At 45.9% G+C, this 71,652-nt stretch overlaps 2 protein-coding genes across 2 annotated transcripts; one reads left to right on the forward strand and one right to left on the reverse strand.

The window, feature by feature from the left end:
* Nucleotides 1–18,214: 18,214 nt before the first annotated feature.
* On the forward strand, nt 18,215–29,001 carry Mtif3 (mitochondrial translational initiation factor 3). The gene is made up of 4 exons (XM_051205142.1): nt 18,215–18,261; nt 24,755–25,188; nt 27,018–27,175; nt 28,085–29,001. The coding sequence occupies exons 2-4, from the start codon at nt 24,756–24,758 to the stop codon at nt 28,304–28,306; spliced, it is 813 nt and encodes a 270-aa protein (XP_051061099.1). The 5' UTR covers nt 18,215–18,261; nt 24,755; the 3' UTR covers nt 28,307–29,001.
* Nucleotides 28,280–52,385, reverse strand: Gtf3a (general transcription factor IIIA). Its single transcript, XM_051205106.1, has 10 exons — nt 52,285–52,385; nt 36,760–37,123; nt 35,153–35,253; nt 33,163–33,259; nt 32,539–32,627; nt 31,230–31,303; nt 30,659–30,739; nt 29,949–30,178; nt 28,713–28,772; nt 28,280–28,555 (listed from the first exon to the last, which is right to left on the reverse strand). The coding sequence occupies exons 1-10, from the start codon at nt 52,383–52,385 to the stop codon at nt 28,391–28,393; spliced, it is 1,362 nt and encodes a 453-aa protein (XP_051061063.1). The 3' UTR covers nt 28,280–28,390.
* Between the last annotated feature and the right edge of the window lie 19,267 nt (nt 52,386–71,652).

Consider the following 71,652-nt stretch of genomic DNA (forward strand, 5'->3'; position numbering starts at 1 on the left):
TCTGGGACAATAATTGGGCCATGCGTGGTAGCAGGGTATAATTTTTATTCCAAACGTACTCTTCAGGCAGGTGTGAGACAGTCTTCCTTGGCATAAGGCAGGAAGGAGGGCAGCCATTTTTCTCAAAGAACAGATGGCACCGAAGATGTTTTCTGGCGACTTTAGCTAAGTGGGCCACATTCCCACCTTGTGGAACAGCCAGCTGGGGTGGAGTGGGGGTCTGCCTACGAAGCCCAGGGTGCTCTGATGGATCTGAAGGCACAAACTTTGCTCAAATCCGGTAGCTGAAAAGTAAGTCTCTGGGGAAAATAAGCAGGGAGGGGGCTCATTTCCCAAGGCCTAAGAATTGGTGGAGGAATGGCCTTCAAACAATGTGTGACTCGTCTTTGAAAAGCACCAGGATTCAAGCTCTGCCCAGGGTCTGCAGCTGCCTGGATGGTTGAGCCACGTAAAGTCAAAAGGGTTGGGTGGGTGGTCACTGCAGGCTTCTGGACGACTCTTCAACAGTGACACCTTGTGGCTGCTGTAGAAACTGCATGACTGGCACCTCGATCCAAGAACTTTTGTAGCTAGTCGGACAGCCAGGAGAAGAGCTGGAAGGGAAATTTTTGAGAGGAACATATTGGACTCACAGTTCTGAGCGCTCTATCAATTCATCTGAAGAAAGGTTATGATGAAAAAGACGTAACCACTGTCTTTCGCTGTGCTTGTAAAGCAAGCCTGACGTTTGACAACTAAATCAGATGGGTTGTTTAAAACCCTATTAACAAACATTGCAAATACTGAAACTGCTCAAAATGTAGTGTTGATTTTAAAAGCATAATAGAAAAGTGTATGTATATGTGACCCACTTGGTCCTATTTACCAAAAAGAGGACTGTGTGAGGAAACCAGAAATAGCTATGAACACAAGGCTGCTCAGAGCTGCTGTCTAGGTGTGGGATGAAGGTGGCTTCTTTCCCACCTCCCATGGTGGTCTCTGTTCTGCACCATCTTCTGTATCAAGCACACCTTCTGCGAGGCATGTGCCTGTGAGCTGCCAGTGTCTGTCCCCACAGGTAAACAGAACACTGTTTGGTGGGTGTACACGGAGCCCAGGATGCCCCTGAGACTCTGGAGCCTGTGTTATCATCATCATCTCCCCTCTTCTTTGAAACAGGGTCTTATTACATACCCCAGGACTCCTAGGAAGACAGCTCAGTTGGGGACCCAAGGCTGAGGAAGGACAGTTATGTGGGACAACATCTCCCTGGAGACTTCCTCTCTAGGTTGTCAGCAGAGCTGGTTCCATCTGTGCAATCACCATATCTCCTGGACCATCCCACGGTCATATACTCCCCAGAGCAGTCTGCTCAGCAAAGAGAGGAAGGACTGTCTGTTCTTTGCTAAGGAGGTAGGTTCTATCTGTATCTCCTGCACGCAACATCCACACCAAAAACAATCTACGGTTCCAATAGAGAATTAAACTACTCTGGGGTGGTGTCTCATTCCTGTCCCAGAGTTTCTCATCGAAAAACCAGTGTGTGAGTTTACCCCTCTCTACTGTGGGGAGGGGGACTGCCCAAACCTGTGCCCCGGGAGACCCGGGATGTGACCAGTTGCTAGCTCTAAACTCATCCGCAGAAAGAGAGTCCCAGTCACTGGTCACTTGACAGTTGTGCTGAGCCTTTCTTCTGGTGGGAACAGTTCCATAGTTGAATTCTCTATGTGAGGGCGATTCACTCACTGGTTTTGTTGATGGAGATTGGGCATATCTGTGTCATGCAGAGAAGTATCTGAACTTTTGAAAGCGCCAGAGATCTGGGAGTCCCCAACACCCTCTCTCAAAGGCCAGTTCCCTTTGGAGTGCTCTGGGGGAGCAGATGTGTTCTGAGCTATAGCAAACTTCAGGCTAGATCTGGGGTGGGAGGAGAGGAAAGCAGAGGCCTCGCACGCACAGTGCCTGCTAGGCGCCAAGCAGTCTGCTGGTGCTTGACTCTAAGTCCCTGTACCTGCACGATGGACTGGTGGCTCCTTGTGATGCAGAAGAGAACAGAGGTCAGGGCATCTGATAGCCTCACACAGAGTCAGCCTGGATCTGGATCAGCTCAATTCTAGCTACAGCCACCTTCTATGTTCATTCTTCATCTCACTCCTATCTATGGGACAGCCATTGTCTGCTAGCCTTCCCTTAGCGGCCAGGATTATGGAAAAACCAAACACCAGGCCAAGCTTCACAGGTATCCAGATGTGTAGTGACAGCTCTGAGCTGTGCTGTATGGACAGACACACAAGGGTACCCAGGAGGCACCTGCACTCCTGACCTGGGTGGCCCCGTCTGGATTGGACCTGTTTGGTGAGTCAGGCAGGAAGAGAGAGGAGAACCAACTGCCAGGCTGGGCTGCGGAGGGAGGAGGGGATTGTCAGGGCTGCATCCTTAAGTAGGGAGCAGATGAAGAGCGGGGAGGCAGTCCTGCAAAGGGAGAACATGAAGGCCAGCAGGGTAAAGATCTGTGTCTTGCTCCATCTGTGTGTCTGTCTGTCTGTCTGTGGACATATTTGAAAAGGACATCCAAAAACTCTCCAAGTAACCATTAACAAATAAATGGATACACAAACTCTGCCTTCCAGAGGAAGGAACCCCGGGCACAACTCTAAGGACATGCTTTCATCTTATCTCGCCTCTAGTTTGAACCTCCTGGGCGAAGTTCTGCTTTGCAGAACACCTGGCCTGTTATTTGCCCTGCTGAAGGGAGTCTGTCAACAGGAAGTGAGTCCCTGCCAGGTCTCAGCGCTGCCTGAGATCTAAAACGTCCTGTCATCATAAACTTAGCAGTGTCCCAGAGGGCCCCTGGGAGCATGGCTTGCCACGGTTTCAGACTGTGGTGATTTAGCGTAAGAATGAATCTAGTTGTGGCCTGGGACCCAGTGCACAACAGACCTGTGGGAGAATTGACTTCCTAAAGCAGTGGTTCTCAACCTCCCCGATGCTGTGACCCTTTAATACAGTTCCTCATGTTGTGGTGACCCCCCCCCCCAAAGCACAAAATTATTATCGTTGCTACTTCATAACTGTTATTTTGTTACTGTTATGAAACACAATGTAAATATCTGTGTTTCCCAATGGTCTTCTGTGACTCCTGTGAAAGGTCCATTGGACCCTCCCCACAAAGTACCCATGACCCACAGGTTGAGAACCACTGCTGTAGAACTCTATCTGACTGCTTTGAGTCTCCATCCCTGGTGCCATGCTCTGTCCTCCTGGCTTTGGGACTTTGTAAATCACCATGAAAGGCCTGCCATCTTAATGTTTCCACAGGGTGTCTAAGGCTGACCTGTGATGGGAACAGTGGGAAGAAATAGTGGCTTTAACATAAAGTATTCCTGCTCCCTTGGCCACTATTTCAGTTACCAGTGATCAACAGTGGTCTGAAAAATATCACAAGACAAATTCTAGAAACAAAAAATGTTCAGGTTTCAAATAACATTTATTATAGGGCATTACATTGTGGGGTTTTCTTTTGTCCTGCTGGGTCCTGCCACCACTTCATCCCCAAATAAACACACAGACGCTATATTAATTATTAAACTGTTGGCGGATGACTAGGGCTCCTTACTGACTAGCTCTGTCTTAATTATTAACCTATTTCTACCGATCTTTGTATTTCCACATGGTCTTGGCTTGCCGGAGAATGTCCAGACCTTCTACTCCTTTGTCAACTCTATGGTGACTGTCTTCGGTGGGTTCTCTCTGTCTACCTCTCCCAGAATTCTCCTTATCCTAGTTCTGCCTATCTTTCTACCTCATTGGCCAGACAGTGTTTTATTCATCAACCAATAAGAGAAATATTTATACAGAAGGACATCTCCCATCAGTATTAGAATTGTTCTATTTTGTTTTATTGTTACTAATCTCTTACTAGACCTAATTTATCAATTAAACTCAATCATACGTGTGTAGTATGGGAATCAGCATTGTGTATTGGGTGGAGGGGGCAGTAAATACTAGCAGATGTTGTAGATGTTCACTGGGTGTTGTGGAATGCAGGCCCTGTGGTTAAGAGCAGACTGCTGCGATGAGGCTTGTTCTGGCTCAAGTGGGATTCGGGTATCAGACACTAGCCCTGCCCCTTCCTCATTCTGCCTCTGTTTCCAAATGGGCAAGCAGTGGCCAAAGGCAGGTGGGTGTGTCTCCCTTACACTCTAGAACCAGAGTATCCATGTGTCACATATCAAGGTGGTCCTCACACACACCTCTGAGAGAAGTGAACTGTTAAACCCAGTTACACATGCTCTGTGGCCATAGATGAGTCATGTCGCCAGTGTGGGCCTTAGTTACTTTTCTGCCTGTATACCAGCCCCAAACTCAGGCTGTCACTCATCAACCATGGAGTCATGTATCACCCCCAGATTCAGGGGGTAGCTACTGACCACTCAAATACCAACTGTGCATCCTGACATTGGGCAGCCCACATCCTGACATTGGGCAGTCCCCAACTTCAATTCTTCTAGCTAACCAGCCTCAGTTTTTCTGCTAGCCTATTTTGGTCTGATCCTGCCTCCATGTGGGGGCTGCTTTTGTCACAAGGGAGTCAGACAGGGGTGTGTTTAGAAATCCTAGCCAACTGCTTATTTGTGTGACGTTGGATAAACTATTAACTTGTATTCCTCATCTGGAGAATAAATGTAAAACAGTATCGGCCAGGGCCTTTGTAATGATAACAAACAGAAAACCATCTGGCTCAGGGGCAGACAGCCCTCTGATAAGATCAGTGCCTGCCTGACCAGCAATCACAGTCAGTGTCTCCTGGAGGGGCAGGTTTATTTCAGCTTTTAGGTTCTGCACCTATAAGGCCACTGGAAAAGATGTATATAACTTAAAAAACAAAAAAGGCCACAGTTGAAATCTGTTGTTGAACCCATGATGTAGCCTCCCCACAGGTCCTGTGGTTGCCCCTGGCACACATGGTGGTCAGCAGCCTGCTCACTGTGCTTCTAAGGATGGCTGTCCCAGCTGAGCACTACCAAGATGGCTGCTGTGGCGTGCACACACAGCCTCTGACTTAATTCCCAAAGTGAGTCCTTAGCAGGAGTGGGCCGTCAGCAACACTTCCACCAAGCACCCAGGTGATGCCCAGAGGCTGGCATAGACACTGCCTGGGGAGGCTGCTGCTGCTCCTTGGGGCAGTTCCAGGTAAGGCCAAGGTGTTCTAGGAGGCAGGGAAGCTTGAGCCCACTGTGTGCATGAAACCTCCTCTTAGTGTTGATGTATTTTGAACAATGCAACAAGGCATGCAGCCCCACCATGGTATCACACAGAATAGTGTTCCTACTCTGTCTAGTCCTCTCTCCCCTCAATAACTGATAACGTCTAGTCCCTCCACCGATGACATGGTCACCCAGCTGGAATCCACTCTGTGTTGTCTTGCCAGCTAGCTCTCCTCCAAGGTGACATGTTACGAAGATGGTGTCTTTCATTCCTCTGCTTAAGCTTCCTCCTATAAGCTTGGTACTAATCTGTCTGACTCTGCAAGTGCCTTAAGCAAGGCCTTTGACACTCTTCTGTGTGCCCAGCTGCCAGAGCCACATCAGGAATGTAGTCAGTGCTTCTGGGTTGAGGACATTGTATTTCCACTGTTGGTTGAATGGTTGCAATTGATCCAAACACTAAAGGAATCCCCACTGAAACATAAAACCTTCCCAAGCTAGACTCTAAGTCCTGACTCTTACTCTCAGATCATTTAGAGTCTGTTGATTTCTATTCTCTATCAAAAAGAACAAAAGCAAGCCAGGCATCATGATGTACACCTTTAATCTCAGCACTCAGGAGGCAGATGCAGGCAGATCTCTGAGTTTGAGGCTAGCCTGGTCTACAAAGAAAGTTCTAGGACAGCCAGGGCTACACAGAGAAACTCTATCTTGAAAAACAAAACAAAAAGCAATATAAACTTTATTCAAGGGAGACTGGAGAGTTACCAGGTTATGGTTTGTAAACTAGAAAAAAACACTTAATGCATTCCATGGAGTACCCATGAATAATCCCATCACAATCATGTTCAACAGAACAGCCTCATTAATTCCCACTACCATCATGATGTATTTTTAACACGTCTCTGACAGGCTTAGTGGGCAAAGTTCTTGCTTAGTCTGCTTAAATTTAGTCTTTTGTGTTCTCAACCAAAAATGATTTGAACAAAACAAGTGGGAGACTTGGGACTTGAGTGTGTGTTTTCACTGCTGTTTGTAAGAGCCTGCTCGGCCAATGGTTTGAAGTGGGTTGACTAGATAAGTCTTCACATGCTTACATTTCTTACAGCTTTGACCTTCACATATGTACACTCAGTATTCCTTCACCAGATGTTACACAAGATGCTCCTGTACCATTTGCAATGTTCATGTGTAGAGCTGTTTTCTTGCTGTCTTTACCCTCACAAGCACACATTACCTCCTCTTGTCTCCATAGCCTCTGTGGAGTGCACACAGGATGCCTACAGCCAGTGACACCCTGCCATCAGATGGGGAACTTTACTTCCTGACCTTGCAAGTCATATCTCATATGGCCAGTGCATGATTTTTTTCATTAAATGCATCCATGTACTGAAAATTACAACTCTGTCTAGGATTGACTACAGGCACCATGGTGGTACTGAGGTGTGTGCAGTTGGCTATTTGTATGAGTATATTCTAGAATGTTTGTGCAATGTCAGAGTGCAGAGTGCCTGCTGACGAATTCTCAGAGTGCTTCTCTGTTGTAAAGTAATTCATGACCTTAATGCATAAACCATGAAGCTGTGGTTGCAAAAGGAATATTAAAAACTGCAATTTCAGTAAGAATGAGTCACTGACAATAAAGCCTGACGTAGATTAGTGACATAATTGAAAACTTGGGAGGAGATAATGAGAAACCTTCTGCATTCTTATTACCGCAAACACATCTTTAGCTGCTGCAGAGATAGTTCCCCTATTAAGAGGGCCTAGGGCTCTTCATCTGATCGACTACTTGCTGGGTCAGGTGATGTTAGAGTTGGTTTTTCTGCCAGCCTGGTCCCATAGCTGTGCCAGCCCCAAATTACCCACAGAGACGCTGTATTAGTTATAAATCTGTTAGCCAGTTGCTAGTTATCCGCTAGCTCTATCTTAAATATTAACTCATTTCTATTAATCTAAGTATTTCCATGTGGTCTTATCTTACCGGAGAGAGGGCCCAGTGTTCTATTCTCTCCATTCTCCATGTTGAATCTCCTCCCTACTACTTCCTGAATCCTCCTTGTTTCCCAGTCCCGCCTATCTTGCTTTCCTATTGGCCAACAGTGCTTTATTCGTTAACCAATAAGAGAAACATTTACAGAAAGACATCTCCCATCAAAGTGACTCACCTGTAACTCCAGATCCAAGGGGACACACCTCCTCTGACCTCTGTGAGCACCTGTACTCATATTGTACATACACACACACACACACACACACACAAATCTTTTAAAATGTCTTTAATTTCTACTACATACAAATGAATAGATATGATTGTGCAAAGACAATGTGAATTCCAGGCAGGAAAAAAAATGGGTAGAAGAGGGACAGATAAATGTAATTGCATTCTTTAGGGCTAAATAAATATTAAATAAATATGCACTTAAAATATTCTTATTAATTTTTTGAGAAGGTCATACTATATAATTTGGTCATACTCACCCCACACACACACTCATTCCCCTAACTCCTCCCAGATCCATCTCCTTACCCCTCCCAACCTCATGTTTATTGTTTAAGATTTATTCATTTTTACTTTATGTGTATATCTTTTACCCATGTATTTGCATTTGTACCACATGTGTGCAGTGTCAACAGAGGCCAGAAGAGGGCAGGGGATCCCCTGGAACTGGAGTTCCAGATGGTTGTGCGCCACCATGTGTGTGCTGGAAACTGAACCCAGGTCCCCTGCAAGAACAGCCAGTGCTTTTAACTGCTGAGCCATCTCTCTAGCCCCTCCCCTTTTAAAAATAACCTATATGTGTGCATTTTTAAATGCTGCTTTCCATTGTCCTATAGAGAAGGACTTCATCATGCTGAAAAGCTGATGCCTGGACCAATATATGGATTGGGTCCTTGGAAGCAGAATTCAAAAGATGACACTACAGTGTACACTTTGCATGCTTTTTAGGACAACACAGAACACAAACATCTTTCTAGAGCTTGGTAAGTGCCATTATTTGCTCCCCAAAACAGTATTTCCCCATGAGCAATAAAGAGAATCCTGTTTTGTGTACAATGGCAAGCCTGCTGTCATCTTGTAGGTTGGAAGGCACTTACATTATTCTCGTGTTCCTGAGGGTTGGTTAGCCTTCATCCTCACCATGGATTCCATGCCTGTCACCCTCTGGGTCACTCATTTAACTGCAGCAAAAAGCCCTGGGTATGTCCTGAGAACCTGGGGTTAAATCTCCAGACTTCTCATGTAGTGGTGGTGCTCTTAGGAGGCAGAGGCAGGCAAATCTCTGAGTTCGAGACCAGCCTGGTCTACAGAGCGAGTTCCAAGAAAACCAGGCAACACAGAGAAACTCTTGTCTTGGGGGCAGGGTAGAGAGGTGATCTCCAGACTTCTAATACTACCCTTAACATTCCAGTGCAAAAATACTCCTGGGCAGAAATTTTCCCAGGCAGAAATGGGAAGCAGAGATCTCAGAGTCGGAAAAGAAATATTTGTCTTTGGGTCAAACATCCAACCTGTGTGAAGAGTAAGAAACAAAAACAGACAGTGCAAATGTCAGACCATGGCCCTGCAAAGGTGAGATCCAGGAGGATGCAAAGGCACGCAAGCCCCCTCTATTTCAAGAAGCCTGCTAAGCATAGCGGAGTCCAGATCCCCAAGAGGCCATGCGAGTGCGAGTGGGATGCGGAAGGAAGGCTTTTGTTCTAGGCTCGTTCTGACTGCCGTATCTGGTATGCAGTTAATAATTACCGTTTTCTTTCTTTCTTTTTTTTTTTTTCTTTAATGCTACTTCAGTGATGCCAGAATTGTCACCAAGAGAGGAGGAACACTAAAAAAGGAGTTTAAAATGTATTTTAAAAAAAAAACTTGCAAACCACAACAAAAACTGTGCTACGAGCTCCACATGGGAATCAAATGAGACTCTGGTAATGGGATTCTCTTATGATTGGCCTGGTCGCCACCTACAAAGCCGTGTCTCTGGCCCACCAGCCTCTGCTCTTTGTCCGCACTCCTAATGAAATGAAAGGCTCTGGGTACTCACAGATGATTAGACAAGGTACCCAGTACGCTCCGCCATGTCAGAACTCGCTTGAGAACTCCTTGGAGGAATGTGGGTTCCGGCAGACGATGTTAGCATCAACACTACATCAAATCAAATCTACCGATGGCTAAAAAGAAAAAAAAAATGCAATCAGAAAAACTCCCAAAATCATGTACCTTTTACTGACCTGAAATTCTACCCACATGTAGAATGCAGAGCAGAGAGACACAAGAGTTGGCCATGGCTGAGAAGGAGCAGGTGCAGCATAGGAAGATCACTTCCACAGAGGTGGTCACGGTTACATCGAGCGCAAACGTCACCTGCATCTCAGCCTTGCCCATCCCAGCCTTGTTGCTGAAGTGCTCTGCATTGTCGGGTTCAGTACCAGTGCCTCTTGAGTTCCACTGTAAGCTCTGCACCTGCCCGCCCTTCCTGTAGGATCTAACCATCAAACCATCATAATGGTAACATGAATGTGTCCCATAGCTAAGAGATGTAGAGAAATCAAGGTGAAACTAGATGGGAAATTTCCTCCTTTGTAGCTAGTTGGTACCAGAAGGTGCTATTTATTTTAGGCTGCTGGAGGAAAGAAATCATTAATGGTTTAGTCCAGTAATGAACAGTGTACGCTACAATACCAACCTGCTTGACAGAGTGTGTTATAGGAGCAATAGGGGCATAAATTAAGGGGTAACCAATTGGTTTTTTTCTTTTGTTTTGTTTGTTTGTTTGTTTTTCGAGACAGAGTTTCCCAGTAGCTACGGAGCCAATTGTTTTCTGATTGGATTTGAGAACTATGCCACAGAAGAGAATTAAATAATGCCTGGTACTGTAAACCTGATCAAAAGCCTGTAGCTGGGGAGGTCATAGGATCCAGAGAGGAACCTACTACCGTTGTTTTGCTGAATGAACATGCTATTGTCAAACTGCCTTCTAAATACTCATGATTACACACATAAATTAGTTCTTTTCTCAGCTTTGAAAAGAAAAGAGAAACTTATTTTTGCAGTGAACAGTGATTAATACCGAAACTGATAGCTGGCCAAAGTGCTGAGAATATGTGTCTGTTAAGTGCTTAACCCTAAACAGGGAAACTTTCTCCCGCCTTCCCTTCCCAAGGCTCAAGGGACATCATGAAAGAGAGGGCAAAAAGAACGTAAGAGCTGAAGAATGAGGAGGAGCTCTGTGAAATGCTGTCTCTGGATGTGGCACGGCCATTGTACCCTTGAATTCCCTGCAGCTACGGCTATCTACACTAGGCCTATACAAAGTCAAGTCCAAACGTTCACTCAGTATCTCAGCACAGACTGGGAAAAGGCTCAGGAGGCACCACCCCAGCTGAGGAGTCACTGGCAGCTGATGCTCTGGGAGGGAGTGTCATTTGTCTTCAGGGGCCTGGCTGCTGGTGGACTGCCCATACTCAAATGCATTGGCATATTCTACTGACACACAGCCACACCTTCGTGTAAGGATGCTTCTGAGGCAGGCAAAGAGGACAGATTTCCAGTTAGCATTTCTTGTCACAAATACCCCCTACACTTAACTGATCTCCCACCCCAAGTTGATAGACTGCCAGTCTGTGCACTGGCTTCCCATAAGTCAAACTTCTATCCAGGTCTCATCAACTATGGGTATGACATTCAGTGCTCTAAGACTAGACTCACCCTCCTGGAGCAGCCTGGGCTGTGGACCCCTTAACAGAGAATGAAAAACACCTGGCAGCTATGACTGTTAAAGCATTAGGTTCTTGGGAGCAGTTAGGGGCAAAGCATTTCCAAAGGGGGTTACTATTCCTGACTCCATGGTATAAAATGCCTGTGGTGGGAACAAGAAATCGATGTTCATCCCTGGCAATAATGCCAGGCTGTAACTGCAGATCTGACTGCAGGAACCCAGGATGACGTCTCAGCATTACTGGCTCAATTGATGTAGTAAGCACCTAAGTTGAAGTCACCTACCTGCTTCCTGATCTTGTTTTACTTTTGCTTGCTGTATACTTAATAAACTCATTCCATGAAAACTGAAGTGTGGCTGCCATCAGTCAGTCTCTGGACAGAACAACCACCCAAAGCATATTTGGTTGGCATTGTTTGAAGGAGATGACAGGCATGGGGCTTTGCTATGACAAGCTTGTCCTGGCATCAAGTATGGGTTGATTTGAAGAATGAACAAGAGCTTGCTTGACGAAGAGATACTGAACTCGACTTTAAGCAGAAATCAAGGGGAGGGGATGTCTAATAAAGCTAATGAGGTAGATATAATAATGAGAAGATAGTGGCTTTATAAGTGGCTCATTTGCTAAGATCCTTTGGGGTTTTTCAGAAGACCCAAGCTCAAATCCCAACACCCACACCAGTGACTCACAACCACCTACAAATCTAGCTTCAGGGGCATCTGAAGCCTTGCCTCCTTGGGTACCTGCATTTCACCACCATGCACATATACCACCTCTCTACATACACATAATTTGGGGGTGGGAACGAGAGGTACCTGACAGTATAACAGCAGAAAAGGATAAACAATACATAAAAAAACTACAAATTTGCTGGGTGGTGGTGGCTCATGCCTTTAATCCCAGCACTCAGGAGACAGAGGCAGGCTGATCTCTGTTGAGTTCAAGGCCAGCCTGGTCTACAGAGCGAGTTCCAGGACAGCCAGGGTTACACAGAGAAAAACAAAACAAAACAAAAAAGAATTGCAAATTCAAAACCCATTATGACATCATGGCCACTGAGCACAGTGGTATTTAACGCAGGGATGATGGTGTTATAATGCCACCTTGTAATATATAGTTATCATATGTTGCCCTTGAGATGCTATATTACAGAAAATAAGAAAATTATTATAGGAAGTATTCAAAAGGGTAAGTGTAGAGACAGAAGCAATAACTCAGGCATTAAGAACATGTATTGCTCTTACAGAGAACCAGGGTTCCATTCCCAGTATCCACATCAGATAGCTCACAATTGCCTATAACTCCAACTCCAGAGGAATTGATGCATCTGTCCTCCTTGGGAACCTTCACACACATGCTCTCTCTCTCTCTCTCACACACGCACATATATACCCACACAGACACACCTACATACACACATGTTCATATATACATATACAAACACACATAAAACACACACATACATACAAACACATGCTCATACACACAAACAAATACAAACACATGCACATACATACACACAAAAACCCACATACACACATGTGCACACAGAATTAAAACTAATAAAAATTACAAACCTTTCTAAATGCTAAGTATAAAAAACTTTGTATTTGTTCAAGAGGTAAGCCTAAGAGTCTAGAATTTCTCTTACACAAAATATCTCATATCCCAAATGCTAACTGAAATAATTCTAGCCCTACCCGAGACAAATGTGTTTCTGAATGCACATTACTTTCCTTTGTGAAACACAGACTAGAAAGCATGGCTTGGGAATCCAAGTTCATGTGTTAAAGTATCCACTATTTATGTGAATATGCACATAAATATTGTACCGATGTACGAACCTCATCCAGGCAAGCCTCCTGATGAGAGAGAAATACATAAACAGTACCAGAGGCCTGGGTAGGATGAAGGTTACATTAGCAGGTAACCTCACATTTCCAACTAAAAGGTGAATGAGTACAGACTCCTTTGACAGACCAGTTTCTATAGCAGTCCATTCTTGAGCATAAAACATGGGACAGCTAAACCACAAGGAAAAGCCTGGAGAGATGCTCAGTGGCTAAGGGTAGGCTGCTCTTGCAGAAGACCCAAGTTCCATTCCCTCATGCCCATATGGTGGCTCACACCATCTGTAACTCTAGTCCTAGGGAATCTGAAGACCTCTTTTGGCCTCCACAGGTACCAGGCGCACACACGGAGCACATACACACATGCAAGCAAAAGCCTCGCACACACACAAAATAAAATAAATCACAAAAGAGAGAACAGAGGGGCTGTTCACAGATCTATGACTGTCTTTTTTTTTTTTTTTTTTTGGACTTATATAGAAATGTGAAAAACAAAAGTAAAACCTCCTGCCCAGAATTATGCTTTAGATACCTACACCCCATGGGCATGTAAGGGACGTTCCCTGGGATTTCTAAATAGCTAGAAATTCTATTCTAAGATGAGGGGAAAAGACAAAGAATCTTCTAGAAGACTGAGCTTCTGCCTCTGGTGAACTGTCCCCCTGTTTCTAATGAGGACTTTCTTCAACATCCCTCGTAGGTTATTTTTGACTTAGCCATGCAGGGAGCCTATTTTAAAGCTCACAATTTGAAAATCATGGATGTTTATAAAGCCTTCCACCTGCATCTCTTTTTAGGAACAGAGCCCTTTATCCTCCAATGGATGAAAAACCCCCAGCAAGCAAAACCTTTGTTAAGCTGTCACTCTCAATAGAGTAAGAAAAAAAATGATGGACAAAGAAGGAACAAATTGCATCTTCCAATAAGTTTTCTTGAAGCTCTTGTTAGAAGCTGTAACCTCTGATGTTAACTAAATTTAACCCACTGTGACCCAGAAGGTGACCTTCACCTCTCCTCTCTTGTGCTCCCTGAGGCTGCTGGAGAACACTGGCTCCTGTATTGGAAAAGGCCTCTCTGTCCCACACAAAGGCCCAGCCTTGCTGCCACCCTGCCTGGAGGCCCCTTGTTGCCCGAGGGGTCAGCACCTGGGCCGAGAAGCAGGTGACAGTGGCCTGCCTGCATCCTTCGACAGCAAGTTGTGAGAGTGTCTACCCGTCAAGGATCACGTGGCAGACTCGGGCATTCAAGCTACTGAAGTCCAGGTTTTCTTTGTGAGCGCAGACTTTACACAAATCAATCTATTGCTGTTCAGCTGACTGTAAAATTGGTAGATTTACTGTTGCAAAAAAGAAGAAGAAAGAAGAAAAACACAGTTTTCACTTCCATGTTGGCAGGGCATGGATGCATAAGGCTGCCAACAAAGCAGCCTTTAAAATCTTTGCCCAAGGGAACTTAGCACTTTGAGGGGGTGTGGTTTACACAATAACTCCAATGGACAGCGGACAGGCTTCTCTGTAAGCACACATGTAAAACTCCACACCCCAGGAACTTGTGAAAGGAGAGCAACTGGTCACTAATTCTGTTTGCCTCAAAGAGAGTGACGGTCCTAATATTCCATCATCAATGGACTTATTAACAGACCTGCCCTGCTTAAGAAGTAACAGACGATGTCACATGGCATTGAAAAGCGGTGCTGGGCCATATATGAAGTGTAAATGCCAGGTAATATCTTGGTCGTGTTTTGCTGTGACCTCCACAGTAGAGAGCATGCAATGTCTTGTAAGTTTTCATCATGTTCATTGATCTGTGTGATGTGATCTATGAACAGTAGGAATTACTTGTTCAACGGTTTTTAAAATGAAGGCAGTTGGGGCTGAGGACATAGCTCAGTTGATAAAGTGCTTGCCAGGCAATCATGAGGTCCTGAGTTCAATTCCCAGCATCCATATAAAGAGTTGAGTGTGGGGGTACACACTTGTCATCCCCGTAGAGGAGGCAGTGACAGGAATATCCTTGGGCCTCCTGCCCAGCCATCCTAGCCTAGAGGGAGAGAGGTCCAGACCAATGAGAGACTGTCAAAATTTGTCAAAAGAATAGTGCTTGAGGAACAGCACCCAAAGTTGACCTCTGATCTACTGGTCCAACACATTTGTGCACACACGCACACACACACACACACACACACACACACACAATCAGTGATGTGTTAGGTAAATCACTCCAAAACTCACCATCTTGTTTCTCCAAAGGAGAGATCTGAACCCATTTTCTGCTTCATTCAGTTGTGCAAAAAGACTATGCATGGAAGAGAAATGCATCTCCACTTGTAAATATTGCATTTAACACATAGGAAAGTTTTTGAAAAAATTATCACCATGTGGACGCTGATACACTTGCTAAGCTCATTTACAGTTATGGATGTATTTTAATAATTGTGTCATCAGTTTGTGATGAAAGACATACTTGATCTTCACTATGATGCCGTGAGACTTTATACACAATGAAGAAATGTATTCCGGACCTAATATAGTCTTAGGGTACATGAAGGGCTGCAGCTACCAGATGCTCTCCAGGTCTACTGGGGGAACCTGCCAAAGTAGCCATGTCATAAATGTAAGTCACACAAAAGATTATCCTCAAGTCCCAGACATGTTGAAAGCACAGCTAAGCCTACTGCTGGTTTTGTTTGGTTTTGTTTATTCAGCATATAGGTGTTCACATGTTTGGAGTGGGTGACCCATGGTCCCACCTGAGAGGAAATGGTCAACATGAGGACTTATCATGATAGTAACAAGAGATTTGCAGATTCATGATAGCAGTCTCATGGTATGGGGCTGGCTCTCTTTGGGAAATTTGGAATGCTTTTCCTAACGCTCAAGCAAAGCCCATCCCTCACCTCAACATATCTTGTTTCCTACATCACTTTCTCTATATCAGTAGGCAGAAGGTGAATGTGTGTCTTCTCAGCCATTAAATCCACTCTGTATTGACTCTTCAGTCATGGCCATGAAGCACCTATGCAATGTCAAAAGAAACCCAAGAATTTTATTAGTATGTGGTTTGCTTTTAAAACTGTTACTGTCCCTAGTCACCAAACAAGAGAGAGTGTATGCCTGTGCATGGGCAGACCTTCTTCATCAGTTTGTCCCAAGGCATGCTCTCTGGTGTCCTGGCAGCTCCTCTGGGAGGCTGGACTCATTGGCCGGCTTGCTGTGGACATCACTGTCACTATCTTTGGTGTATAAGGACCACTTGTTTTGGAATTAATTTGAGACAGAATTTTTTATTTGAATTATTTAACTTTATTTTATGTGGCTTGGTGTGAAAGTGTCAGATACCCTGGAAAACTCACTGAGATCCATCTGTGTCTGCCTCCCAAGTTGGGATTAAAGGAGTACACCACCACAGCCTGGTAAAACCTTTTTAATAAAAGTGAAATTTGGAAAAAAATATTGAGGACTTACAACTGCTAGTTAAACATTACATCCCTGCAGGACTTTTTCTGGAGCCATGAAAGAGACAAGCATAACAGAGGCAGCGATGGTACCAGAAAGTCTTAATACAGAAACCTCCAATATTTGTCCAAAGAGTCTGAAGTCTTTTTTTTTTTTTTTTTTTTTTTTTTGGACAGGCAAACCAGTGCTATAGAAGGAGTAAAGGCAGAAAGGCAGTCTCAGGGGTGGCCTACTTGCTTAATGTGCCTCCAGAGCCTCCAAATCCTGCCACCACCAAGCTGAGCCCATTATTCCCAACGGTTCCTAAAACTAGACACATCCTGGAGAGGATGCTCAGTGGTTAGATCATTGGCTGCTCTTCTGGAGAACTCAGGTTCAGCTCCCAGTACCACAGCTCACACCTATCTGTAACTCCAGTTCCAGGGGACCTGACTCCCTCACACAGACATACATGCAGGCAAAATACCAATGTCCATAAAAATAAATAATTAAATAAATACAGTTCACATCCCATTTCATGGAGGTTAAAGCAGAGTTCTGGAGAGCAGAAAGGCTTAAAATCTTTTAAATTTATTTTTATGCTCATGTGTGTATGTGTGCTTGCACAGCTGCATGTACACCACGTGCATGCAGATGCCTCCAAGATAATGACAGGGCACTGGCGTCCTTGGAACTGGAGTTACAGGTAGTTGTGGGTGCTGGGAACAGAATCCAGCCCCTCTGCAAGAGAAAAACCCTTTAATCACTGAGATATCCAGCCTTCTTACATTCTTGGCTCTGCTCATTGTGTGATGTTGGGGCAAATCATATAACTTCTTCATGTTTTAGTTCCCCCATCTGTGAAATGGGTAATGAAAGTAGCAGCTCATGAGGGTGTCCTGAGGATTAAGCTAACTTGATGCAATGTTAAGTGCTTAGAAGTACGGTACTTATATAAATGTTATCGCAAATGTGGGCACTTAACAGCCATTGTGGACCTGTCTACTCAGGGGGCAGGCTCCACACTTTATCTCCCAACATCGAGAACTAATTCTGGCAGAATAATTCTTCATTTCACTTGGAAATGGCTGGCATGCAGGCCCCAGCCCAGGCCTTTGGCTTTGCTTTGGGATTGCTTTAGGCTTTGCCATGGGCCAGAGGCTGTGAGCTGATGGGGAAAGGAAGACTTAGATGTGGCTCTGGAGAAGCTACTTAAGGCTGCCCTAGTTTCCTCTGATGCAAGAGTAATATTTGTACCCGGGTATGACCCTGATTGAGTTATTTGGTGAGAACTAAGTAAGACAAGAGGACTACACACGGTCTATAAACACTATGGCTTCCCTTCATAAAGGGAATGTAAGTACTCCCACTGAGGAATCCCCTGTTGAAGAACAGAGAAAAGCAGGATCTTAAAGCCCAAGTAGGAGACACTTAGCGTTCTGGTGGCATGGGTGCAGGCCCCAAGAGCCAGCAGGTGCAACACAGAGGGGCATGAAGTTTCGGGCTGCCCTCTTCCGTGACTCTGGGCAAGGCAGTCATCTCGCTGTGCATGAGCTGTGACTTCTCCCAGTTTTGACAGCACTTGAAAACTGAATCCATCGCTTTTTGTCAGCAGAGAGCCGCCTTGGGAAGGGAGGCTTGTTTATACCTTGCTATCCAGAGCTTTCACTAGCCTGATCTGCTCATATGCAGATGGCAGTATTCCATACCGCAGAGTGGTTGTCCAGATATTTATGAAACATTGTAAGAGACTTTACATATTTTATTAAATTGGTATTAATGTAACTGGCAGTGAGCGACTACTCCGGGGATTCCACATTTTACTGTTCGCTTCGCCTCTGGAGCAGCAGAAGGTAAGTAAGTAGCAATTTGCTCAATTTCTTCCCCAGAACTTCAGCACTTTTTCCCCCCTCTGAAGGACTTTATTCCGTCCGCGGAAAACGCGACTGCTTGCCGCACCTTCCCTTTAAATGGCTCGGGAAGTCCCGCCCACTACGGAAGCCGACGCGGTCCTTCCGCGGAGCCCGTGCACCAACCAGCCGATTCTTCCTCGTCCTCGGCCCAGGTAGCGCTAAGGTGAGAGCTCGGCGGTGCGGGGCTGAGGCGGGAGGACGTATCCCTGGGACATTCTACGCAGAGCGCCCAAGGGTCCGGGGCCCCAGCTGCCTCGCTCCCGAGCCACATGCCCGCAACCCCAGCCATTTTTGCCCAGTACGTGCGTACCCGAGCGTCCTAGGGGGCGGGGCGGGGGAGTGTGTGTGGCTTCCTGGTTGGTGGGCTCGTCCTTCGGGTGGTCGTGCCCGCTGCTGACTTTAGAAACGACTTGAGCCTTTTTGTTTGCTTGTTTGTTTTTCCTGTAATAATAATAGTAGTAGTAGTTGTTGTTGTTATTGAAACAGGGGTTCACTATGTAGCTCTGGTAGTCCTGGAGCTCACTCTGTAGATCAGGCAGGCCTCGAACTCACAGGCAGGTCTCGAACTCACAGACCTCCACGTGCCTCTGTGGCATCCGAAGTGCTGGAACTGAAGGCATGTGTCACCATGCCAGGACTTTTGAAACTCCTCCTGGAAGTGAGAGTGAATGGGTGTCAGTATGAGCTTGTGACTATGAAGTGTAATGAACGATACAGAAAAACCTAGTAAATACATGGTACAAATTTAGTGTCAAGCCTGGTGTGGTGGTGCACCGCTTCAATCCTCGCTCACTTACTAAAGTCCTCACTAGTCTTCACTCGAGAGGCAGAAGCTAATCTCTTGTGAATTGGAGGCCAGCCTGGCCTTTAAGATCCTGTCTCAAAAATAAATATTAAAAAAATCAGTGTCATCAAGTTAAAGAGATGGCTCTGTATAGCCAAAGCAAAGTAAAACAGAATTCAGTGCCAGGATGTAAAAGTGAGAGGAGGAAACTAATTCCATAAGGTTGCCCTTTGACTGGCATGGGTGCCCAGATATATCAGACAGTTAGTTACATATACACAAGCACCCTTACCCACGGTGCTGTCTCACTGATCCTAAATCTTTGCTCGATATTTAATTAATATTTGCATAATTGAGCATCTTTAACACTTGCGAGTTGACTGGTACAGTGTTTTGTTTTTTGAGGCAAGGTTTCTCTGCATTGCTTTGGAGCCTGTCCTGAAACTAGCTCTTGTAGACCAGGCTGGCCTCAAACTCAGAGATCCTCCTGCCTCTGCCTCCCTGGGATTAAAAGCATGTGCCACCAACACCCAGCCTGATAAAGTTTTATAAGTGTTAAGTCAATGTTGAGAAAGCTGCTTTGATAAATGCCATTAGTATATTTAGGACCACTTCAGAAATTGTTGGAAAGCCCCTCCTAATTCCAAGCCATACTTTGCTTAGTTATTTTCATTATTATGTCAGGAAAAGCTAGCAACTCAAACAGCAATTTTTTAAAACAAAACATTGTAACACATTACAGCGAAGAGTCATACAACCTTGATTCACACTGAAGAATATTGGCAGGGAAGAATTAAAAGATGAAAGAACAGGAGACTGTGTGAATGATAAATATGTTGCAGTTCATATTCTGCCGTAGCCTTGGATCTGAGCTGAGGTGTCTCAGGCCATTGGCATTTGTGTGCTTGGGTAGCAAAGTAGGTATGAGGCATTTTGATGAGATCAGGCAAGTTCACCTTGGTATGGCCACAGATCATGCTGTGTGCTGAAAACAAAGGCTGCAGTGGAGTTGCAAGCTGCAAAATGGGTGTATGCTGGCAGAAGTGCAAGGGTTCATTATGAAAGTGTCTGTGAATTCATTTTTAGTCCTTGACTCATTCAGACCCAATATTCTCTCAGCTGCCACAGTCAGTGACACCGCCCCCAGTTTAAGAAGCTGGATATTAAGTCATATTTAAGTTGTGTTGTAGGGATGTTCTTTGCATCCCCATCATCACTACCAGTGTCATATGGTAATCAGCCCCTTATCCTTAAGATCCCAAGCCCAACCTGCTCAGGTGTTCGTTAATAATAAACTAGACTTCTACAGAGTGCAGTGCAATATCATGAAGACCACTTCTCAGAAGTAAAAAGGTGCAAACAAGTGCCACTGCCATAGAGACAAGCCTGGAAGCATGCCCAGGTACCTTACGACAAATAACACGTGCTCTCTTCAAAGAGACTGTGATGAAATAAAAATTAGGATAGTGACTGGCTCAGAGTGATGGTATATATTGACTGGGAAGACACATGAGGGAATTTTCTTTGAGTAATTGTGTATGTGTTAGTTAGGAGTTGTTAATAATAATAGAAGACAAATATAAACATATAAGTGGGGGCTGGGGAGATGGCTCAAAGGTTAAGAGGTGTGTAGCTCTCATGGAGGACCAGCTTTGGTTCCCAGTACCAGTATCAGGCCGCTCACAGCTGTCTGTAACTACAGTTTCAATGTGTCTGATGCCCTCTTCTGGCCTCCATGGCTACCCGAATGCATACATGCTGACACACAGGCAGATGCACACACATGCACATAAAGAATAAAATCTTAATATATATATATATATATATATATATATATATATATATATATATGTATAGACAGTAGAGCCCAAAACACACAGTGAATAGAAACAGGTACATGTCTCAGCTTCTCAGTTTATGGCACAGTATTTAAATCATTTCCATTTCTGATTGGATATGCTGTACATATCAGCATTAAAATTACTGCCTTGCATCCCATTGACATAATCCAGTTGACATTCAATTGCTCATCATTCTGAGAGAGTTACTGGTGGAGATTCAGAGGCATGTGTGCACTTCTGCATGGAGTGTTTCTTCAGTGTGGCATCTGCTGCTGACCTTCAAACAGACCTGTGTGGTAAAGTATGATTTCAGTAGGGTCTGAGTAAGTGTCACATCAGAAATGGACATCTCATACTACAAATGCATGCATTTGAATTAACTGAGAAACATGCCTTCAACAATATTGTGGCTGAGACAGCTGTCTTGGGAGGAAGGGCCCAGCTAGATGCCCCCAAATTGTTTTACAGTCAGCATCTTTAGTTGATGCTGGTCTGCTCAGCCTCATACCCACCTCTGGCAGAGGGATCAAAGAGGCTTCCCCGTTCAGTGACACATCACAGAAAAGCAGGAAGTACATCTGTGTGCTAAAAGCATCCCCAAGTGAGGCTGGCAGGCCACTTGTTTCTGAGTAAGCAAAGTTCTCATAGAGACATGTAGCCCTTAACTGAGAATTACCAAGACATGTGCAAGTGAACTTTTCACTCACATCATTGCCATTTGTGATGGTGAGAAACTTTGAGGTTTTCCTTGTAAAAACCAGATAGAGAAATAAGTACATAAGTCTTAAAAAAAAAGTCTTTAGAATTTTACATATGTAAAATGCTTATTTGTTCATTTACACACAGGCTTTGAAATGATATGCATGCATGCTGTATGTATGTATGTATGTATGTATGTATGTGGATGCATGACCCAGTATGCTTTCTGTTGCTGTGAGGAAACACCATAACCAAAAGCAAAGACTTGGAGAGGAAAGGATGTATTTGGCTTGCAGGTCCAAATCATAGTCCATCAGTGAGAAAAGTCAGGGTAGGAAGCTGGGGGAAGAAAAGGAAGACCACAGAGGAACACTGCTCACTGGCTGGCTTCCCATGGCTTCTCAGCCTGCTTTTTTACACCACCCAGGAGTGGTACTGCACACATTTTTGTTGGACCCTGAGACATTCATCATTAATCAAAAAGAATGCCCCACAGACTTGCCCACAGACCAGCCTGATGGAGACATTTACTCAATTGAGAGTCCCTCTACCTGGATGACTCTGGTTTATGTCAAGTTGACAAAGAACTAACCAGGACTGCTGGGTGGTTGTGGCACACGCCTTTAATCCCCACACTCAGGAGGCAGAGGCAGGTGGATCCCTATAAGTTCAAGGACAGCCTGGTCTACAAAACGAGTTTCAGGATGGCCAGAACTGTCACACAGAGAAACGCTGTCTCAAAACAAAACAAAAAACAAAAAAAAACAAAAACCAGAACAGCAACAACAAAACCCTGAAGGCCAACCAGGACAGCACACAAAGCCAGCATGTGTGTTCTTTCCAGTGAAATGAAAGGAGGACTTCGCAGCTGCATGCGCTGCACTGGAGGCCACTGAGCTAGCTCTTTCAGGCCATTGCTGCTTGTTTGTTTTCTTTCCACTTTAATTACAAAAACAAGCCAAAGAAGGGAGAGATGATGACCTGTAAGGAGTAGGCTTTTCCGCCCGCTGCTGGTCTTGTCCCGCCACTGGTCTTGTCCCGCCACTGCGCCAGCCCCAAATAATACACAGAGAGACGCTATATTAGATATAATTCTGTTGGCCAGTTACTTGTTTCTTATCGGCTAGCTCTGTCTTAAATATTAACCCATTTCTGTTAATCTAAGTATTTCCACGTGATTTCATCTTACCGGAGAGCCGGCTGGGGTTTCCATCTTGACTCCTCCTTATTACTTCCTCGAATCCTCCTTGTCTCCTAGTCCCTCCTATCTTCCTTTCTTATTGGCCAACAGTACTTTATTCATTAACCAGTATGAGAAACATATATACATAATGACATCTCCCATCAACTACCAGCCATGTAGCAGAGGCAGCATAACAGCATTGTCTGACTCCGTTTCCTGCTGTGCCATTTCCAGTTGTGATCCTAAATATGTCAGGGTTTGTTTCCTGGGTTTTCACACTGAGAAAATTTGATGACACTTTGATAGTTCCAAATAACTAATCTGCATTCCTGTGTCCCCGATGAGTCTTTCCACAGGATTCTTCTCAAACACATTATAGTTTGTAATCCCTTTGTCCTTTTATCCCAGACTAGCTCATCCTTTCCTTTTTGCCCTCACCAAGCCAGTCTTGCCTCACAGTCTGGATGTGGGATTTCACTCCCTTGTGGTGTCCTCTAGTTCCCTCTTCTCTGGACCTGGCCTTGTTCTTGAAGCTCAGTGGTAAGGTGGGCCAGCTTTGGATTGCCTGGGGACAAGGCTGTGTTGTGGCAAGCATTGGCTATTTGCTGATGTGTGATGTTGTTTCCTGGTGGTGATGGACCTCTGACCTTTGGTCATGATAGTGACAGCTTCCTTGGCAGAGTGCTTTTGCATATTTGATCTCAAGGCAGAGTATGGGTGACCTCTTGACATCATCCTTGTACCTAGAGGTGTTTGATTGTTGCTGAAATGGGCCATTTTCATTGGTAGCAAAGTGGTGATTTTTTTATTATTATTTTAATTACCTTCATACTTGGAAAAGAGCTTTTCCTTATCAGCATAGATGGACACAGTTTTCCCTAAAGAGACAATAAATGCTCAGCTCTTTCTGTTTCACTACCAATTTACCAGTTTTCAGTGGAGCTGGGATGTGACAGTGACACACGGTAGCAATTAGCAGCCTAATAGATGTTTTCATTTTAGGTGTGTTGAAGGGAATTACAGCCATTTTCCGTAATGTTTAAATTATACAACTGGCTGGAGGGAGCCTCTTCATGCTGCCAAACTGTAAATAAAATATTACCACCCAACAAAATTATAACGCATTCAGGAAAAGCTGGAAACCGGGTATCTGGTATAAGAACTGTCTGTCAGGACCGGATTGTCATCATTAAAAAGACCAAGATGGGCACCACAGTGTTTGCTGATGGCCTAGTAGCCACTTTGTAACCGGTCCTAGCCAGGTGAGGGTGGAGGATGAACCCAGTTTCAACACATGCTGTTCATTGCATTGTTTCTACACAAAGATTAGTGCTGAGGAATAAAGGGTCTTGCACATTTTAGGCAAATGCTCTATCACTGAGCCAAGTTCCCACACCCTAATAAAGAATTTTGAATAATAAGTAATAATCATGAATTTGATTTTTTTTTTTTTTTCTGAGATAAAGTCTCACTGTGTAGACCAGGCTAGTCTGGAACTCATAGAGATCTACTTGCCTCTCCTCTGCCACCTGAGTGCTGGGATTAAAGGTGTATACGTATGTACAAGGACCACCATGAGAAGGGAGAGCAGCACTTTTTATTGTTTGTAGTAAAGGTGCTTTTTTTGAAAAAAATCAAAATGCCATTAAATTTTTTGTGTTTCTTGTATTTGACAAGTGCTTGCCTGCATGTGTATCTGTGCGTCACATATGTGTAGTCCCCTCAGAGGCCAGAAGAGGGCGTCAGATGCCCAGACCTCAAGTTACAGTTGAACATACGGATGCCTTGTGGGTGCTGGGAATCTAACCCAGGTCCTCTGGAAGAGCAGAGGACCCTTAAGGTTCCGGTTACCTCTGCAGCCCCTGAAATGGCATTTCTGCTTCATCCTCATACACAAACCACTAGATAAACTTCACTCTTGAGCAGGCACTGTGGGATCTAGGAGAAATAGAAGCTGTGGATATGGAAGGAAACATTGGGATGGAAGAGTCGTGCCATGCTGCACCAGGGACAGTGCCAGCCAAGAGGCCATGTCTTGGTGCTGCCTTCCTACAGTCTGGTGCCCTGTGTGCCATAAGGCTCACAGCCTCACCTGTGCCCATGGCACCAGTGTTTGTGTTGTAATAAACTTCCCCTATTACTTTGTTAGGATGGCTGCTCTTCTGAACAGGCTGACACTACAAACCTCAATTAGAACATGTTTCAGCAAACACATTGTGAAGTCAGACCCAGCACAGCTGTCCCTGGCTTCTTGCACCCCAAAGTTCTTGCACCTCATCTGGGCCAAAGATTTCAGTACTGATGGAGACACCCTCAGTGAGAAGAGACAGAAAAGGAAAGATGCTTTTACTAACACTGGAAGGAAAATTAGTGAGCGGGTTATCCGCGTCCTGGATGAGAAAGGCAATGACCTGGGAATGATGCACCGAGCAGATGTGATCAGACTCATGGACAAGCTGGACTTAAGGTTGGTGCAAAGGAATGCCAGTTCAGAGCCACCCAAATACCAGCTCATGACTGGAGCACAGATCCACCAGGAGCGGCTAAGGCTTCGTGAACAGGAAAAGACCAACCCCAAAACTGGTAGGTGCTTTAATGTTTGTGTCTTGCATGCATCAGAACAGTGGTCCTCAACCTGTGGGTCAAGACTCTGTTTGCACAGAGGTTGCATATCAGATATTTACATTCCGATTTAAAACAGCAGGATCACAGTCATCAAGCAGCAATGAGACGATTTTATGGTTGGGTGTCACCACAACATGAGGAACTGTATTAAGGGGGCCACAGCATTAGGGAGGTGGAGAACCACTGCTTCAGAGCTCAACCCTTGTGTTTGCCAAGGTGTCAGTGGGTCATGAGAAACTGAAGACTGATGTTTCTGCTTTCACCATCGTTGCAGGGAGGCTCCTCCTTCATCCCTCACTTCTGTTCCCTTCCCCTCATTTTTGATGTCCTATGTCCATCATCTCTCCTTTTAAAACTGTCAAATGGGGGGGGGGTAGGTAAACAGTCCAAAGGGATGGAAGTCGCCTTCATCTTGTAGCCTGGGCTCCAAATGCAGTGGTGAGCCATGTGGCTTATAGGACAATGAAGTGAACTCGAGATGTGTCCCAGATCTGACCTCCTTCCTGTCATTGTGCTTTTCAAACACCTTGTAAATCCTGAAAAGCTTCACAGTACATGGCCAGTCACTTTCAGGCACCTGTCATAGAAGCCACTTGGAGGCCAGGAACTGGGCACTAAAATGAGGAGGGGTTGGCTTTTATGGCTGCCAGGTATGGAATACTGCTCCATGGGTCTCACACTGTGACAAGGATTGGGGGACTGGCCCACTGTATGAGGTTGAACGCTGTGAGGAAAGAAAACCAGAAAACAGGCATTCCTAGAAAACTAACTGGGGGTTCAGGGAGTCAGGATATCAAACCATGTCTGAGCCAGAAAATGTGGGGCAGCAGACTGGAGAGTCTGCCAGGCTTTACTCCATTCTGATGGAGACCCAGAGCCAACTGGTGGGAAACAAGCGCATGCTAAAAACTTCTGATATGTAAAGGCCTATAAGTAATAAAGCCGGGCAGTAATGGTGCACTTTAATCCTAGCACTCAGGAGACAGAGGCAGGTAGATCTGTGAGCTCAAGGCCAGCCTGGTCTACACCAGGACAGCCTCCAAAGCTACAACCCTGTCTTGGAAAAAAAAACCAAACAAACAAACAAACAAAAAAGTGCTCATGTGTACCCTGGCTTCTGTGAGCCTTAACAGGCCAGGCTGCAGTGGCAGCCTGGGATGAAGCTTCTCTATGTTCCTGCTGCTGTCATACTCATTTTCAGCAGTGAGGAGCCACGGCTTGTCTTAAGGTTTCCTTTTGCTGTCTGAACAGCATCTCTGTGAGTTACCCCATTGTTTCTCTTAGATGGTCTTCCTCCAGACCCACCCCCAGTCTAACATGGTGTGTGAGAGTTCAGTGGGTGAAAGTGCTTGCTTATGCACAAACATGAGCTTGAATCCCAGAGCCAAGGGAAATTCAGTCTCAGCTGTACTCCAAGCGGGCCTCTTTGGGCAGATGGGAGTAAGAGGCAGGAGAGTGGTTGGAGGTGACCCTGGAGTAGTGTGAAAACGAGACCATTTCTCAAAGTGGGTGAGGACCACACTCCAGGTTGTCCTGACTGCGTGCACATGCAAGCACACACACACCCACACACAAGCCTTCGCAGATTTTAGCTATTGTTTTGCACATTAAAAACTAACCTTTATGCCTGTCTCCCCCATTTGAAAAAGCAGTGAACAGTCCATGAGGCTGAAATGAGATGAAGGCTGTCATGTCAGAGCCTGTGGGCCTGAACTCTAAGCAATGTGGGTAGAAGCTGAGCTTTCAGAGCAGAAACACCCAGCAGTAAACAGCACTGTTTCCACCAGGACCAGCTATGACAAAGGAGCTCATTTTTTCTTCAAATATTGGACAGCATGATTTAGACACAAAGAGTAAGCAGATTCAGCAGTGGATTGAGAAAAAGTACCATGTTCAAGTCACAATAAAGAAGGCGAAGAATGCTGAGCAGCCAGGGAATGAGATGGTGAGTAGGTGTGAGTGCTGGCTGGGACTTGGTTTTCGGATGCAGAAAGACTAACAGGCAAAGCCACTGACTAGTAACTCTACCACCTGGATGGTACCAGCTTCCTAGTGTCAAGCTGTATGTACACTTACTGTATCCTTTCCCATTATAACATATTTGCCACATAGTCTGTTCTGGGGGCTAGAGAGATGGCTCAGTGGTCAAGAGCATGGACTGTTCGCACTAGGACCCAGGTTCAGTCTCCAGCATCCACATGGCAGCTAACAAGTATATAACTCCAGTTCCAGGAAATCTGAAGTCCTCTTCTGGCCTCTGGGTACCACACACATGTGATACACATATATACATACACACAGGTAGGATACCCATATCCCCTTAAATTTTTGTTATGTAAAAGCTATATTTTAAAAACTACTTAATGGCTAACATTTAAAATATAAAAAAGGAGATAGGTCATAGGATTCTCTTCTATTCACCTGTTCTCTGGATAGCTTTATTCCTTAGAATCCTATTGTTTCTGTGCTGTTTGGTTTCCAAGCCTTGCTCACTTTCTCACCACCAAAGGTGGCACTGGTACAGTGAGTTTTCAACCTAAGCTGCTTGAATAGTTCAGACTTTCTGGAGACCAGAGGGTACCTACTTCCCTCACTTCAGAATCAGGAAGGCCCAAACCCAGCCCTTGATTTTGGGAAAGCATAGGTGGGCTAGTTGTAGCCCCTTGGTGCTGTGACAGAGCAGAGGCTGCAGTCCAGTGTTAGTTTAGCATATGGATTCCCTGTGCAGATGGCAGTCACACAAGCAGATGTAGGAACTGACCAGCCCTGCACAGCTGCTCCAGGGTTCATGCTTAATTTCACCACAGCTTCAGACACTAAGTTTAAACTAACCTTGCATTGCTGTCCTTTGTAGGATGAGATATTTAACCAGATTCTCCAGACTATGCCTGGGATAGCCACCTTCTCAAGCAGACCAAAAGCTGTTAGAGGAGGAACCGCCTCCAAGTGTGTTTTTCGTCCCTTGAGCAAGAAAGAAGAGAAGGCGTACAGAGACTCTCAGGAGACTGAGGGAAGAGACACTTTGAACAAAGATGACAGAAACAAGGAATCAGGTGTTCTGTGTCAGGAACTTTAATTAAAAAAAAACAAAAACAAAAAACCCAGGTTTGTGCAGAAGCTCCTGTTGGCTGCCCTGGAGTTCCTCACACAGCCTGTGGTACTAGTGCAGAGTAAATGATGTAGCTGGCACCAGCATCTTGCCTTCCGGGCTGCTGCTGGACTCTGCGCTTTTAGACACAGGGCAGTCTGCCTCCTGTTTCCTTTTAGGAGGGAAGTACCCACTGAGGCGAGAGGCCAAGCTCCGTCTTTCCCGAGGTGGCTTTACCTTTGGGAGTTAAAAGGAAACAGACAACTGAATTACTTGTGTCACAACATTAACCATTGGATGGACTCCCACCATTCAACAGGTGGGCACAGACATGCAGTGGGGCAGGTGGCAAGCAGACAGCATGCTGAGGGCTGGGCCCAGCAGCTCCACTTACTGTGAGCTTCACCCTCTTCCGGTCAGGATCATGCACGACGCTGTGCCTCATAAGGCTTTGCTGCAGTGCAGGAAAAAGAAGCTTGGTCAGGGCTGGAGAGATGGCTCAGTGGTTTGAGCATGTGCCGCTCTTGCAGAGGACCTGGGTTCAGTTTCCAGAAACCACATGGCAGCTAACAACCACCTGTATGCTGGTTCTAGTAATTAGCTTCTTAAAAAATTAACGACTCTTGGTGTCTACTGGCATTAAAATGTCATGAGATGGTGTAATAAACTACCAGCTGCCTTTCTGTTATGAATGAATTTGACTTCTACCCAACTCCCTGAGCAGAGCCTAAGGATGACTTGACTCCTTACCAGAGTGACTTTTACAGTCTTCCAAGGACCATGCTGGGAATTTGCTCCATCCCACCTACTGACTTAGATCTTTCCTGAGAAGGGAAGCCTGCTAGGATTGAACTTCAAAGCTCATGCTTGCTTAGCTGAACCTCTCATCTCAATCCCATGCCTAACCGCCAGATGGAAATCTGGCCTCTGCCCTGCTGACTGACAAATGGTCACCACAGCATCTGTGGTGTGGACCTATCTGAGCTGTGCTTGGCGAGTGTAGAATCCATATTAAGAGCTCTTAAGGCATAGCTAGGCTGAAGCAAACTGCACAGTCCTCACTAGGAACCATGTTCCCATCTGACCCTGCGAATCACGCCAAGATCCCAGAGCTGGCCCATCTGTGTTACCCACCTCCTTTCTCAAGCACCATGTGACGGTCTGCAAGCTCACACAGTATAAGTCTCTAAGTAAGTGGAGATAAAGGACCCTGGCTCTCCCACTCAGCACAACCAGAATCTCCTACAGCAGTGGTTCTCAACCTGTGGGTCATAACCCCTTTGGGGAGTTGACTATCAGACATCCTGCATATCAGATATTTATATCACAATTCATAACAGTAGCAACTTTACAGATATGAAGTAGCAATGAAATAATTTTATAGCTTGGAGTCACCACATGAGGAACTGTATTTAAGGGTGGCAGCGTTAGAAAGATTGAGAACTACTGCCCAAATGTGCTTGTTAAAATAAGCAGGTGGGCTTCTGGCCCAGCTGGGTCAGAATGGGGATCTGGGGTTCTGCATTTCTAACGAGTTCTCCATTCTCACTGAAAACATCTGGTCTTGTCAAACCTGGAGATTCTGCAGGCTGAGCATGAGGACCACCCCAGCTTGGAGCAGGACACTTACTTTCATTGCAAAAGTCTTGCCACAGCCTTCATGCTCACACACAAATGGACGCTGTTCCTCGTGGAAGGAGAGAATGTGGCTCTGCAGGTTGAACACAGTGGTGTAGGTTCTCCCACAGCCTTCTCTCGGGCAGCGGTACACCTCCCTTTCTGGAGCATGAGTCTTCATGTGCAGCTTAAGGTAGTCTTTGCGCTTGAATGTCTTCTGACATACTGCACAGGTGACTTCCTCTGGTGGGGAGACACTCATTTAACCAATGTCTATCTATTACCATACAAGTGTAGTCCTGGGACTACAAACAAGCCAGGGACTTTGGAGGATACTTAAAGCGACTGCCTCTGAATCTCTCAAGTTCTCTCATGGCTCCCAACATTGCTGACTCCTCACTTGTCAAGGAGCAGGTAACCTTAGCATGGTGACTAGGCAGCAAGAACTATTGTCCATCGTGTCCGCCTTTGTCCTCTGACACACAGCAGCATTTCCCAGGAAGCCCTGGAGAGCCACAGTGTGCACCTCACAAAAGCCGTGGGCATAGCAATGCCAACTCAAGACATCTGCAGCACCCCGTTGGCAACCCAGGAAGGCAGCACTACACATACATCATTCAGAGCCCCCTTCCTTTCCAGCACCTGTGTTTCACTCCTTTCCAAATAAAGCATGCCATCAGCTCCCCAGAGCCAATGTTCTTCCTCAGCTGCACATTCACTTACCTCTGTGGGCTTCTCTCATGTGCTTCAAAAGCTCTGTCCATGTCTTTGCCACAAAAGAACATCCCTTTTGACAGAGATAGCCTGTTCAAAAAAACCAAAAAAGTATCCACTGCATGTTCTGAAAATCCACCCAGTGCAAACCCTGACGACATCCAGGAAGGAATGGCATGCCCCTGTAGTCTCTCTTCCTCTCTCAGAACTGTGCCACTCTGCTAGCTACAATGAAGTGGGTTTATTCTGCTCACTGCTCTGCAAATTTCGACTACCTAAATCTTTTGCAAACTTTAGAGTATAACTAGAAAAAGAAACACAAAGGTGGTACACGGGGTTATTACTAACCTTTGAAGCACAGCTGGGTGCTCAGGAATAGTACAGCATAGGTTTAAATGGCAGTGACAAGAGACCAAGACCCAAATAACTGGTCAGTGTCCTTTGCCACACAGCTCTATGTATGTACTATGTACTTAGTGAGACCATGGAGCAGACCAAGGACACCCAGCAACCTGAGCAGCGAGCACATGCTGCTGCTGGTCTGTTCCTCTGTGCTGGCACAGTGCCCATCTATACGTACCCTCGTGAACCTTGCTGTGCCGTTTCAGCCTGCTGGGTGAGGCGAAGTGCTTCCCACATCCCTCCTGGGGACACCTGGGAAAGCAACCCGTGAAAGCATTAGCCAGTCCTTTTCCAGGGAGAAGCTTGCTGAGATCCCCTCACCAGAGCCCATCGATTCCCACATCAAACCTGTTACCAAAATAAAGATTCAGTAGAGCCCTAAATACACCAGTGACTCGGTGAGCTTTGGAGAAAAACAAGCTATTTTGAGAAAAAGTCACATATCTTTTGTTTATGTCAGTTTTCATAGTTCTGATAATATCCTGTATTGTGGTTATAGAAGCCACTTCAAGAAGCCAGCTGACCTGATTCAGGTGACATTGGACTATCCTGAGCTATTTGTCTATTGTGTACCCAATATGTTACACGTCATCAGATAAGAACACAATACAGGTGCAGCTCAGTGGGGACTAGCACCAGAAAAATAACAACAAATGGCATGTGTGGTGGTGCACGCCTTTAATCCCAGCTCTTGGGAGGCAGAGGCAGACAGATCTCTATGAGTTTGAGGCCAGCCTGGTCTACAAATCCAATTCCAGGGCAGCTAGGACTACACAGAGAATCCCTGTCTCAAAAAACCAACAACAAAAACAAATGGCACTGGTTGCTGGGCATGGACTTTACCACTGAGTGAGAGTTTAAGACTAGCCTGAGATTTGCAGCAAGACCCTATCTCAAGAAAACAAAAGGGAAGCAACAGGAGGAAAGGGAGAAGGAAAGAAAATGGCAGATGCTGGGGCTTCAGGTTAACTGAGGAAACGGTAGAGTGCTGAATCCGCAGAACTAGTGAAAACTGCACACAGTACAGCATCACAGCCACGGGCAGCAGAGACAGGTCACAGGCCTGTGGGTAAGACAGCACTGTCACTACAGCAGCACCTGGGCAAAGGGCAGCCTGTGGGAGCCAGAAGCAGGATCCTGGTCAGCCCAGCTGTGCAGAGACACCACACGGGCAGGCACGCACGTGCACACACGTCCTCCTGAGTACTCAGGAAACCCTCTTGCAAATGAAGCCCAATTATTTCTGTTCTATAGAGAAAGAGCCTTCATGATGTCATGTCACAATACTGAACAGGTGGTTCCTCACCTTCCCTTCAAGCTTAACCACAGCTGCAAGATTCTCATAAGCTGTTCCCCCGTGCAGAATGGTTTTCAGAGAAATGGGAACAATAGAATTGTTACGTCCCATGGGCACACACGACAGCTTTGCTCAGGACCCTTATCTTTGCCCTTCAATCTGAACTCCAGAGTGTCAGCAAAGCACCCACCTGAAGAGCGGCTCGCCGGTATGCTGGCACTGATGTGTTTTCAATTGCTGGTGTTTCCTAAAGGCCTTCGTGCAACCTTCAAAACTGCACTGTTAAAACATAAATGCACTGTTTAGTAAAGGAAAGTCCTCTCAAGGACTGCAGGTGACTCAGCTTAAGAACACTTGCTTCTCTCTCCCAGGTGTGGATTCCAGCACCCACCTGGTGTGTCACAACCATCTCTAACTCTAGTTCCAGAGGAACTGACACCCCCTTCTGATCTCCACAGGCAGGAAGCATGCATGTGGTCGAAGACACAATATGCACATAAAATAAAATGAATAAAACTTTTTAAATTAAACAAGTTTCTCAATCTAAGTGCCTCGGGGAATATAAACTGTCACCCACTTAGTCCCTGTGAGATGCTTCATCTCAACAACTGAAAGAGCAATGACATTTAGAAAAGCCAATAAGCTTCTGCTGCCGTGACAGTCAGTAACACACATGTGCCCAAAGCGAGAGTGCAAAATGAAAACTTGTATGATGAGGACAGCCAGTGCTGGACTGCACACATCCAGCAAGACAACATCTGGTCTATACAAACTCACTTTGGTAGCCAAAGTTGAAACATAAAGCCATACTCACTACATACTGTTTCTGTGGGTTTTCATGTTTGCGTTCAATGTGTTTCTTCAAGTTCGATTTTGTGTTGAATTTCTGATTACAGCCATTATCTTCACAACTGCAAGATATTGTATGAACCAAACTATAACACACCAAGGTGAAAGAAGGTTTAGAATGTGAACATCTGGGGCTTCAGAGAGAGCTCAGCTCTGGCTAATAGCACTGGCTGCTCTTGCTGAGGACCCAGGTTCAGTTCCCAGCACCCACATGGTGCCTTGTAACCAGGAGTTCCAGGAGATCTCATGTGCTTCTAGTCTCCACAGGCATCATGCCCACACACAACACAGAAATACATGTAGCCAAAATGCCCATACACATAAAATAATAAAACAGTATTTTAAAAAAAAAAGATGTGAACATCCTTCTACTTTATAAAAAGCTGATGATTCCAAATGACATTATAAAGTAGCCTTTTAGTAAATTCCAAATTGTCAAGCTGAGATTATGGCTCAGGGGAAGGTCTTGTGTGGGTATGTGGGTGTGTGTAGAAACAATCCCCCATGCCAAACCATGTCATGCAGGCCTCAGCTTGGACAGATGTGTAACAGGATGCTTTGTACTTCTACTCTGAGCAAAATACACACTGGGTCACCCATCCCTGTACCCTGATAAAAGGAGGATAGATACACTGGATGCCTGACTGCTGCTAAGGGTCCAACATTGCTCATGGTCAACTACTTTCATTTAGAATCTAGTTTTTTGGTTTGTTTTGGTTTTTCAAGACAGGGTTCCTCAACTTTGGAGCCTGTCCTGGAACTCTCTTTGAAGATCAGGCTGGCCTCAACTCATGGAGATCCACCTGCCTCTGCCTCCCAAGTGCTGGGATTAAAGGCATGGGCCACCACCGCCCGGCCATTTAGAATCTAATAATTTTCCTTTATCATCATAAACTTCACTTTCAAGGAGGAAAAGAGCCTGACTCTAGTTTTGTCACTACAGATAAAACACTGAACTGTGACCCACTGTCACCTCTGGGATGTCACTAGGCTAATCCATTTCCCCTTGTGTTGGAATCTTGGCCTTGAAGGAGTTAAGTCCCTTGTGAGGAGTTCATGGCCCTGAGAGATGAACAAGGACCCTTCCCTAATCTCACTGCATGAAAAGACCCCCTCAGGCACTGTGCATCTGGGCAAGGAGTCAAGGGATCAGCAAACACACTGAGGGGGTCCAGTGCAGAGGCCATACCAGCTGTTATGTACCTGAGCTTCCTCCCCACTGCTCCTGCAATTAGAGGTGACCACATGGCTAAATTCAAGCCATCCTACTCAACTCTTACAGTGCCTGAAATGGGGACAGCAGTATCTACTGCCCTCCTTGGAACAGCAGGGCACCAAACAGGCATCTTAAACCATATGGTTGAAGCCCCAAGACGAGAATGGCATAGAGAGGTCAATTTGGAGCCCAGTCGCTGAAGACCCTGGAGCACCCCACACTTTCCAATTCTACTTCTGAACTCCAATCAGAACACAAACAGCCCAATGTGTAAACGCCTTGACCTTATCTTCTCTTCACTCTAAAGCCAACACAGACATTTTAACACAAATGCAGGTCACAAATCCTAGCAGGAACCAAATAGCAGGCGCAAGGGCAAGAAGGACCCTGTCAAACGAGTGGAAAGTGTTAAGTACAGCTGGACCACAGTTTCATTTCTGAGGGCAACGCACACAGTGGGAGGTAAGGAGAGAGAACACAGAAGCTCAGCCTATTGATGACACAGAAGGGACATGGACTTCATATGATCTCAGCACAAAACCACTGCTTGTGACAGGAGCCAGTCTGAGCCACAAATGACACTTCAAGATCAAGTTCAGGTTGTCAAGCTTGGCAGCAAGTGCTTCTACCTGCTAAGCCATTTCACCACCCTCCAGTCTTAATCATGAATCAGCAATCACCCCACCAGGCTACATACCAAACAGAACGCACTCCAAAGGCCTAGTCCACCCCTACTCACACAAACGCCTTTTCTCCAGTGTGAATCAGCACATGTCGACTCAGATGGTAGTCTCTGATGAAGGCCTTGCCACAGCCCTCATAGTCACACACAAATGGCCTCTGGCAGAGAAAAGGGGAAGAAGGAAAATTTCACATTTTTAGTGTGTGTGTGCTGCTTTCAGGAGTCAGTCTAGCTATAAATGCCCCACCCCCAACCACCTCATCAGTAGTTAAAAGTCTGTTTGTGGAAGGCCTTGGACTTCCTCCAGGGATGTGTCCATTCAAGAAAGCACCTGCTACACTTAGGCAAGAGCTAATCCTCTACCAAGTTCCAGATATTTGTTTTGTGGACAGACACTGCTTTTGTGTGTCAACTTGACACAAGCTAGAGTCATGAGGCAGGAGTCTCAGCTAGGCAATTGCCTCTCTGAGAATCAGCTATAAAGCACTTTCTCATTTAGTGATCAATGGGGATGGTGCCGTCCATGGGCTGCTAGTCCTGGGTTCCATAAAAAAAGTATAACCCTAATGAACTCTTCCTCCAAACTTGCTTTTTGGTCATGGTGTTTTGGTACAGTAATAGAAGCCCAAATTAGCAGGCTAACCTGCTCCTTTTGGGGACCAGGCTTCCCTAGCAAACCCCTTTTCAGGATTACCTCAATATGCACACATATGGCCTATTTGCACATCTCTCCCACAGCATCATTTTACCAGCCAAAGAGAACTCGGGGCAGAGGAAGGAGCAGTTGTCTCATCCCAGGAGAGCTCAGTATGGGTACTAAGAGATGTCAGAAGCACCGATACAGGAAAATGTGTCACAGTTGAAAAAGCTCATAGGTGCAAGGACAAAACAGCTCCCAAAGGTAACTGCAAACTCCCTTCAGAACCCTGGAGGGGAAGGGATGCTCTGGTGGATCCACAGGAAAGATGTATCATGTCCCAACATCCAGTTTGGTGTACCTAACTACGGAAATACTCTGAAATCCAGGAGGGTGGTACAAAGACCTCAATCTCAGTACTAGACAGCCAAGGGACAGGAAGAGACAAATGAGCCGCACTGCCCGGCAATGTCAAAGAACCTTGTTCAGCTCCAGTACCTGAGTAGGGTCGATAATAGTCAAATTATTCTTGGAACAATAAACACAACTTAGTGTCCAACCTAAGTGTAGCATTCTGGTCTAAAAGGAAAGGCAAGCTCTGATTCGGACACAGGGACAAATGTGGGAATAGAATGGGCGAGGAGAAGAGCAGGTAAAGTCATAAAGGATGTTATGAGTGATGGCAGCAGTAGGTAAGTTTACCACGAGAAGGGCCAGGGGAAATAGCTGAACAGGAAGGCTTTACCTGTCCACCCCTTACCAAGGCCCCCCTGCGGTTCAAAGGATGCACACTTGTTGCTAGCAAGAACCCTTAAGCTTTCTCCTGCAGGAGCTCTATGAGGCAATTTTCTGGATAGGTGTGTCTAGTGGTGGCTGACTTCCAGATCTCTGTACCGGTCTGACCCCCAACTAAAGATGACGGGCGAGGGCTACCCTAGACCTCCGTCCTTGCTCAGCGCCTTCCCCGGCCAAGCCCAAGACGCAACCCCCTCGCCGGGCTCAGCACTCGCATCCGCGGCCAGGTTACCTCCCCCGTGTGCTTGCACAGATGCGCGTCTAGCTTCCAGGCCTTGTTGTAACTGGCGCCACAATCGGGGAAGGAGCAGATGAACCTGCTGGGGAGCGCGGGACGCGGTGGGGCGGGACCCTCACTGGCCGCAACGAACGCGTCCGCGATGGTCAAGGATGACACGGCTTCCACGACCGAGACCCGCGGCTCCAGGGCGACGGCGCCGCTCCCGGGGCCGAAGCGCGGCAGCCGCGTGGGTCTTCCGGAACGTCGGACACAAAACAACAACGCACCGCTCGACACGTTCCACACTTCCGGGAACGCTGCCCCGCAGGGCTCTAGGTCCCGCCCACCAACCTCCCGCGCCTCGACTGCGCATGCTCTGAGAGGCCCAGCGAAGGAACCTGACTGCGCGTGCGTCCGTGAGGACTAGTCAGGCTTTTGCTTAGCGGTCCTGGCCTTACAGAAAGCGAAAACACTGCTTAAGGAACTTTAGCACCAACCTGGTGTAATAAGATGGCCTGGTCTTCACATTCCAGGCTTTCCCTCTGCCTCCTGCCACAAACCCCAGGCTTGTGTGCGCATTCGAGTCACGTGGATAGTTTTGAATTTCCAAAGCCCAGAGCTTATCAGGACCAATTAAACAGTAACTTCTGAGATCGAATGCGCTGGTTTAATGTTTTGTCGACTTTCTTTTTGTGCTTGAGATCTCACGTGTTTGTGGCTATTCTCAATCGTAGGATTTCCTCTTTCCCTTCTCTTGATTTAATGTCTGTATTGGCAGAGACTGAAATACCTTTTTGAATGCTTTACCAAAAGATGGTATGCGTCTATGAAGGGCTGAACTGATCTTATTATTAGAATTAAGATAACCAAGAATTTTTGGTTTTTTAATTTTGTTTGTTTTTTGGATTTTTGAGACAGTGTTTCTCTGAGTAGCATCTCTGGCTGTCCTGGAACTTGCTCTGTAGACCAGGCTGGCCTGGAACTCACAGAGATCCACCTGCCTCAGCCTCTAGAGTGCTGGGACTAAAGGTATGAGCCACCACCTCCTAGCTGTCTTGAATATCTTTACTGAAGAATGTCAACTCACTTTACCCCAAACTAATACACGTGAAAAGGGATTGATTGGTCCAGTGGTGGTGGCACATGCCTTTAATCCCAGCACTCAGAAGGCAGAGGCAGGTGGATCTGGCCAGCCTGGTCTACAAAAGAGTTAGTTTCGGGACAGCCAGGGCTACACAGAGAAACCCTGTTTCAAAAAACAAAACAAAAACAAAAACAAAAGAAAAAGAAAAAAGGGGGACGTCGATTGGAGGGAGACAGGGGCTCTCAACAAATCAATTGCAGAAAGGCCTTTGTATAAGAGACTTGTTCTTTCACAGGTCATTTTCTGTGTGTCCACATGGGCTCTCATGCTCACTCCTTTACTCCTTGTATTCATGTCCCTTGTGCATGGGTGTATTGCTGGCCGTCTCTCGATCCAGTTGCCTTCCCACTTCCCTTCCTCAACCTCCATCTGCTCAACTCCAGATTCAGACACTCCCTTCTAACTCTGGTCTTCTCCCTACCAGTCTGCCTGCCCTTGCCTTTCTCTAAAGATCAGTTTCTAGAAGATTCTGAAATGGTTCTGCCCCTGTGACTGTTGGTTTTCCAAGGACTTTGGTCTTAGTCAAGCAGCCTGGACTTTGCATACAATCTTCTCCTATCTGTCCTCTTAGCTGTAACCCTGGTAGACAATATGGAACCCAGCTAGGAATCGGGTCCCTTCTCAGGCCCCAACATCTCAACCATGCCTCGTGGGGGTGGGGGTGGGGGGTGAGTCAAGAGGGTCAAAGCTGAAGATTTACTTAGAACTATTGCATCCAGGTTCTAGTTGGGGAATCACTTTGTTCTTCATCACAAAGGGGGCTGGAAATTCTCTCATCCTTGGATTCTGAACCCAACATTGAGGTGACTTTTGGCTATTAATCAGGAGAAATAGTGTGTTATTTCCAAGCCTAAGTCTCAAGAAAACTTGTCTGTGGCCCCTTTACCTTTGCCATTGTCCTGACGATGACATTTTTGTACTAGCCTGTTCCAAGAAGAAAAGACTAGAGGAACAATGCTAAGCCATACCAGCCTAGCCAGGCCCAGCATGGATAAGCCAGTCAGTCAGTCATACCAGCCAAGCCCAGCATGGATCTGTGGCTATATGCCTATATATGACTAGAAGCCATTGAGTTGTAGAGTGGTTTGTCAGTCAGCAGTTTGGTAGCAATAACCAATATACTCTTGGCTGGTTTGTGTTTGTATAAGAAAAATGCTCAGCTGTAGTTGGATTTGTCTTTGGGCCACCAGCTCACAAAAAACCTTACTACTTTTTTGGAGTTGGGGAAATAGCTTAGGCTTATTTCTTTTCTTTTTTTTGTTTTTGTTTTTTGAGACCAGGTTTCTCTGTATTGCTTTGGAGCCTGTCCTGGAACTAGCTCTATAGACTAGGCTGGCTTCAAACTCACAGAGATTCACCTGCCTCCGCCTCCCGAGTGCTGGGATTAAAGGCATGTGCCACCACAGCCCCACATGCTTAGGCTTATTTCTAACTAGTTCTTATAACTTAAATTAACCTGTAATCTACATTCTTTTACCTGACTCAGTCACCTTTACTTTGTATAGCCCATGCTGCTTGTTCTGCATCGAAGGCATCTCCTCTAGACTCTGCCTATCTTCTTCCCAGCATCCAAAAAACCTGCCTAGCTATTGGCCATTCAGCTTTTAATTAAACCAATCACAGTGATGTAGTGAGGTAGTCCTTCTGTAGCACTGACCACGCCCATTGGGGGGTGGAGCGATGGGCGGAGGTGACCTGAGGAAGGAGGTCGGAGGGGGCCAGGAAGGCGCTCTCTTTCTGGCGTGACTCGGACAGGAGAGGATCGGGTTGAATTTCCTGGTGTTCATCTGTCTAGGTTGTAAGTTATTTCTCCCTGAATAAACATCTATTCGGCCTATTTGTTTATCCTGATCCTTATTTACCGCAATATCTGGTGTCAGAAGTGGGATACAGGACTCAATAAAGAATTATTATCAATTGAGAACTCAAAAGTGACGGAAAGAAACATAAGACAGTGCTCAAAATCCTTAGTCATCAGCCAAATGCAAATAAAAACAACTCTGAGAAACCATGAGATCAAGCTGCTCTAAAGGTAAGACAGTGAGGAGAAATTTTTTTTTTTTCTCCAGTAAATAGAATAGGATTATGGTAGAGGCAATAACCCCCTTTCCCTACCCTTGGAATTTTGGGATAATAGTCATCCTCTTTGGGTTGGTTTTAGTTATTTGGGATTGGGTGATGCTTACACTCGGGTTTATCTTTTAGACAGGAATAGGGAATGGTGGGTAAAGGTATGGTTTAGATGGGATATAAGTAGATTAGCCTATTTCCTTGAGAATTTGAGTATGAATGAGATAGTATTTTACAGCTTACATTGTTATGTATTCCTATGTGGTAAGCTATGTAAAATTAAGTTTATATTTTGTTATATTGTGTTAAATGTTTCCACTTATAATATTTATGCACATTATTTTTTACCATATTCTATGTATGTATACTTTTCCTGTATTCAAGACATTTTGTATATTGATACAATTTGGGATATTTATCTTGCTGCCCTTTATAGTTCTACCTCTTGTCTTGACACTTATACTCTACCTCTATTTTAGGGATTTACATGTAGGTATATGTAAATAGTTATATTGTTTAAGTATTTGTTCCTGCTTTACTCAGGAAAGTTTTAATCAGTCTTTTAGCTAAGTTCCCGAGTATTACAGATTATCTTCACTCACATTTCCTGTACCTATGAGATTAGTCAGATATAGATGCTTAATCTTCAATCACTTCATAGACATGCAGAACATGGCATTTAAATGTTTTAATATTAGTACTCCATTGACATGAGACACTGTTGCTCCTGACAGCACCGTGCACTTTCCCAAAAATATGTTGGACACTGTTGTTGCTCCTGCTGGAGTTCAATCTCGCCTCAGCTAATGGCCTGTTGGGCATAGAATTGCCCCCACCTTGACCACTGATTTGGACATGCAGTCCTATGTGCTTGCAGGAGACAAATATAGAAGACTGCTTGACCTTGCCAAGTCAGGGTAAGACAGCCATTCTATTTCCCTGCTGTTGTTGTGGTCTGTCAAGTTCTCTTGGCCTTAGCCAAATCTGGGTGTACCAACGTCGCTGTGAGACCTAGGGTGACTGTTCAGGTGGCCTGCTGTTTCTGTCCTTGCTGCACCTTTTGGAAGTTGTCCATCTGCATTTCCTGTCTACTCTAGTATTGTTATTTTCCTTCTCAGGTCTTGATGAGGTTGAAGATTAAACTATCACAACTATTATTCTCTCTTCCTAGTTAGATATATTAGGTACTAGACTTATGTTTTCCAGCTTAGGACAACTCTATTGTAAACTCCATTATGCCCTCACCCTAGGACTAGATATGTAGGTCATTTTGTTCTCGATTTTCCTTTTCTTAGAGCACACTTGTTATTCACTGTTTTGTATATAGTTTTGTATTAAGCCTAAATCTTTTCTTTAGACTAAAAGGGGAATTGTAGTGAGGTAGTCCTTCTGTAGCACTGACCACGCCCATTGGGGGGGTGGAGCGATGGGCGGAGGTGACCTGAGGAAGGAGGTCGGAGGGGGCCAGGAAGGCGCTCTCTTTCTGGCGTGACTCGGACAGGAGAGGATCGGGTTGAATTTCCTGGTGTTCATCTGTCTAGGTTGTAAGTTATTTCTCCCTGAATAAACATCTATTCGGCCTATTTGTTTATCCTGATCCTTATTTACTGCAATACAGTGACATATCTTTACAAATTGTAATCAAATATCTCACAACCCTCAAACACGCTCAAATTCATTTCTGGTCATTTTAACAAACAGATCCTTCTTAGATCCCTGGGATTAACCCATTCCTTACTGATCATTTCCCTTCCCTTCATAGCCACACCATTTAAAAACAATTTATTCCTCTTTGCCTATTCATGTTTTCATCATTATCACCAACAACAACAACACCATCATCAAAACTTTAAGCAGTCCCAAAAATGGAACCGACAGTACACAGAGCCCTCTGGACCTCTCACTCAGTTTCAACCACCGTCAAATGTGGGCCATTCTGGCTGCATCTAACAGTCTCCATTCCTGATCAAAGGCCCACATGCCCTTAAGCCCAGCCTATCCAAAGTGTCTCCTCTCAACCCTGTGAGTGTTGCCACAGTCTACCCACCAACTACCCACAAACATCCCATCATAGATAGTACTTAGTCATTTTCAATTATGCCCAAGGAAGACCTTGGTCTTCTAGCTCCTAGGCTGAGCCATGATTCCATCAGAAAGGGATATTTAGGGAGAGTTCATTTTGCCCTCAACTACATGAGAATTCTGTTACTCAGGGGCTAGTCTTTCCCTCAAACTATTCCAGATATCCTCTGGTCTCTGGTTATTTTGTGGAGGCCTTCAAAAACAGTCTGACATCTGTGACTTTATCAGGTAGACAATATTGAAAACCAGACTACTCTTGTTACCACACACAGCCCATAACTGAGGAAGAAGTACCTTCCCGAAGCTGGCCCCTTTGGCTCTAACATTGTCTATGAATACAAAGAGCGATGGTGATCATTTTTTGAGCCAACGCTTGACAAGATAAATATGCTACTAAAGAAGAAGTGGGGACATTGGAAGTTGCAAAGGATGTTCTGGATTACTAAATACACTCTTAAGAAGCCTTGGCACCAGCAAAGTCAGAGGTCTGGTGTTGAGGGGGTATCTGCGTAACTGGGAGGGAGGAGGTCTGTGAGTGTTTAGGTGTGGTGGTGTTTCAGCTACTCTGCTGGTAAAAGATGTGGGCTTTGGAGTTCTGGGACCTGAATTTGCATCCTGTTTTCTGTTTGACCATGAGGCAGTTATTTTCCATGAAATCCATGTAAATAAAGGTTATCTTGTCGGTGGGCCACAGTTGTAAGAATTGGATAAAATGATTAGTCTGTGTGAGATGCTTAACATAGGACTAAGTAATTAAAACAACAGTCTGTTCCCTTCAGAGATAGAGCAGTTGCCTTGCTCATCTTTCTAGGGAAGTCTCTTCTTCACTGTGATCTTCTTGGCTTGTACACTGTTTAAGCTGCTGTGTTGAAGAAGTCTATGTGGCAAGTACTGACAGTGGCCTCTGGTCAGCAGCCAGGTAGGATCCCAGGCCTTCAGTCAGCAGCCCTGAAGGATCTTGCCCCAGTCACACCTCTAACCCTGGCTCATTTCTTTTCATAGCAGCACAGGAGGACCCCTGAGTAGAGATACCAGCTGTTCCCAAACTCCTGACCCATAGAAACTGTGTGATATAAAATTCTGGTTGTGGGGCTAGACTTGTGGCACATGCATTTGATCCCAGAACTCAGGAGGTGGAGGTGGGTAGATTTCTGTAAGTTCCAGGCCTGCCTGGCTTACATAGAAAGTTCCAGGACAGCCAGGGCTACACAGAGTGACCAAACCAAACACAAAAAATTTAAATGTATGTTGGAAAAGAAAGCAAAAAGAAATGTGTGATGATTTAGAACACAAAGTAAGACAAGACTTTGTTATTTGGCACATCATATACAACCCAAGTTTTTTGGTTTGTTTGTTTTGGTTTTGGTTTTTCGAGACAGGATTTCTCTGTGTAGCCCTGGCCATTCTGGAACTCACTTGTACACCAGGCTGGCCTCTAACACAGAAATCCTTCTGCCTCTGCCTCTGCCTCCTGAGTGGTGGGATTAGAGACAAGCACCACCACTACTGGCTAGAGCCCAAGCTTTGTACTTCACAGAATAGCTCTAGACCATGTGATACTGAAGTCTCACAAGCAAGAAGGAGGAGGAAGGGCCTTCTGGAAACCAGGGAAGAGTCTGACACAGAATTCAATCGTTTCATAAATTTAGCCTGGTCTATAGAGCTAGTTCCAGGACAGACTCCAAAGCAACACAGAGACTCTGCCTCAGAAAAAGTAAAAAACAAAAACCAAAAAAGGGTTGATTCCGATCTGTAATCCCAGTACTTGGGCTCGAGAGATGGCTGCTTTTCCAGAGGACCTGAGTTCAATTCTCAGCAACCACATAGTGGCTCACAACCATCTGAAATGAGATCTGGTGCCCTCTTCTGGCCTGCAGGCATACATGCACACAGAACACTGTATACATAATAAATAAATCTTTAAAAAAAAATTTGGCTGGGCAGAGAGGTGGTGCATGTCTTTGATCCCAGCACTCAAGGCAGGTAAATCTCTGTGAGTTCAAGACCAGCCTGGTCTACAGAGAATATTCCAGGACAGCCAGAGTTGTTACACAGAGAAACCTTGTCTCCAAAAATAAACAAAAAATAATAACAAATAAAATGTTTGTTATTTTATTGGTACGGGTGCTTTGCCTGCATGTGTGTACAATACTCACCAGGGCCAGAAGAGGGCAGCAGATATTCTGGGACTGGAGTTATTAGAGGGGTTTGTACCACCTTATGAGCGCTGGGAACTGAACCCCTGACATCTTGGAGAGCAACCAGTGTTCCTAACCACTGAGAGAGCTCTTCAGCCTGAATTCAACCATCTTATGTTTCTTCCTAACAAAACTCAAATATATACTGTGCTCAAATATATACTGTGCTCACAATGAGTGTGCATGGTAAAATGAGTAATTTCCTAGGGTAGACTATATAATCTCCCATGTGGTTTTCCCTTAAGAAATCTTCAGTATGTGAGCCCATTTATCATAGGTTTCCTTTTTTTTTTTTTTTTTTCACTGCTAGAAATTAAACACAAGGCTTTATCCTCAAATGTGCCTTGAATTTAAGTGAGCTGTAGTATCTGCCCTCTCCTCTTTTATGTGTGTATGTGTGTATTATGTTGGGGCTTTTTGTTTTTGTTTTTGTTTTTGTTTTGTTTTGTTTTTTGAGACAGGGTTTCTCTCTGCAGCCCTGGCTGTCCTGGCACTCACTCTGTAGACCAGACTGGCCTCGAACTCACAGAGATCTGCCTGCCTTTGCCTCCTGAGAGCTGGGGTAAAGGGGTGCACCACCACTGTCCAACCTCTGCTCTCTCCTCTTATTTGAACAGTGAGCAGAGTCTCGATGTGTAGCCCTGGCTGACCTGAAACTCTGCTCTTCAGCTGCCCAGTCAGCCACCTCGGAGGTAGCAAGGCTTAACTGACCCAGGTAAAGCCCAGAGCACATTAACTCTCATCATTCCCACCATTTCCATGAGCTGCATGTCAGTCATGAAATCTGTGTGCCTGTGAGCAGTAGGTTTACACTGACAGTGGGCTCTTGAGTGCTGGATGAATAAGTGCCAAATAAATCACATGAGTGCCAAATAAATCACAAGAGTTAGGAGACAATGGTTCAAAACAGTGAAAACAATCTGAACATGTTGCCTCTGGACTAAACAAGAGAGAGTCCCCTGCCACATAACACCTCACCTACAGCTACAGTCCCACTGTGTTCCAGTTTTCCAGAAAGGCTTGAGAAGTAATCACTCAGAAAAGGCAAGCTGTCACTTGTGACCTGTCCTTGCCCCTGGCTGTATTGTCATCTGCCTCGCAATCTCCACGCCCATCCTTTGAATGTTCCCTGTGATGTTTGCTTATCTAGAATCTTCTCAAGTGTTGAGGCATGCACCCTTTTAGTCTTCCTCATCTGCCCATCACATGACTCCCAACTGGCTTTGCTGATTAGCCCTCCTCCCCTCCTTGCTCAGATCATGTCCTCCTGCAGCCCTAGTAGCTTTGCCAGGGTATTGCCACAAGCCCATGCTTAATCACTGCCATCCACTTCAAATCCATTTTAGTTTGAGGGAGCCAGATACTGTCTAACAAGTGAGGCTTAATTGCTCCCTGATTACACTTGGGGTCAGGCTCACCAACATGCCATCTCCATCTGCAGCACATGCAAGGGTTTTGTGGTGTTTGTTTGTTTGTTTTGTTTTGTTTTTGTTTTTTCAAGACAGGTTTTTTTCTTTATTGCTTTGGAGCCTGTCCTGGAACTAGCTCTGTAGGCCAGGCTGGCCTCCAACTCACAGAGATCCTCCTGCCTCTGCCTCCCGAGTGCTGGGATTAAAGGTGTGTGCCACCTGGCAATAGGCAAGGGTTTTGCGTTTGATAATTTCCCCTGACAGCCAGCAAAAACGTGCCTGGCTGATATGAGCAGACATCTTTGGGGAGTTCTTGGGCTATTTCTGCCTGGTGTCTTGGTTTGCATTGGAGGCAGGACCGTCCATCTCTCTTCCCTTCTACTAACATCATTTTGATCCAGTTTCTCATGGTTGTATCTGACCTCAGCCACAGTTAGCATCTGTACCCATCATCTCCGATCTTTCTCTCCACTTCTGCTCAGGGATCCTTCTCAAATTCCAGCAGTTTGAGGAACGACCCACTATTGTTGGAACTCAAGGGTGGTTCCTTTCTGGGATGTTTGCAAGTCTCATGGACCTTGTGCAAGTTTCTCCAGGCCTCTTTTCTTACACTCCCATGATGTCCAAGGGTTCTCAGTTGAGCTGCCTTCCTTAGCCACACTTAACCTCTCTGGCTGCCATATAGATCCTACCACATGCAATGGACCACCCTCTTGTATTCAAAGATTCCACATTCATGAACTCAACAAACCCCAGACTGAAAACTAACAGGCATTTGTCCTTGTGGTGGTTCCTACACAATCCAGTATAGAAACGGTTTGCATAGCATAGGCATTGTACTAAGCATCGCAAGATATAAATATATATTACCTTCACAGTTCAGTCTACTCAGAGGTCTTGGGGCCAGGGACCACTGTACTATGCCTTGGTTTACATCACTGTATCCTTTCTCCTCCATCTTCCAAAATTTGCAAATGCTCACCCACCTATCAGGTGGCTGCTTAGGAGTCAACTCCTCCAAAGATCTTACTAGACCTCCTCCAGCTAGACCTTGGTCCTGTTGGTGGGGTGGGGACAGACAGAGGGAATGTCAGATAAAGACAACTAGACCTACATGATTCATGTATCCCTCCATGGGATGTGTAGGGTGCCACAGGCATTGCCAGGATTCCCTTGGGAGCAAAGAGGTAGTAAGTAGAGTAGTGGACGGGCAGCGTGGACTCCTGGCCTAGGTTGCCAAAAGTCTGGTGACCTCCAGATCCCACCAGGCAGGGTTTTAAGCTTGAAGCAAGTTTTCTTTCTCTTGGAACTTGATCTTATACCAAAGTCAAAGGTTAAGGGATCCCTAGTCTCTATGCCCATCTGACCAATACTACAAGATGAAAGCAGGAGGTGTAGGAGAGCCTTGGGACTGATTCTGTCTTACTGGTGCCAGTAAGTTCAAAGTGGAGGGTTATGTGGAGAGAAGGAAAGAGGGAGTGTCTTTGTATTCCTCCAGATGCCTGGGCCCGGTTGGAGACATGCAAGCTGTATCCTGGAAGACCCTGGCTCTCATTTGTGTAATGACTCCTACTCACTGAAAAATCTCCAATGCTCATCTGACCATGGGCCGCCTGCTCTCCCAAAGGGGAAAGTAATCACAAAGAGCCAGAATGCCCTTGTGTAGCTGCAGCTGGGATGGAAAGCTCCATTTGGATTTTTTTTTCTCTCTCTAGTTCCTCAGACCTTGTGCACACAGGTTCAAGGAGCCAGCTGTCTAGCAAGCAGAGAAGGCAAGTCCTGCAGAGGTAAGGTTCTTCCTTGATCATCTTACCCTCACATCTCTCCGTACAAAACAAAAATATGGCCCCTGCATTGTCCTGGGGGTGTATGACCTCTTCCCAGGGTGCCTCAAGTATTGAGCTGCCACCCCAATTGTACATGTCGCTGTTGTGTGTTCAGCCACTTTCTGTTGTTCAGGGAGTGGGATCCTACCATCACTAGGTGAACAGGCCACAGGCAGTCTAACATTTGTATGCACACGTATGTGCATATGTAGTGTCCCTAAGGATCTAACTGCTTTTTAAATGGACTTTAAATTTGTTTCTCTGTATCTCAAATACATACCCCTTCTCTGAGGAAAGACATGGTCAACATGACAATCAGATGACCTGGAATTGGGATCTCAACCTCTGTTACTTCTAGGTAATCTATTCATCTTGTCTGTCCTTCAGCTTCTTCAAAAGAAGAAGAAGAAGAAGAAGAAGAAGAAGAAGAAGAAGAAGAAGAAGAAGAAGAAGAAGAAAAGAAAAAAAAGAATCTCCAAATAGAATTGTATGCATATCTTTAAACCCCAGGGAAATGAGAGAGGGAACCAAATGGGCTGTCCTTGTTGACAGGGCATCAGGGCATCATCCATCATCCATATCCTGTTGAATCCAGGATGGGAAAGAACCAAGGGCCTTCAGGGGCTCTGAGAACAGGGAGAAGGAATGGGTTTCGCTCAGCAAGGAAGGGAGGTGGAAATCACTCCTCCCAACATGGCCCAGAGCTCATGCTGTACTGACATTAACCAATGTTGCTTCTGAGGGGAGAGAATTAAAAAAAAAAAAAAAAAAAAAAAAAAAAAAAATTCTACAGTGCCATCTTGTGGTGAGAAATGGATACATGCGGTCCAATCATAATTCTTTATTGGATTTTATATGACATTAGCAGGTGTAAATAAATTGCATGCTATTACACCCTCAATTCCTCCCATATGGTCGGGCAGCATTTTAAAGTGGTCAGCAAATGTTGACAGCAATCTATACTTGTCCCACTAACACATTTACCACAAGTAATTAACTTAACTGCCTGATAAAAATGTCATTGGCATGTTGTAATGCTAGCTATTGTCTGAAAAGACTTTGACTGACAGTTTCTTGTGTTGGTTCTCTGGTTATCTTTATAGGCACATAATCAAATCCAAATTTGATCATTATTTTACGATTTGATTAAAGTAAACAGCCAAACTGTGTAATCAGGATTCAGGAAGATTTATTCTTTGCTTCAATGATGGGCTTTGAATTTTTATGTTATTAGAAGACAATAACCAATTAGTCTGATTGCTTTGTGATGTTGCCAAGTGCTGGGCAGCCACGCCCTCCATATGAATGTAATTCATCAGCAGGATTCCATGGGCTCTGAGATATCATTTTGTTCCTGTTACTGCTCCAGGAACAGCCCCTCATCACTGCATGCAAGCCCTTTCATTGCCTTGTAAACAGGAGCCACACAAGCTGAGTTTCGTGAACCATGGCAAGCATGCCTACCTGGCAGGGGTCGGATTGGCAGAGCAGCAGCTGTCTGGGCCTGGGTGACTGCAGCTCCACACAATCCTCTGAGCTGTTGTTATAAACAGCTTGAACAATGGAAAGTTCCTTGGGATTACTTCAGCGGTGACTATGAAGTAAAGTGTGTCTTTTACAAACAGACTTCATTCCTTGAATAGGTAAATAGCCTTCTGTGTAAGCTGGACACACATTCTCCTCTTGCATACTTGTGATAAGAGACACCTCAAAAAATGTGGCAATTGCATCTGGATAGTTGACTCAGCAGTAAAGAGTTTTGCTGCTATTGCCAAGGATGTTACTACTACTCCCAGTACCCACATGGTAGCCTATGAATACAGCTCCAGTTCCAGAGCGTCTGGTGCCCTCTTCTGGCCTCTGCAGGCACTGCACTCATATGATACGCAGACAAACTCAAGTAAATACCCATGCACATAATTTTCTTATTTGTCCAAACCCACCCAGCCCTGATCTTTGCCTCAGCCCTGGGCCCACAGGGACCTCTGAGCTCACTGACTTCCTGTAGAGGGTACTTAAGTGCCTATGTACCAGCTCCTGACTCCACTGGTCTCATCCTGGTTCCGCCCATGCCACGTAACAACCATGCCTCCCTAGCAAGAGGTTAAGTGCCACGCGAGCAGCAGGCCATTTGTGCGGAGCAGGTGACAGCACCCATTTGTTCAGTAAATGCTTGCTGTGAGTGAGACTGAACAAACACACAACGCTTTCTAGATGCTGTCTGTGTTCAAGGTCCTGGGTCAACCAGACATCTGGGAGTAAGAGATTGGGGGTGCAGCCTTCTGCTCCCCTGTGTGCTGTAGTCGAAGAATTGGTGTCTGAGTAAGACAGGCTCTGGGAAGTCCTCCTGGCTCCAAACGTTTAGCTGTTTTCACTAGATATTCAGCCTTAATCGCTGCTTCCTAGGTTCCTGATGTGACCGGCGGCCACACTTTCTCAGTGGAACAGGAAGCTAAGCCGGCATTTGCGCTGCCAATTCCAAATTACCCTCTGCAAACATGGTGCCCTTTACAGGGCAAACACCACCCAGTTCATGAATTGAGCGATCAAGAGAGAACTTTACCCACCATTAATGTTTTACAACCTTTCTCAAAAAGTGTCACCTTTGACCCACAAGGCTAAGGAGGGATTGGTGCGGAGTTCCGTGCGGGGGAAGAGGCTTTCAAGACGGGTTTCTCTGTAGCTTTGGAGCCTGTTTTGGAACTCACTGTATAGATCTGGCTGGCCTCGAACTTACTCTGCCTCCAGAGGACTGGGATTAAGAGCATGAGCCACCATAGCCGAGCTAGATAGACTCTTTCAAGCATGGGAGAAAAATCAACCCAGCTGTTAGCTGTGCTAACAGCCTGCCACTTGGCTTCACTGGGAATACTATGTGGCTAGTGTTCCAAGCGCTGCCCTGCCTGCATCAGAGCCCGGTGTCTGCAGTGGTAGCGAAAGGAAAACCCACCCTGCTTTAGACTCAGATATCGGTGGGATTGCAGATTGACCTGTCCAGAGTGAACTTCGAGGTCCTGAGGGTGCCCCTGTCCAGAGTGAACTTCCAGGTCCTGAGGGAGCCCCTGTCCAGAGTGAACTTCGAGGTTCTGAGGGTGCCCCAACTCCAACAGCAGTGTGCCAGCTGGCTCTCTGAAGGGCATGATGCTTCATGAGTGGTTTCAATGAAGCCAAGCTAGGGACAGTGAGACATCAGGGATGCAACTGAATTCCAGAGCCTGAGCTATCTCTGGGACACCAAGTCTCTCCTAAGCAGGGACAAGTGTCTCCTACATAAAGGACAGACAGCAATAAGTTTCAATTTTCTTGGTTTTGTTGTTGTTGTTGCTTTTCTGAGAGAGGTTTTGTGTGTGTGTGTGTGTGTGTGTGTGTGTGTGTGTAACAGCCCTAGCTGTCCTGGAACTAGCTCTGTAGACCAGGCTGGCCTGGAACTCACAGAGATCAGAGTACCTCTGCCTCCTGAGTGCTGGGATTAAAGGTGTGCTCCACCAATGCCCAGCTCAGTTTCAATTTTCTAGATGACTAATATCCAGTTATTTGCAACCTAAGAAGTTAGTAATTAATTACAACGAATTATTCGTGTACTGGGCAGAAGTAGAACTGACTGGAAGACTCAGGGTTAAGGTAGGTTCCTTCCCAGAGGCCTGTGACTGCCTCCGGACATCACAGACAGCATAGTTAGAATTCCTGTCACCTGGAGGGGCAAGCTTTGTCATTGGTGCTGATGACAGACATTACTGTTTGCTTTGTTTTGTTTTTTTTAAGTTTAACTTCCTGTTGTTCATGTGACCTTACTGTCTCCATAGTTAGGTGGACTTGCTCACTTGGTTCATGGTACTGTTTTTCAGAATCTGTCTGGACCATTTTGGTAGCTTCACCTTAGCATACAAATGCATGACTCACGTGGGCACCATCTATGCGTGCTCCTGTTTCTAAGTCACAAATGTGTGTGAGTGTGTGAGTGTGTGAGAGTATGAGTGTGTATATGTGAGTGTGAGTGTGAGTGTGTGAGCGTGTGTGCTAGAGGACAACTCTGTGGACTTGATTCTCTCCTTCCACTTTTATGTGAATTCCAGGGTTGAACTCAGATCACCATCACGTGTCTGGTGTCTTTACCTACCTCACTGGCCCCAATAATAAAAAAGATTTTATTTATGTATATGCATTTGTCTACCTGGGTGTATGGGCATGTGTGTATATGAATGTGTCTGCCTGAGTGTATGAGTGTGTGTGTGTGTGTGTTTATGTGTGTGTGCTGTGTGCTGAGTGTATGGGCATGTGTGTGCATGTGTGTCTGGCCATGTATGTGTCTGTGTTCGTGTGTGTGTGTGTGTGTGTGTGTGTGTATGTTTATGTGTGTGTGCTGAGTGTATGGGCATGTGTGTCTGGCCATGTGTGTGTCTGTGTAGGGGTGTGTGTGTGTGTGTATGTATGTCTGAATGTGTGGACATATGTGTATTTGTGTGTATCTGCCTGAGTATCTGGCCATATGTGTGTGTATGTGCAGGCACATAAGCCTGAGAGGTATTAGGTCCCTCAGAGCTGGAGTTCCAGTTTGTTAGGTGGGGACTGGAATCTGAAGTCTGCTTTTCATAATTTGACATCGGTCACTCTTGGTTGAGAGTCATATCTCTATTCAAATCCCCCCCTTTTATAATTTATAGTCTTGATAGTGATTATACTGAGTTGTTGGCATGGAAGATTCCCGGGGAGCCTTTCCAGCCAGTTAGCCAGCACTGGAGTGGCCCAGAGTGTGGCTGTGCCTGAAGATAAACTGAGGCTCTGTTCCTCATCCCAGTTCCCAGCTTAACCGTTTAAATGGCGGCATTGGGCTCAAGCTCTCCACCACCTTTGTCACGGTCACCACAGCGTGTTCAGCTGTGGGGATGAGCGGTGGCTGTGTGCAGTCCATGTGCGGCTGAGACGGGACAGGGCAGGTTCACACTTCAGCCAGTGCAGGAAGCTCAGCCCACCATAAAGAGAAAGGCAAGCAGCAGTTTGGGAATTAGGAAAAGCCTCTGGAGGCCATAAAAACCTGCCCCAGGTTACTTCTCCAGAAACAAGGTGTGGGCTTTAAACAGCCTTTTATTTTTCTCCCTGAAGAATCTTAACTCCAAACTTTAATTACAAGTCATAAAACTCCAGTTCCATTTTCAAAGCTATTTCCAAAGATGTACACATACAATTTACACATTTATTGACTTTATGCCATGAAAGAAAAAAAGTTCCTCTCCCCAGCGCTCCCTTTCCCCAGACTTGTATGAATAATTGCATCTGTCTTCTCTATTAATCAAGTGTGAGTTTTTCAAAGTTTGATCCCATCATATCACCTTTTTACAAGTTATTTATTTATATTGTGGGATTGGGTGTTTTTCCCACGCACGCATGTCTGTACACCATGTGTGTGCAGTAGCCACAGAGGCCAGAACAGGCTGTTCGGTCCTCTGGGACTGGAATTACAAATGATTGTGAGCTGTGATGTGGGTGCTAGGAACCAAACCCAGGACCTCTGCAAGAGCAACCAGTGCTCTAACCACTGAACCACCTCTCCAGCCCCAGTGTTACCTCTTACTAAAGTCAGGTCGTGGGCTGGAGAGATGGCTCAGCCTATAAAGGCTAAGCTCACACCAAAAGTGCAAAATCAGGTCTTTATGTCTTTCGAAAGAGGACCCGTGTTTTAGCCATATAACAAGATATAACACACATTGCCAATAACTCCCACTTGTGCTATTTTGTTGGCGAGAACTTGGGTCTTTCGGGCGGGAAATGTTTTAGACCTGCCCCGGCTTCGGGCTCCTAATGTGTGCTATTCCCGTCAGCCTCACCTGGTGGTCTCCATGGAGAACAAGCTGTTTTTTAAACAATTGTTTAAGAGCAGTTCTGGGCTGCTGACCACAATCACCTGCAGGGACAGAGCTCAATGACCAGCGAATATTGGCTGTTGGGACCAAAGACTTCTTTATGAGCTGGTATTTTCCCAGTCTTGGTTAACAGACAATTTGTGCAAACTCCCACGTGAGGTTTATAGAACAGGGGGACAGGAGCCCCTTTTGGGGAAGCTCTTGAGTAAAACGGTGCCTCCTTGAGCAGAGACTAGATGTGAATCTAGACTAGTCATCTCATACAGCAAAACCTAAAAGAGAAAGCTGTCTTGTGAATATCAGCCCAAAATTATAGATGAATGTCTAAAATAGCTGAAATAATCTTTTTATTTACACTGCCATCCCCTATAGTTTGTCCAGATTTCACTTCTGGACAAATTTACAAACAGCAGCCCAAATAAAAAAACTGGAGAAAACATTTAATAAACACCAGAAGCTTCTATAATTTCTGCACAACCGGGAAATTGCAGAGATGCAGATGAGATGTCACACACCAAATCTGGGGTATTGCTAAGGACTGTCACAGGTTTAGCTTGGCATGGAGACACACACCCATAACCCCAGCACTCAGGAAACTGAGGAAGGAGGATCTTGAGTTTGAAGCCAGCCTGGGCTATCCCATAAGACCCTGCCTCACAATATCAAAACTAAATACTGGGTATGATGCTACACATTTTAACAGACAGGCAGATCTCTGTGAGTTCAAGGTCAGCTTGGTCTACATAGTGAGTTCCAAGGCAGCCAGGGTTACATAGTGTTCACCAGTCTCAAAATAATAATAGTAATAATATAGGTTTTGTTAAATATTATCTGAATCATGTTTCTCATAGAGCTCCAATGTTTTCAAAGACATAATTTCCCTCATTATTAGCCCCCTGCACACAGCATGGGAATTTAATCGCTAATAGACATTTTAATGGCAAGCAGTCAAACCTCAAAATAAAGAGTGAATAAATCATTATTCATAGGCAAGATAAGTTTTGCTTCATTGCTTCTGGTTTGGTCCCTCTGTGCATTGATTCTCATCCAGGAATGTGGATTTTTCAAGGAAGTAGACACACTTTCTTACTTGTTTCTTGTCAACTCCAAATTAAAGATGTCTAGAAAAAAAGGAGGGTGTGTGGCATGTTCTTCCCAAGTGTCATGGTGTGTCCCATCCCATTATGTGTCTTCTATCCTCCACCACTCCTCCACTCCCATACAGCAATCATAGCACTGATACTGATGGCATTGGCTGACAGCATCGGCTCTGGCATTGGGCAGCACGGTTGTGTGCAAATAGCAACTGTAAGCCACATGCTGACTATCATGGAAACTGTCCTTAACCTACTTGGACCTTGATTTTATCACCTGCATAAAGAGGACAATAGTGCCGGTTGATAGGGTTGTTGAAGGAAATAAAAGAGATTATCATGTAAGAAAATAAACATGTTGATGTGAATGGTGTTTGACCTATTTGGATCGGTAGGGTAAAACTTTACCAGCCCACATCAGCCACGAAATCACTGGTCTAAAGTCCAAAGGAAAACAAGCTTCCACTTCAGTTCCCATGAAATAACTTCTGGAAGGTTCTCAACCTCTCTGATATGCGAGCCCGCCCACATACAGAGCAGCCCTCTGCTTTCTTGAACTCCTGCTTTGTCATTATTATTTATTTATTTGGTTGCATGTATGTCTGTGCTCTACATTCATGCACTGTCCTTGGAGATCAGAAGAAGGCATGGAATCCCCTAGAACTGGGATTACAGATGGTTGTGAACCATCATGTGGGTACTGGGAATTGAACCCAGATCCTCCGCAAGAGCAGCCAGTGCTCTTAACCATCCAGCCATCTCTCCAGCCTCCAGACTCCGTGCATTTGAAGTACCATTTCACATGGTTTCTGGTTCCTTCTGTCTGTAATTTGGAGATTCTGGGAGCACCTCCTGGAGCACCTTCAGAGGCTGGGAGGGGCCTGAGAGAAATGTCTTCAATCTCATCCTTTGTCTCCAGGGATTCAGAATTCAGGAGGATCATGTGATTTGATTTGAGATGCTTAAATTCCTTTAACTCCATGATAAGGCAAATATTCGATAGAAAGATTGTTATTGTAGGAAGATGTCATTGATAATTGCAGCTTAGATGAAGAATTTTAGGACTCTGTGGGGATGGAGGAGGAGATACCTCGGTAGTTAAGGACACTTGGCTGCTCTTTCAGAGGAACAGGGTTTTGTTACCAACACCAACATGGCAGCTCACAAATGTCTATAACTCAGTTCCAGGGGATCCATTGCCCTTTTGTAGCCTCCTTGAGCAGAAGCAGATATATTTCTGTGAGTTTGAGGCAAGCCTGGTCTACATATTCCCAGCATATACAGGGCTACATAGGGACCTTGCCCCAAAATAGAACAAGAGGAGAAAGAATTTTAGGGGACAGGACAGCTGAGTGTCCTGTGCAAATATTTGCACATGTGCATAAGTAATCAGCAGAGAAAAGGAATGTGTGGCAAGAGACAGGAAGACATGCTCTGTGCAGTCAGAAAGAGAAAAAGATACAAGCCATCTTTGCTGGCTCCCAATACTGAATGAACACAATTGAGGCACCAACCTTTTTATTCTTTAAGTGTGTACATTAATCTTCTCCAGTTCACCCTCATGTCTGTCATCACCAAATGAGTTTATACTAGTGAGTCTCTTGTAAAAGAAAAACTTAATCCAATGAATATTAACAATAACAACAGCAAATACAGTAACGATGTGGTTGGTTGACCTGTTATGGGGCTGAGCCTGAAACTGACTGTAGATGATACAAGGACTTTAGGACACTGTTTGTCTCCTCCAAACTTACAGTATCCCTAGAGAGACAAGCATATAGACAGCTAACTCAAAGCTAAGATGCGGTGCCCCAGCGTTAGTACTGGGGAGCAAGAGTCCACCAAGAATCCACCAATTCCAAGTGCAGCCACGTGACAGTGGTAGATGAAAATCAGCCTCATGGGAGTGTTTACACCACAGGAATGGCCAACACTACAAATCAGGGCTTATTCCCATAAAGAGGTGTTGCTAAGCACTGACCATTGCTGTTCCCAGGTGAGGGGACACTGAACAGGTTCTGTAGGTAAAAGCTGAGTTCTCTGCTTGTTTAGGGTCTCTGTCTACTCTTGACATGTTTTCTATCAGTTCAGGGTTTGCTTCCCAGCTCTGGCTGTGGAAGAAGAAAATGACAGCTGGACAAGTCTTTGGAGCACTTGATCCCTCCCTTACCCCTCCATCTTTCCCTTGAAGTGTACATCACTGGCATCAAACTAATGAGCGGGGAAACCCGCACAAGTTCAGCATCATGGACATAAAAACCCCCATGCCCTGGGAATTTTGCTATTTAATTCAATCTAAATGATCAAAATCATTCAAGTGTGTTCTTTAGAGATGAGTGGGTGTATCGATGTTCATTAAAAGATAATGGATGGGAGTCTACTGTCTCTATCACCTCCTTCTCGCTGTGAGTACTCATATATTGCCTTTAAAACAATTATTGAACCATGAAGGGTTTATGGAAAGACATTCATAGTCCAATAAGACCTTTTTTGTGTTTTGTAGACACACATAAAATCGTGAGTGAAAACGTGGGAAGAATAGCTACACCCATGCATTGGGAAGTGACACTTGCTTACTCTGTGTCCGCTAAAGGGTAGTTTGAAGTCAGCTAGGGTAGCTGGTCAGATTTCTAGAGCATCCTTGATACGCACCCATATTTGACTTAGGCTCCTTTTTCAAAGTCCAAAGAGGCACCTGCAAGGAACCATAAAATGTCATCTCAGAAGAGAGCAATCAAGCTTGTGCAGCATCTGGTGGGGGGGTGGGCAGCACATCTGCCTCTTGTCTGGGTCTTCCCTGGTGTCTCCCTGAATCAGCATTTATAGGGTGCAGGGGGCATCGTAAACATCCCACTCCACTTGAATTCACCATTAACAATGCAGCAGTCACTATGAATATGCTGCTGCTTGCGGGGAAGACATGGCTCAAAGAAGCCAATGGTTTTGTGGCAGTGGTCTCCAGAGTGTGGGCCACAGGCCAGCTAATCACATTATCAGGAGAGTCTAGATGTGAGCCACGGGATAGAGATACAAAGAGGGGAGGAAAGCAAGAGGAATATCATTAGGAGGAAGTTGCATGTGCCATTCTTCTTTTCCATAGTTGCTAAAGCCGACTTCCCAGGACAACATCACTGGGTGCCAAGCCTCCCAGGACAGCATCACCTGGTGCCCAGTTTCCCAGGACAACATCATTGGGTACCTAGCTTCCCAGGACAACATCACTGGGTGCCCAGCTTCCTAGGACAGCACCACCTGGTACCCAACTTCCCAGGACAGCATCACCTGGTGCCCAGCTTCCTAGGACAGCACCACCTGGTACCCAACTTCCCAGGACAGCATCACCTGGTGCCCAGCTTCCTAGGACAGCATCACCTGGCGCCCAGAACAGCATCACTGGGTGTTCAACTCCAGGCTTGTCCAACTATATCATTTCCTCCAAAGGCTGGGATCTCCTGAACAGACTCCCATCTCCCTTTTAAGAAAATGCATTTCTTTCTCTTTCTCTTCCTCCTCTCTTCTTTTTTCTTGTTCATTTTAGATTTACAGGGACAATTGGTAACTCCACAATACAAAAACATCACCAGACAAGGTAGATGATAAAAGGATTGAATCAGCCTAAATGGTATATCCATATCACCCCCTCTTAGGCTTCTGGGACATCGTGGAAAGGGAGAAGGAGAGAATGTGAGAACTGGAGGACGGGGAAGAGGGCTGTGAATGTCATTCTCTGAACATGACATGCCATGAACTTCCTCCTGCTGTGGTTACCTCCATAAGACTTACTTCTTGACATTTTCTGCTAGGCAGATGGCCCTGTCTGCAATGCTTGGTATACAGGTTGGGGGTGGAGGGAAGGGAGGGATCGGCCTGGCTTCAGACCCCCAGCACCCTCGTAGGAGCTGGGCACACCAGTGCACACCTACAATCTCAGCACTGAGGAGATGGAGAAAGGAGGATGGATGGGACTCCAGGTTTGGTGAGAGACCCTTCCAGGGTGTGGCTTTGAGCCCCAGTGGTGGCCTGCTATTTGAGCATCTCACTGTCCCTGTGCTGTTGTCTCCAAGTCTCTTTTTCTCTGTGTATCTTGGGAATTCCTCTGACACTAACCTTGTGCTCTGGTTGGGCCTGGCTGGGTGCAGGGAGCCACTTCCTGCTTTGAGGGAAACTGGTGTCCCGGAAGCGGTATTTCACAGGGTGACAGGAGCCACAGCAGAGTCCCGTACCTCCAGAGCACAGAGAGAGACATGGTGACATTTCTGAGCATGTATGGCAGGTGGCAAGGCCCAAATGTTCCATTTAACACCAGTTTCATTACATGTCTGCCATTCACCAACCAAGCCAAGAAATGAGGCATTCCAGCTCCACAGTCCCTTCCTGTGTGGTTGCTGCTGACAGCTGCTCTCCTGCTTTGCTGACAGTCATCTCCTGGCTACCTCACTGCCTCACGTGTTCTATTTCTCCTGCTGACTATCGAGATTGTATCTTGATGCCTTTGCCCATGCCCTTTGGTAACCTAGTTTCTAAATAGTATGTGTGTGTTCTTTGGTGTGACTCACCAACACTGCTTTCGTGATCCTCACTACCCAACTCAGCTTGTTCATCTTGAAGCGGAGCGATCACCCTAGACAGCACTCAGCAACGAGTGGATCTGTTTAGCTGCCAATGCGTAGTGCCAAGCTGCGGGACTGGGAGCCAGTCTTATGGAAAGGGCACATTGAGGGAGCTGTCTCCAGGGCTGAAGACTTGTCTCAGAAGTTAAGAGAGCCTAATGCTCTTGCAGAGGACACAATTGGGGTCCTCTGCACTCACTTCAGACAGCTCACAACCATGTGTAACTCCAGTTCTAGGGGGTCTGACACTCTCTTTTGTCCTCCTGGGACACCAGCACACACATGTGTGGACTCACTCACACATAGACACAAATGCCATAATTTTTAAAGAAATAAAAAGGGAGACCTGCTATTTATAATCTAGAATGTTTATCTTTTAAAAATGTCTTGCAGCTAGGCAGTAGTGGCACATGCCTTTAATCCTAACTCGGGAGTCTGAGGCAGGAAAATCTCTCTGAATTTGAGGCTAGTCTAGTCTGCAGAGAGAATTCCAGGTCAGCCAGGGCTACACAAAAAGAGGTTCACAAAAAGGCCTGGAGAAAATGACCCTCTCGGAGTAGCTGACCCTTCAGCCTGGAGAAGATGGCTGGCATTACAGGCATGCACCACCATCATTATTCATACATATACATATACTCATATAATATGCATATACATATATGTTTGTGTAATTTAAAGGGAAAAAAATAAAAGGAACATTCTACCCTCATAACAACTGAGGAAAGGCAGACAACAGACAGGCCCAGGAGTGGAGGGGCCAGCTTCCAGGACACCTGTTTCACAAGTGTTCCAACCAGATTCCTGGGGCTGTGTGTGGAGAGTGCTGGGCAAACACTCCACCAGGATGGTGTGTCTAGAGAATAGGACATGGCCTTTGGAAGGTAGTGCCAGAGTGTTTGCTTGTTTTCCTGCTGAAAACACATCCCAGAAGAAATTCATCCCTTTAGCTGGTGAGGTGAGTCCCAGAATCCAGTATTCGACTGTCAGGGACATTTCCAACTAGAAATGTTGACAGGTCTTTCAGACATGTACCACTGAGAAGTGTTGCAAGCTCAGGAGACACACGTGTTTGAAGGGCAGAAGTGACCCGTGTGCCTCTGGTCACTTAGTGTGCTTGTGACCTCAGTGTGATTGATTCCCCTGTCCCCTACACAGCCCCATGGCCTTTCTTGTGCAGCACAATCTAGTGAGTGACATGGTGATGACGTCGGAATTCTGCATGCTGTGAGGAGAGTTAAGGACCAATCGTGTTTAAAACGTAAATGTATCCGTGTTTTCACACCCTGGAAGTAATATTGAGTCATTCCCCCAAACGCCTTGCTGTTTTTGAACCCAGACCTCGTCCTGTATCTCTGTGACCTCTGCACTAGCTGTCTGGCCTAAAATAGGTGTGCCTTAAATGTGTGGCATGGACAAAAGATGAGGGAGGCTTAAGCATCATGGATAAACAGAGAACACAGTGGCAGGTGTGCCCATGCTGCCCGGGTGAGGCTTCCAGAAATTTCAGACAGACCCACTCTCCGCTTTGCAGAACATCTTCCTTCCTCTGTGCAACTCCAGAAGCTCCCTGAATGATGACCAGCCCCACAGGGAACCATCTCTCTTTACACTTCTCAGCTGTAAGTGGGGGCTAGAGAAACAGCTGCCTGCAGCCCCAAGTCCATTTCACAGGAATTTACGGAAAAGAGGCTGACCTAGAGGGTGGCTCCCTAGAAGCCTAGAGGCCCTGACTTCCAGCCCTCTTGCCTCCCCACCCTTGCCCACCTTCCTCCGCCCCCCCCCCCCCAGGTTGGAATGTGGGATTGTCCCTGGGTGCCTGGAGCGGGTGGGGGAGGGGCGCTCCTCCCCCATCCGCACTGGAGCCTGTGATGTTGGGAGCCGCACTGAGACGAAGCCCATTCTCAGCCAGGGCGGCCCACCCCAACCACCACTTTCTCCATTGATCTGGCCAAACGAACCCGCACCTGGCTCTCCCGTGCTGTAAACACTTTTATTTTCCCTTGGGTTTATGGCCTCCCCTTACAAGGCACCACAACTTGTTTAAAAGTGCGCCAAACAAAGGGCTCTGGTGATTACAGACATGCTGCTGGTTTATGGTGGTCTTCCTTTGTCTCGTTTTCTCCCTCTCTCTTCCTGCCTCCCTCCACCCCCTCCAGCGCCAGGTACACAAGCCCTTCAGGACAGTCCTCCCAGCCAACTGCTGGGGGCTTCCGACTCCAAACATCTGGTTCCCCTCAGCCTCAAGTTAGCTGACAGGAGGTGTGGGATTGGGCAGTGGCACCGGGAGTGTCCTCAGGTCAGGCTTCTGCGTGTCACCATGAGATGAGGGTTCTGGTATGTCTCCATGGGGCTTACCAAACAGCATCTCTACCACATAACCTGTGATGGGCCAGCCCAGCTATGGGATAAAGATATTATTGGTCATCTGTTGTATTTTCAGCCTGACTGGGCAAGCCCACACTTCACTCAGTCACTCCGAGGTCCAGAGGATGCCATAACTCAAGGCCTGTGTGGATGGGTGCCTGGGGGATGGGCCCTAATGTCTGCAACAGAGTCTGGTGTCCCCACAACAGCAGACAGCATGGGCTGGGTACCAGATAGCAAGAGACAAATAGGTATACACACGAAAGAAGGGACTCAAATGTTTGTGTCCCAACATTCATTAATCAAATAGCCAAGAGACGGAATCAGCCCACCCACGTGCCCCATCAATGGATAGGGACGGCTGAACAACAGGCCGATGCATATCATTGAGCCTTTTGGAAAGGAGAATTGCAGTACATGCTGCAGCATAGATTAGCCTTAAAGACCTTATTATAGTGCAAAGGAACAAGGGTTAGCCACTCAGCTTTATAGAGACAGCAATAGCTAGATGCTTTCCCATGACTGTTTGACTATGGTCAAGCAATGGGAGTCACAGTCTTGAGAGACTAGATCTTCTGTAGATCTTCGTAGATGGCCAGATTTAATGCCCCTGAAACATACTCATGGACAGTGTTTAGATGGCAAAATTTATGGCATATATGTTTTATCACTTTCCTTTGACATTATCTTACTTGTGTTGGGGTGTGTGTGTGTGTGTGTGTGTGTGTGTGTGTGTGTGTGTGTGTGTGTGTGTGTGTAGGGAGCACCTGTACCCCTGCCTCAAGTATGGGGAAGTCAGAGGACAACTTGCAGAAGTTGTCAGCTCTCTCCTTCCTTGTGGGTTAGGGGATCAAGTTCAGGCAAGCACACATACTGAGCCAACTGGTCAACCTTATTATAGGAGACCATTATATTGAGTAGTTAATACACTTAAATATGTTATATCTTGGATTTTGAGATGTTTGACTCTGTCAGTCTATAAACATTTGTTATTTTTATAATTTCTTCTCTTTTTCTAGATAAATATTCACTCATTTTATTTTTATGTCAATGAGTGTTTGGCCTGGATTGTATGACTATTCACTATGTGCATCCCTTGTGCACAAGGAGGCCAGGAGAAAGTGTCGGATTCCCTGGAACCGAATTTAAAGACAGTTGTGAGCCACCATGTAGATGTTGGGAGTTACACTCAGGTCCTCTGCAAAAGCAACCAGTGCTCTTATCTGTTGAGGCATCTTTCCAGTCACTAAATATTCACTTCTGTACCTCCTGGTTTTCAATGCCACTTCTTACATGAAACTTAGTTTTGTTTTCTGAAAATGGAGCCTATGTAACTTGTACAGTCATAAAGAACACTGACACTATTAAATATATATCTATACAAAACATCATGTAAAATACAGTAGATTTGAAAAATTATGAGAAGCCATTGTTCTTTTGTTAAGATGGGGGGGGGTGTAATAACAAGGGAAATATAAAGCAACCCAGATGGCTGAGTCTTCTGTGATTCTTAAACTATTCAAAGCCATCAGCTAGGATTTATTTATTTATTTATTTTCTCTTAGTTTTCTAGTATTTATGCTGGCAGGTGTCACACATGTGACCAGCCATGAATTCTTTGTTTGTATGTTTGTTGTGTTTTGTTTTTGAGGCAGGGTTTCTTTGTGTAGCTCCAGCTGCCCTGGACCTCACTCTGTAGACCAGGCTGTCTTAGAACTCAGAGATCTGCCGCTCTGCCTGAGTGCTGGGGTTAAAGGCGTGAACCACCTCTGCCAGGCTCTGCTTGTCTGACTTTTCTGTTGCTGTGATAAAACACCGTGACCAAGTCATCTTATAAACTGAATGGTTTATTTGACTTGGTATCCCAGGGTCATATGGAGTGAAGAGGAGATAAGGACATGGTGGCGAGGGCTGGCAGCAAACACCAGGCATGGTAGGAGGAACAGGAAGCCGAGAGCTCAGATTTTTACCCACAAGCTCAAAGCAGCGAGAGCAGGCTGAAAACTGCCATTTTCAGGGGCCACTCTCAGTGATCTCCATCATCCAGCAAGGTCACACCTCCTAAACAGTGTTACCAGTTGGGGGCCAAGTATTTAAATATGTGAACTTATGGGGGACATGTCTCATTCAAACCAACATGTGACTGAATAATCCCCCCCCCCCCAGGTCTCCTATGTAGGCCTGCTAGCCTGAGGCTAACTGTATAGACCAGGCCCGCCACTGCAGCACACACAGCCTGGACAACATTTCTTTGGGGCTTCCAGTTTAACTGAGGTTAGTAATTCTCCAGTTGCGGCTTCTCGAGCACTTTAATCCAGATCACAGATGAGCTAGGGAGCTGGGATAGGAAGCCTTCCACATGGACCTAAGAGGGAAGGGATCCACATCTCTCAGGGAGGGGAGTCCAGGCTGGTAATCCAAGAAAAGCAATGGAGCCCCTAGTGGACAGAGGTGATGCCCCAGGCTCTCCTGCTGACATCTGTACAAACCTATTTGTGCCCCGGTGTGACTTGCTTAGGACCCGAAGTGTTTCACATTTTCGGAGGTTTTCTGATTTGGAAATGTTTCCACAGACTTTACTCACTGAAGCTTTAGATTTTAGAGCAGCTTTGGCTTCAGACTTTTGGATAAGGGTGCTCAGTAGGTACCTGGGTTTCCTGGGAAACCCCTTTGGGAGTACCATCCTGCACCCCAGATAACTGCCACTTAACTCTCTTGCCCCATTATGAACATTTAGAGTCCACAAAGTGCTCCCCCCCACTCACACACACAACCCACCTCGTTTATTTCTCCCACTGCCAATATATATTGGATATATGATTCATTTTTTGAGGGTACTGCTTTTCTTTAATATTATTTTTGGTGTTGGTACCCAATCTTTATTGTTGTCGATTGCAAAATGTCTCCTTCTCCAGAAACAAAGCAGGTTGGAGGCCTTGAGTTCGATTCTCTGCCAACAATCAAACTCTACAGAAAGGATTAGTGAACATAGTTCTCTAAGAATAGACGCTGTGATTCCAGGTAGGTCAACCACACCCCAGTAGATGGCCCCACTCCCAGAAGTATATGGACAGTGCAAATTGGAGTTGATGAGTTTTTGAATTTAAAAAAAAGCAAAAAAAAGGGCATGAAGTTGAATGTATGAGGAGGTGAACTCGAATCCAGGAAGAGTTAAGGGTGAAATATTATCAAATTACATAGTACAAAATTCTAAATGGTTAATAAGGATTTTTTTAAAAAGATATATACTCGTGAGAGATTTTTTTTCCCTGTGTAGCCCTGGCTGTCCTGGAACTTGCTCTATACTCCAGGCTTTACTTGAATTTACAGAGATCCACCAGCCTCTGCTTCCTAAGTGCTGGGGTTAAAGGTGTGCGTCACCGCCGCTACCACCACCAGTTGAAATATTTTTTAACAGGATAGTTTCCTTTTCCTACTTAAATATTCATAGTTAAGTTTTTACATTTTATTTATTTTTATTTTATTACATTGGTATTTTGCCATGGATGTCAGTTCCCCCGGAAGTGGAAGTTATAGACAGCTGTGAGATGCCATGTGTGTGCTGGAATTGAACCCAGGTCCTCTGGAAGAGCAGTCAGTGCTCTTGACCGCTGAGCCATCTCTCCACCTCTCCACTATTAAATGTCTACGTCCTAAGCTTGTTTGAGGATAAACAGACAATGTTTCAAACTAACTGAAGAAACATGGTATAGAGGGTTGGTGGCAATATAACCAACGTCACTTGAGGATCAAAGGAATGTTATTGATCATTTTGATTAGAGTAGATAGAACTGAGGGTGTTGCCCTAACTTTGAGAAATGGCATTGACAGGAATTCCATGTAAATGGGCTACTGGTCCAGGAAGAGACAGATCAAGTCAGGATTCAGTGCCACCTCTCCGAGGGTGTCCGTCCAGTGCCAGAGGACATGGGTGTTAGGAATAAAAGTATGTGGGGGACCTTGGCGGATTCCATGGTAGGCGAGGGTGACCGAGGCAGAGGGACAAACACGCCAGGCAGACAGAGCTTAAGTGGGAAGTTTTATTAGAAAGGGGGGGAGGAAAGAGAAAATAGGTAAAGAGACACAAAGACAGAGAGAGGACAGAGAGGACAGAAGAAAAGAGGGAGACAGGAAAGTCCTGTCTGCCCCAGGGAACAGAAAAAAAAAAAAAAAAAAAAAAAACAGAGAGGGAAAGAGCATAAGTGAATAAGTGAGTGGTCAGTCTTTTAAAAGGGTCCTTTGCTCCTGCATGCGGACTAGTAGTCATGGAACCTGGTGCTGACCAGAGCCCTGCCTAAGTGCATTCTGCCAGGTGACAGGGGCGGCCAGCATAATGCCTGAATCCTTACACTGGGGAATCGTCTTCATGAGTTCCAAATCTGATCCAGCCAATCTCAAATAAAAAGGGGGGCTGGAAAGAGAGGTGACTCCGTGGCTTAGAGTGCTTGCTCCTACAGAGGTCCAGGTTCAATTCCCAGCACCTACATGGTTTCTCACAACCTAACACACTCGTCTAACTTCTTCGGATGCCAGGCAGGAATATACTGCCCATACATAAAAAATAGTCATACATATAAAATAAATAACTCTTTTTTAAAAAATTAGCTGAGGGTGGTGGCTCACGCCTTTAAAACCCAGCATTTGGGAGGCAGAAGCAGGTGGATCTCTGTGAGTTCAAGGCCAGCCTGGTCTACAGAGTGAGTACCAAGACAGCCAGAGCTACAGAGAGAGTCTGTCTCACAAACAAAACAAAACTTTCGATAATAAAATTAACATATGGATGTGTGCAGATCTTGTCTTACTGATCTTTATTCCCTAGACATTGCAATTGCCACATAGTAGCTATTCGCACAGCATTTACATTGTGTTAGTTGTTACAAGAAATCCAGAGATGGTTGAATGCGGGAGGGTGTGTATGGGTCCCCTGTACACAAGGGACTTGAGCATCTCTGAGGGCAGGATCCCTAAACTAATCCCCTAGCCTGAGGGGAGGCTGGAACACAGAGCTCGGGACGCAGTTTATGGCCTCACAGCGCCACCTACTGCTCATTCTCGGAGTAAAGAAAAACCCGGTGTGAAAGCAAGGGAAGCTTTGGACTCTGAACCCAGGAGGAGAAAAGTAAGACTGTGCTAGTTTGTCCTGTGACTCGTCAGAATAATGACACATCAGAGGATTGGCTGCATCTCTACATGTCTGCCAACCAGGAGCCATCAAATAAAACGGGAGGCTAGGGTCTCATGCTGACTCACAGACAAAACTCTCTCCTGGCAAAGCCTGTGTGTTCTGTGGGTCAAGAGCCAATTGAATCAGAAACACCAAAGAGAAGTGGCCTTCTCTTTAATTATTCTAGGAAGTGACACTCCTAGGCACCATGCTGTCTGGGGACGGGCTATGAGGTTGGAGTATGGCAAGCCTATTGCTCACTGACTCACTGACAGGCCCCTCTCCTAGCATTGCTTTCCAGAAAAGACTCACAGGAGGTCCAGGGAGGAGTGTTTAAGGTCTCCCTTGCCCGATCCATGTGACCAAGGCAGGGCTTGCCAGAACTCTTCAGAATAGGTGAGGCATCTTGGAGGCTGAGGGGGAGATGGCAGCCTGCCACTCACTGTGCAGGCAGTGCAAGCCTAAGCAGCAATATATCATCCCAGCAGGCCTCATTCAGACTTCCTCTGGCCTAGCTGTGTCTGCTGTCTGATATCCAGATGTCAGGCCTTGGGAGGGCTAAGGACGCGTGGTTTCACACTAAACACCTGTCAGGTATTTTGCAGGTGGAACCAAATAATAAGCAAACAGGCCACTGAATCCTCTAGCTGCTCAAATACTGGGATACACAAACACTCCCTTACAGGTAAAGAAACAGCATATAGGGTCTGCTGGAGGGAGCAGGCCCCAAGAGGCCCCCACAGCGGCCAGGGAAGCCGGGTGCCGTGCTCAGCCTCTCTGGATTGGGAGTTGTGTGTTTGTGTCTGTCAAATTCCATGTTACATCGGAGTAGGGTACAGGCAAGCATCTCAAGATACCGGATCCCTGTCTGGAAGAATTCCTAACAACCCACCAACAGCAAAAACAGCCTTGTAGCAGGGGAACCCAAAGCTTGATGGTTCCTAATTCACAGCCGTCTACTTGTGCGCCGCTCCACGGGTTGGGGAGAAAGCCAGACACGGTAGGAATTGTACTTCAAGTTTGGATTCTGGCTTTCTTCCTGGCCAGTGACCTGCAATCTGATGTTCTTTCATGATCCTGGGTCCCAACAGTGACCACAGCTTCCAGTTTATCCTAAGATTGATCACACAGGGCCCTGATCACATGCTACAGCCATGGGTTTCTTCAGGATCGATGGACCACAGTGTTTTTGACCTAGAGTATGTCAACATGCAGTAGGTGTAATGAGGTGTGCACAGACTGGTCATTACTTAAGAAGCAGCTGTAGATGCTAATGCTAGTGAGAGTGGACTGTGTGCTACACCCAGTTCTATCTGGTTTTTCAAGACAGGGTTTCTCTGTGTAGCCCCAGTTTTCCTGGAACTCACAGAGAGCTGCCTGTCTCTGTCTCTGCCTCTTGAGTGCTGGGACTAAAGGCCACCACTAGACCCAATTCTTGGTTCCTTAAACTCATTAGCTAAATTACTCCTCCCAACACGGGCCTTATTGACATTCTACACGTGAGGACACTCAGCTGCACACAGTTTAAACCTCCTGTAGGGGAACCAGGACCTCAACACCACAAATCTGGCTAAAGCTCGTTAAACTCAATCTGTTCCACTTAATGTCTATGGGGAACAAGAGGGTGTGGCCTGGTGGAATAAGGACGGAGCAGCCACAGTAACAGTGCTTCGGTGGGTATGCTTTTTGTGATTTTTCTTTCTGCTTTGTGTAGTCATCTTTGCCCATTTCCCCACGAATACCTCATTTATGGATTCTTATTTTATTTGCTTATTTGTTTTGAGCGAGAGGGAACGGAGAGAGCAGTCTGTTTGCGAAAAGCAGTGGGCAGCTTCCAGCTTCCGGTTGCCTGCTCTTCCGGCTGCCTGCTGCACCCATCTCCGCAGTCAAGCGACCCAGTGGCTTGTTCAGGGCGGTCTGTTTGCTGATTGCAAACAAGGGCCCTGCTGGGGACGCCAGGGAAGCAGCTGCAGGGTGTCCAGTGAAGCTTGAGTGTGGTTTGTAAAGTAAACGGACTCTAATTTGGACAAATACGGATGGGACCTGGAACCCAGGACAGATAAAGCTGCAAGGAAGTGTTGGCCTGGAGGGATCATGTCTCCAGGCCCCAATGGGAAACAGGAGTGGTTCAGGATTGTGGGGCTTTTCTTCTGCTGTCATGGACTAGATGCAAAGGAGAGGGCAACAGCCCACAGCCATTCGACACCTCTGGCATTAAATGGGACATTTGCAGAAAGGAGGAGGTGGTGCTCGGGTGCTTGTTTACAGTTACTTCACTTCTCACTTCTTAGGAAGGCAAGTTCATCTAGGTTTGAGGCTTAACATCCCTACCCTCCAGCTCAGGCAGGCATGGAAACATCAATTAAACATTCATTTTTTTTTTCTCTTTATAGTCTCTCTCTCTCTCTGCGTGCGTGCGTGCGTGCGTGTGTGTGTGTGTGTGTGTGTGTGTGTGTGTGTGTGTGTGTAGAATTGTTAAAAGGGAGCAAAATGTTATCGGAAAAAGGCAGAGCACAGTGCCAGAGTGAGTGCTCGCTCACTAAATGGCAGCTATTCTAAATGCAGTATTTCATCTTTATTGCCTGTAAGTATTCATTCAATAAACATACAGTGTTTGTAGCAGAGTCATACCCCCCTTCTGTGCAGTACTGCTCCCTGATGAGCAGCACCCCAACATTTGGAAGTGTCTGGAAGTAGTACCCAGCAACTGACTCAGGCTTTATTTCTGTCCTGGCATCTGGCTTGAGGTCAGGTTTCAGCCCAAACTGTAGCTTTGCTTAGATTTGAAAGCCCAGCCCCCTCATCTCCTTCAGACCCCTCCAAGTGGAGCGATGAGCAGCAGCCTTTGCCAAGCTCTGGGGATGAACAGGAATGGAAAATCAATCCCCACTCCTGCTGAGGGGGAACTGACTGGAAAGGGCTCCATTCATCATGAGGAATCCCACAGAGGCCACTGGCATGGCTAGCAGCTCCCAGAACTGGTCCCTGTGGCTGAAGCTGGGGGTGGAGGAGTGGAAGGTTGGGGGGTAAGGGGGTGACCTGTGCTGGGCAGGCAGGAAGGGTCACTGCAAAGGTCCCATCGGAGACCTGGGAAGTTGGCTGTCTCCAGAGATGCTCAGTTCTTTCCTAGTGGACCACAGAGGTGGCCCTAAGAGCTGGGTCTCCATGGTCACTCTGGCCTTGGGCTGATGCTGCCCGCTTAGCAAATGTAGCCCTTTCTCCATGGTCAGCTTGGTCGCCTGACTGCAGTTGCCACTCTGGGAGTGGGAACTAAGAACCACCTCAGTCTCAGTCTGTGTGGTCTGTGCCATGGGTCTGCCCAGTCCTCCCTCCCACTTGTGGACTAAGGATAAAGTACCCACCCCACCTGACAAATGCACTGTGGTTCCTGGCACCACCGTGAACAAGTCCCAGGGCTGAAGTAGGATAGAGGAACCTGGGGCCGGCAGAGGAGGCACGATGATTTTAGTGTAGAAAACAAATATTCTCATGATGGGTGATAACGGTGGCCCAAGAATATAGATGTACCCAGGGTCATTTTAAAGTGGTTGAACTAGGCCTAGTGCCCTAGACCTATAACTCCAGCTGCTCAAAGTTGAAGTGGGAAGGTTACAAGTTCAAGGCCACCTAGTGAAACTTAGAAAGGCCTTAAAATAAAAGTGAGGGAAAAAGAAAAATTAAAAAAAAAAAAAAAAAAAAAAAAAAAAAGAGCAAAAAAGAGCTGTGGCCATTAGGAGGGGGTTCAAAGGACATATGCAAAATCTTGGACTGGACTTCCAGTGACACGCATGCACACACAAAGGCACACATACACACACATGTCCATGCACACATATTGTTACACACTCACACATATATACAATGGTGGATGGATTTTATGGTGTGTGCATTTTGTCAATCAAGGCTATCATCTACATTAAGTTGAGTGAAAAAGAGCTTATGTTCTACCAGGGACTAGAAAGCCACCTGAGACAAGATGTTAAAAGTTCTTTCAGCGTGAGGAGGTGCAGGTAGTTGACAGGAGGAGGAGGCATGGTGACCACGTCTGTGGACCAATGAGCTGGCTACCTCTCATCTGATTCATCCACTTGGTCGCTCTTCCCTTGTTGAGATGGGATGCTTCATGAGCTTTGTTCTTGAGGTCCTCATACACACAAGAGTCCTGTGCCTCCCAGTCATCTTTCCTTGCCCCTTCCCTGGGACAGCTGGTCATTTATTTATTTATTTCACTTTGTAGATCAAGATGGCTTTGAACTCAAAGGAACCTGCCGGCTTCTGCCTCCTGAGTGCCAGGGTTAAAGGTGGGCACCACCACACTTGGCAGGCACAGGGATGAGCTAAAAATGAGGGCAAAACCCCGACACCAGGCTCTGAGCATGCACAACCTGTAGACCCTGACACCAAGCTCTGAGCATACGCACCGCACAGTACAGATGCTCAGCTAGAGCCAGGTAGAAGGACTACTCCATTTGTTTCTGATTGGCCTCAGTTTTCCCAGTGTCCAGCATAGGCTCACATACAGAGCAGCTTCGAGGGGAGAATGCATTATCAGAAAGGGAAGGTAGGGGAGGGAAGGAAAAGTCCTCTGCAGTCTACCACCCATCTACCCTTTACACTTCCTTATTCAGACAAAACAACATTCCTGAGCCAGAGGGTTAAGGCCAAAGGCGCTAGCTTTCATGAGTACACATGACCTCCTAGCTGGGGTCAAGACTAGACCTCTCGGTGGCTAATCCTTGTTCAACCCCCACCGCCCACCCCACCCAGTTATATGAAAACTTGACAATCAATGTGCCACTTGATGACTTCAGTAAAGTCCAATTAACTCCCATCTGGAATAACTGAACTTTTGTGTCTCTCTTATTTGTTTCTCTGATAGCTTGTGTTTGCCCAGGTAAAGTAAACTTTGCAAAGATATGGCGTCTGTGTAGAAGCCTTGCTTTTTCTGCATGCTGATAAGCGCCCGAGAATGCTAATTTCACCAACGGACATGAGGGGGTCACCAATCTCTGTTGGTCTCCAAGGCTGCCCCCTGGCGGTGGGCCCCAAGTAAGAAATGAAAATAGTCCCTGGCCTGTAGCCATCC

Source organism: Phodopus roborovskii, unplaced genomic scaffold, assembly GCF_943737965.1.
Source record: "Phodopus roborovskii unplaced genomic scaffold, PHOROB, whole genome shotgun sequence".
NCBI classification, from domain to species: Eukaryota; Metazoa; Chordata; class Mammalia; order Rodentia; family Cricetidae; genus Phodopus; species Phodopus roborovskii.

Bases quoted from the DNA above. Each gene is read 5' to 3' on its own strand.
- Mtif3 (XM_051205142.1), top strand. From the start codon at position 24,756: ATGGCTGCTCTTCTGAACAGGCTGACACTACAAACCTCAATTAGAACA. The intron at 25,189-27,017 runs GTAGGTGCTTTA...TGTTTCCACCAG, and splicing joins AAAGACCAACCCCAAAACTG to GACCAGCTATGACAAAGGAG. The intron at 27,176-28,084 runs GTGAGTAGGTGT...TGTCCTTTGTAG, and splicing joins AGCAGCCAGGGAATGAGATG to GATGAGATATTTAACCAGAT.
- Gtf3a (XM_051205106.1), bottom strand. From the start codon at position 52,385: ATGGACTGCACACAGCCACCGCTCATCCCCACAGCTGAACACGCTGTG. The intron at 31,304-32,538 runs GTGGGTGCTTTG...TTGCTTTCCCAG, and splicing joins ACCGGCGAGCCGCTCTTCAG to GTGTCCCCAGGAGGGATGTG. The intron at 28,556-28,712 runs GTAAGTGGAGCT...TAACTCCCAAAG, and splicing joins GGAAGAGGGTGAAGCTCACA to GTAAAGCCACCTCGGGAAAG.